At 36.6% G+C, this 72,089-nt stretch overlaps 2 protein-coding genes across 2 annotated transcripts; both read right to left on the bottom strand.

Moving 5' to 3' along the window:
• Positions 1-19,137: 19,137 nt before the first annotated feature.
• On the bottom strand, positions 19,138-36,373 carry tfap2b (transcription factor AP-2 beta). The gene is made up of 7 exons (XM_063001939.1): positions 36,227-36,373; positions 31,945-32,403; positions 30,525-30,585; positions 26,459-26,675; positions 24,560-24,678; positions 23,558-23,699; positions 19,138-19,438 (listed from the first exon to the last, which is right to left on the bottom strand). The coding sequence occupies exons 1-7, from the start codon at positions 36,371-36,373 to the stop codon at positions 19,138-19,140; spliced, it is 1,446 nt and encodes a 481-aa protein (XP_062858009.1).
• A 6,741-nt stretch (positions 36,374-43,114) lies between these two features.
• tfap2d (transcription factor AP-2 delta (activating enhancer binding protein 2 delta)) lies at positions 43,115-57,061 on the bottom strand. The gene is made up of 8 exons (XM_063001815.1): positions 57,023-57,061; positions 55,881-56,366; positions 50,403-50,463; positions 46,278-46,443; positions 45,226-45,344; positions 44,597-44,738; positions 43,892-44,005; positions 43,115-43,565 (listed from the first exon to the last, which is right to left on the bottom strand). The coding sequence occupies exons 1-8, from the start codon at positions 57,059-57,061 to the stop codon at positions 43,346-43,348; spliced, it is 1,347 nt and encodes a 448-aa protein (XP_062857885.1). The 3' UTR covers positions 43,115-43,345.
• Between the last annotated feature and the right edge of the window lie 15,028 nt (positions 57,062-72,089).

Raw genomic sequence — 72,089 nt, 5'->3', positions numbered from 1 at the left:
CCACAAACCGTTGGCACAAAATTGGAAGCATATAAAGAGCAATGTTATACATCTGTTAGAAAATGAGTTTTGAACATATAAACTGTATATTAAGAGATGTGTCACTTAGTGTATCTGCATTCATATCCACCCATGTGCAATTTGGAATAGCCAATGTACCTACTGGAATGTATACTGTAGGACAGTAAGCTGAAGCCACCCAAACAGATGCTTCGTATTCTCCTAGTTCACTTTAAAACAATGACAGCAGTTGTTTTTGTGTGTTGACGTTTGATATTTAAAATAATTTCATGGATTTAATGGATGATTAATATGATTGCTAAGGCCATAGGGCAGAGTGTTGTCTCTCTCTCTCTCTCTGAGCCAATGGGATCTGAGCATTTTACTGATAATAATCTCATCTGTACTGGTTTACTTTTATGTTCAGGTATGATGATTACAGTAAACACAGTGTGTTACCATAGTAACGTCATTATTCACAACATTACAACGTTACATCCCTGATCCATAACAGGAAAAAGTATAAAATACACTGCCACCGTAGACTGTAACTGTAGACAAAACTACATAGTAACTACACTATATGACCTATACATCAAAATTATGTAGACACCCTACATGGCAAAACACCAATGATAGAAAGTTAATTATATGATTCCAACTCTTCACCAGCAGTTTGGGGATGGTCCTCAATTGCCCTTTGTGTTCCAGCATGACTGTGCCCCTATGCTTGATAATATGCCATAATGACGTGGTTTGATGTGTATGGTGTGAAAAAATTCCACTGGCCTGGTTACACCCCTGATCTCAACCCCACTAAACACTTTTAAGATGAATTGGAATGCTGGTTGTGAGCCAGGACTTCCCATCCAATATCAGTACCTCATATCACAAGTGTTTTTTAACTGAATGGGCACAGATTAACCCAGACACACTCAAAACAGTTATGGCTGTTACAGCTACCAGGAGAGGTGGGAGGCAAATCCATATTAATGCCCATAATAGTGAAATGGGATGAATAGCAAGCTGATGACCAGGTGTCCACATTCTTAACCCATAAACAAAACCCTGTTAGTTATTGGCACCCCTGCATTTAGTATGTCTTGTAAGCTTTACCAACATACCAACACTACGTCTTCTCCTGTAATGTGTAATAAGATTCCATAGCAAGGAATCCAAGAGCAGGCTTCCAGACAGAATCTCTTTAGATCCTCCAGACATCTAGGTCTTCACTTGTGGATGTTTCCCTTCAGCTCATCTTGCTTTTAAAGGAATGGGAAAGCCATGTTAAATGCTTGATTCTAGAGTCTAGTAAACTTTAGGTGCCTCATTTCTTGTAAAAACTTACAAACACTGAGCAAAGACTGAACTCCACAAACCTCCAACAATTAATTACAATGAATTAAAAAGTTATTACATTTAGGAAAAGTTACTTTTGTTAACTTTTGAATGTTTGTGTGATTCAGTTTTGTTTGGCTACTCGTAATTTTTGGTAATACACACACACACACACACCTACAGATACAGTAGATTCCATAAATTATGAATATTTGATACCAGGGTGACTGCATGTTTTATAATGTGATCTCTTTAGAATGTGTGTGTGTGTGTGTGTGTGTGTGTGTGTGTGTGTGTGTGTGTAGGACATACAGAGATTTGACAGCAGACCCTGAAGCCTGCGGTACACCAGCAGAATCCTATATTTTTTTCCTACTTCCTGATACTGACAGGAAATGGCCCAGAGGGCGGGATTAACACCGCTCTGCCAGTTCTTCATTTACATAGCTAGATAGGAAACATGTCCATCACACACACACACACACACACACACACACACACACACAATTTTCCTTTTTCAACTATAAAATACAAACGCCATTTACAATAATTTTTTTGTTTTGCACATCCATAAAGGAAAATAAAAATCTAAATTCATGAGCTACATGAACATCGTACATGGTAAAGTTAACATTTATTTATTTTACTACATTTTAATTAATGCATTGCTGTACGTTTAAGTTACTCACAACTGCAAATAAGGTGGAAATATCCTCGATGAAATACAATTCTCAAAACAATATGAAAAAAGCAAGCATATCATTTTACTGAGAAAACAGCATCTGAAAAGACCTCGGCTGGCATGTTTACATTTCTGCTGCCAATCAAGTTATAGACGTGCACCCACAAGCCCTTAACTCCATTATAACCTTCACTGCTCACAAGTGAAAACATGGCACAATAACTGGCAGTGGTTGCAGGGTGACAAAACAGTTTGATGCTGCAGTTTACCCTTTAAACACTGGTTCTAAAACTTTACCTTGCATCTTTAAATATTTAAATCCTGGGCACAACAACCCTTATATATTCATACATAGTACCAATCCAACCATGATTCACAAACCTTTTTCATTTATTTATTGATCTATCTTCAACCCTGTGTCTGTGGAAGGACACGACACCCTGCACAGCATTGTTATAAACATACAAAATCAAAAGTTCTTTGTTTGATGTTGATCCTGAATTTTGCTCATGTCAGCTAAGAACAAGAATCAAGCTACTGAAGCGCAGGTTTAATGAAACTAGACCACTTAAAGATTGGACATTTTGGCTGGAACATGAAGACAGGATGGTCAGAACAAATCCATGGGAACAATTTGCCTTGCGTCAACAGTTCAGGCTGCTGGTGAGACAGCGTAGTTAAAACAGTTATCTTTAGACCCACTCAAGCATTGTTTAAATTTCACAGCCTGTCTGAGTGTTGTGTGCTGACCATGAGCATCTTTTAATGGCCACGGTTTACCCTCTTATAATGACTACAATCAGCAACGTCCAGGTCACCAAGCACAAATCATATCAAACAGTTTGTTTGACAGAGATAATTTTAGTATAGAACATGTGATTTGCAGTACGCAGGTGCCATGTATATATAAAACTTATATATAAATAATATATAAGTGTCTTGCGTACCTTGTGTGTGTAACATCTGTGAGAAAGTGTGTGATGCTGAGGTTTCCCTAACGCAGCTATGTTGCACCGATAAAGGGATTAAGGTTGAGGCGTATAATAAGACTGAATGGGCCCCAGGGCAAAGCTGTAATCCTTTGCTTTGATGTTTCTCAGCTCCATCAGGTGAAAGTGGGTTCGGCCTGCGTGGGCCTCGGGGCGCAGCTCCACTGTGGAGCTCAAAGCTCCTCATTAGTTTTGGCTGTTTACTAAACTCAGCCCTGTGTGATGAAAAAGAGCCGGATACTGTGGCATCCTGTCGATGCTGCACATTTCTGTGCTGTGCTAATGTGTATCTGTGTGTGAGAGTGGGAGTGTACGGGTTTATGTCTGTATGGTTTCTTAGATATTTTTGTTAAGTTCATGTGTGGCCTTTTGCACATACAGGTGAGAGGAAATGTTTGTATTTGTGTTTAGGAAATTGTGTGTTAGAATGTGTGTATAATGAACATATTTACACAACAGATAGTTCTGACCATGCAATCTGATTTGCAAAACAATCTGTTAGTAAGGAATGGTAACAGTCCTTCGGAAAACTGATCGCTTAGCTTGTTTATTTATTAGGATTTTAACGTCATGTTTTACACTTTGGTTACATTCATGACAGGAACGGTAGTTACTCATTACACAAGATTCATCAGTTCACAAGGTTATATCAAACACAAGTCATGGACAATTTTGTATCTCCAATTCACCTCACTTGCACGTCTTTGGACTGTGGGAGGAAACTGGAGCACCCGGAGGAAACCCACGCGGACACATGCAAAATCCACACAGAAAGATCCAGGACTCTTCCACCTGGGGATCGAACCCAGGACCTTCTTGCTGTGAGGCGACAGTGCTACCAACTTAGCCACCGTGCCACCCTGCATAGCATGTACTTTGGTCAAAAGAACTACTTTGCAGAAGAATGGCACATTGCTGGGGTTAATTTTATTAGTAGCAAACCTGGCATGCAGCCTATAAAGTGAATTCTGTGTGATCCCAATACTCATCCTGCAGCACCTAAAACATTTGTTATTATTATTATACAATGTATATGTGTTAAGATATGTACAGTATATATTTAAAAAGTACTTTAAGAAAGGAAGGAAATATCAAAACAAAACAAAGGATGAACAAACACCAACTCCGGTACACGCTGATCCACCACATTAGTTTATTTCATTGCATAACAACAATCAGCTTCTACAGCTACATTTCTGCCGGAAGAAGTTGTTCATAATAAAAAAAGGAAAAAACTATATTGTAGCTTTTTCCCTTACAATTTAAAACCATTATGTAAAATCAATAGAATGATCATGGTTGTGTGTTATCATGAATAACATCATGGCTGTATTTTTCTACTCCACCCACCTTAGGCTCGTGCCAGCGACCGAATCACAGCCATGAAGTTATTTGTGATAACAAACTACCTTTCATTGGTGACTGCTGCTACAAGGCTCATCCAAAACCCACCGATAAGGAGGAAGGCAAAGGATGAAGCAAAACTAATGTATAGGACACTGATGATTTTAAGAAACAGTATTGTTTAAACAAACAACCACTTAAAATATCAATATTATTACTTTTTAGTACCTTAATTTTTAAGATGTTAATCTTTTTTTGTACTTATGGACAGCAGTTTATAGTTTAATAGAATGAGTGTGTATTCGTGTACAGTTTTGTAACCTTGTGTAAGTACATGAACAACTTAGTTATTTAATAAGTGTGTATATTTGTGTGTGTATGTGTGTGTGTGTGTGTGTGTGTGTGTTTGCTGCATCTCGTTCAGCTGCTGATTCTAATTAAAAATGTGGCAATAATTAAAGTCAGACATGTACAGACTGCACTACGCCTTCAGACATTCCCACCTAATTAGTTAATTAATCCAAACGCAAATTATGAGCAATAATTAGTCAGTCAAGCTCAACACAGTCTCGTGACTTACAGCTGAACAACCTCCTCCTCTGTCTTTTTATACATTCATGTCTTTCTCACTCTCTGTCTGTCTCTCGGTGGTTTGGAACGGGTCCTACATTGTGCTGGTAATTAATTTTTAAGCTTTAATGGGTTTCAGTAAAGAATCTGCCGCTCTACTTGTGAAGCTTGGATTCTGAAATCATTTAATGTCACGTCACACACTGGAGAAAGACATGAACAGTGACATGAACTCACTTATTCACCAGTGTTGGGCAAATCACTTCAAAAATATAATTAGTTCAGCTTTAAGTTATTTTACAAACCATGACAACAGCTCTAATGGTATCAGACCAATAATTCATTTATTTATTTATTCATTGTCTGCTTTACCACTGCTTTATCCTGGTCAGGGTCGCAGTGGGTCTGATTCATTGGGCAAATAATGATCAGCAGGAAATTGGTGGAGGCTGACTTGCTAACTTAGTTAGTCCTGTTTGTTAGTGTTATCTGGCTGATATGCCCAGCTGAAGGTCAGACTTAACGCCTCTGCTGTTTTTTTTGCTGGCTTTTTTGTTCTGGTTTCTGAAGGTCCAGTCAATAAACAGTGGCAGTGTTCCTGGTCTTTTGTGTTGTCCATGGGTGGTGTGCTAGCTTTCTTATGTTTTTTTTTTTTTTTTTTGCTGCTGCCAGGTTCCTCTGTCTGGTTCTCTGGTGGGCATTTGGGTTGCTGGAGGAGCTGCATTCAACATTTGGTTTGTTTCTACTTGTCTGTTGCTTTGTATTTTGTTTTCTGGCTATCCCAGTGATGCTTATAATTATTAGTTTCCTGTGTTTTGTTTTGTGGCTTTTCAGCCGCTGTATTTTTCTGCCCTGGTTAGGCCTCCTTTGACTGGGATCAACTGGGTTACAACTGGTAATAGGTTCATGATTCACCCACCAAAATAAAGGCACAAAACCACCAGCATGCCAGAGCTTTAGGACCAACATCAGAGGCAGACTCTCCTAAAAAAGAATAAAACTGAATCTACACAGTCATGTTCCAACATCTAATGGAAAGCTTCCCAGACTTCCATAGCCCATGGTATTTTATAATTGTATGCTGCAGTAGACTGATGCTCTGTCAAGAGTGTAATCCTGCTCTTAGCCCAGTGCCAGACTGACTACGACCCTGAGCAGGATGAAGCCAAAAGATCTACAAGCGTGATTTCTGTGCTAGCTCTACTGGAAGCTTGCATTACTAAAGCACTTAGCTGTTTGTATGTGTTTTCTGTTTAGTATACAACGACTTGGATATTCATCTTTGGCTTATTGCCCTTCTCACACATTCTTAGGATCTGTTTCTGGGCTAGAAATAAAAAGACATAAGCAGAGAGAGATTTGGGGGGTTGAATAGCCTCCAGGGAGCATCACTGCAGCTGTCAATCAGTGAGCACATAGACGCTGACAGAGAATGACTGACCTGTATGTGCACAGTACACACAAGCGCACTCACAAACACAATGTTTTTTCCAACAACGAACGTCTTCGTGTAGGATGTGAATTGGAGTTGCACGACTCACTATTCTCTTTCTTATCTGATTTCAGTGGCAAGACAAAGTTAGGTTGTCTGATGTGGCTGGGATGCAGAAAATGGATTTTGCAGCACTAAGCAATTTTGCAAGGCAAACTAAACCTAACCAAAGCTTAATCTGGAGATTTGAACCTGCAACCAATATCTGCTGTGTTGACTTTGGAAGGGCGATGCTTCACACAGATAAATGCTTTATCCAAAATAGCAGAAAATTTTCCAGTTGTCGTGTACTGGCTGACATAAAAACTTTAAGTGACATTTTTATACAAATGGCAAAAAAAAAAAACATTTTGTTAGGTAAATCTTTAAATTAGCCAGTTTAAAACTCTGATTACTGACCATAACAAATGATCAAACATTGATTATAACACGACTTTAATTTAATAAGGTGTAATATCTAGGCTGGAGATGGAACCTGGAAGATTATTTCCCCCACTGGGTCTCATCTTCAGTGCAATGTACAAAGTCTATAAAATAAATAAATACATAATAGTAATAATAATAATAATAATAATAATAATAATAATAATAATAATAATAATAATAATACATTTAAAATGTCTAGTAGCTGTTAGAATTCTTAAGGCATTAACTGCCTGGATTGTACCATTTAGCTCAGGTAATTAAACTATTAAATTAATTAGACTAAAGCATTTTACAAAATAAATAATAATAATATAACTTTACTCTGGTCAGTTGTTCACTGTTAAAATAAGAACACCATTAAATATACAGGCATATTCAATGACTTCTATTCTATTTAAAGTTCAATGCACAAGACAAACTGTTGGTGGAACCTTGAGACTACATTACCCATGAAACACCAGTGTTTGGGTCCTTTGACTCAAACCAGGAATTTGGTGCTGTCTAAAAGAAACAGGTAAGGCGCACTAACTCACAATCTAGTGATGATCACTGACAAATCAAAATTGTATTTACAGCTCAGTGAACTGATAAATTCAAGTTACCAATTATTTACAAACATAGTGTTTGTGTAGAAAATTCTAGAATGTCATTTATAGAATATAAATACAATGACCAAGTAATTTTTTGTTAGTAATGAATATTGACTACAGCTGGTGACTTCTCTGTGCCCACATAAGTGTTGCTAGATTTTAAAGAACAAATGTTTAAATATTGAACAGTTTTTTACTTCTAATTTGAGAAGGAAAACCCAAAGCTGGAAGTGGAAGATTGTCCGGGTCCTAAGAACCACTAAACAACTGGTGTGCTGTGAAGCAGAAGCTTCTGAAACATTGCTAACACTGTCATTAGTCAAGAAAGCTTTACATCACATGCTTTTATGTGACAAATAAACCCAAATCAACATTGCCAATTAGAACTTAATGACTCAAAGAACTTTAACACCAGGTAAATAAGTTGGTGGATATTTTAAAACAAACAGTTAAAAACAACAGTTTTGATAAATGATGTTTAAAATAACTCAGTCACTAACAAACAATAGTAGCAAAAATCATTACTGAAATTTAAAAAGAAAATATGTTTAGTGAACACACACACATGTTTGTGTTCATGAGTGTGAGCAGTTTTGTTGTTTATGTTGGCTGGCACTTTGCTCTCTGTGGGTCCTTGTCAGACAAGTTTAGGAAACTGTTGTGTTTACTGTCTTGGCAGCATGACTGGTGGGCTTGTACCAGGGCAGATGGGCCTTTCACTGGGTTTCTTCAGCACACACACATACACACGCACACACACAGTTATGTTTACACACCAATTCATATAATCCTGTACACACACATCTGTGTGCACTCACACAAACACACCCAGACTCTCCACGCTGTCCTTACCCATCAACATCATCTCCGCTGCACTGATGTCTCAACCAATCAATGTTCAGCAGTGCCGTCGTCATGGATATACATCTGCTGGACATCAACATTGCTGACAAACACACACACACACACACACACACACACACACACACACACACAAACACATTCTTCTATTAATTAATTCATTCTTACAAGCTACATTATCCTGGTCAGGGTTGCACTGGGTACAGGGACAGGAATATCCCTAGACATGTGTGTCCATCACAGACCATTTGCATGAATGATTCATTTATTCAACATTTTGTTGAATAAAAAAATGTGAATTTGTGTACCAATATGGTTTGTTTAATAAAGCCAGAAGACTTTTATGAAAGCCCTATTTGAAAAAATTTAATTAATCAAATTTCTGCCCTGTGAGATCTGCTTGGTTAACTGCTGTTTGTGTGTGTGTGTGTGTGTGTGTGTGTGTGTGTGTGTGCTCGCTCATTGCTGGAGGTGATGGGTGTAGCCTTGTAACCTTGACCTGCATTTTTCTTCCTCTGCACTTGCAGCTATGTCTGAACCACTCAGCATCAGGTTACACACACAGAGTGAGAGAGAGAAAGGTACACTCTCATCGCACGTTAACATTTATGCTCATACACTTATGTAAACACACCCGCAAATGCCATTGCTTATACAAAGACAAGCACATTACGTTACAGTGTTGTCTGTTTACTTAGACCCTGATCAGGAATGTTAATGAAGTGGCTGTATCAGTCATGTCTAAGTTTATTGCAATATTAATAATTGTAATTATTTGTGTAAGAAAAGAAAATACAAAATAGCATCAGGGCTGCAGAAGGCAGTGTGTGTGCTGCACAACTCCATGGTGTCCTTGCTATACATGTGTTTCCTCTGACAAGATGAAGTTGTTAGTGAAAATGTATTAAATAAATGAATCAATACTTTTAATGTACTTTTTAATTGGTTCGTCAAACTAACCCTATTTGTATGGGCACTGAGAAGTCACCAGCTGTGGTCAGTCATAATTACCAACAAGGAATTAGGAGGCTATGCCACAAAGTTAAAGGACATTATAGAACCTTCTACACCATCAAACTTTCTATCTTACCTGTTGCACCTATAGCACCATTTCTGAGGTATATATTCCACTGTGCAATTATGTGACAGTCCCCAGTGTCCAAATACACTATATGGCCAAACTTATTTTGACCATTAGCTGGCTGAAAATCCCATTTCAAAAACAAATGGTATTCATATAGAGTTACCTCTGTGAGATCTAACAACAGCCAGTCTTCTGAGAAGACTTATTAAAATGCTTGAAGTATGTCTGTGGTAATTTGTGCCCATTCAGTCAAAAGAACATTTGTATGGCTGGGCACTGATGTTGGTCAAGAAACCTTCAGTTGGTTTTCCCGGTTAATTCCAAATCTGTTCAGTGATGCTGAGGTCAAAGCTCTGTGCAGGTCACTGGAGTTTCTTTAAACTGAGCCTTCTTCATGTCTTTATAGATCTTGCTTTGTGCACAGGGGCACAGTCATGCTGGAACAGAAAATGACTTTTGTCCATATATTGTATTTGGCAATTATTAAAAAGTGTTTTTGACCACCTTTCCTAAAAATAAACAATAACATAGGCAAGGAAAATAATAAGTTTAGCATAATCAGTCATGTTTGTGAATTTAAAAGTCAGTTCAAGGTTAAAAACAAGGTTTTAGTATAATGACCTTAAAACAAATGTCCTTGGTCAGTGAGGTTTTAAACTTGGTTTTGTACTTTTATTCAGTCGAGCATTTCCTGATCATTTCATAAAGTTCTGCATGAGGAGCAGCTTCACTAGGTTTGCTTTGGTTGTAAATTAAATCGGGGTATTAATGCAAAGAGTCCGTGCAGGTCACAGCAAACATCAAAGTCCAGCAAGAGTATTCATTAACATCAGTGTTTATGAGGCAGAAACCACACACACACACACACACACACACACACACACACACACACACACACACACATGTTGGTTTTACGTTGTAGGGCAAGCCATTCACTCACTCATGAGGTGCCACCTAAGTGCATTTTAGGGCAGCCAAGTCACTGCATTCACAGGATGTAAAGTTGGAACCAAGATCCCCACACTTTCTGTTGCGCCTCCGTCCCACCAGGGTAACTTTGTATGTATGTAATTATTTCAGAATTACTGCAATTAGGTGATTACGCAGTAATAATGTCAGACCCAGTTTGTGTACTCCAGAAGAGTTTACAAGAGTTTTGTCACATCAGTGCCTACAAAAAAAGAGAAAATTAGAACAATAGTTTAGACTTTGATGATTGGCGTGTTTGTGAAAACCTGCTCTATTTATTAACCTAAGCTCCGAAGCAGGTTGGTGCAGCTGATAGTGTGGGTACAGCACAGTTACATGGGACTTTGGTTTTATTTATGCCTCCAAATAATCTGGATTTCTCCCACCTTTCAAAAACATGCAGGAGGTGGATTGGCAAATTTAATTTGCCTTAGGCATATGACTAAGTGAGTAGGAGTATTTGTAAGTAAGTGATGCCCTGCAATGAAATGACACCCTGTCCAGTCCAGGGTGAATTCAGGGTGTGTGAGTGTGAGTCGAAATCATGGCTTCAGGCGAACAAAATGCAACCGAATGAGAAATGGAGCTGAAGTTATGCATCCAGGAAGCAAAGTGCTGAGAGCCAAGCTTGGTTAATGACACATGGACTAAATTAAGCATGCACCGGCTCAAAAACCACACATAGAGGTAAACTTAGATGTGATTCCAGAAAATGCCCACCACAATGATCATAATTGGTCAGAAACACGTGACACAAACATTCTAGATAAAGTTCCTTCTTTATGACTGAAAGAAATCTGAGTTTAGAAGACAGAGGTCTCCCCTTTTCATGAAAGCTCGCTGCTAAAATGAGTCATATTTGAACTCGTCCATCAACTATGTTTGAGTCTTTTCATTTGTCCATTCATTTATTTCTTTATTTTTTAACTGTATTTCTCAGGTCAAGGTTGCTGTAGTTAGAACTCACACTTAATTGTTTGCTCGCTTAATTCGTAAACACAAGGGAAATTTAGAGCATCCAATCTACCTTTTGCATGTTTTGGGAGATTGAAGGAAACACAAGCAAACATATTTAATACTTTTATATGGTCAATACAGATTTTATTATTTATATTAACATTAGTGCCAGATAGGGTTGTAACATTGGTGGAATAATGTATACATTTTAATTAATTGAATATTTGTATTAATATTTAATTTCATTCCTTCAGGGATGGCTGAAGCCCTGAATGTGTTCCTGCCCTGTGCACAGTGTTTCATGTGCACAGGGTCAAATCATTCAGGATCAAATCATGGCCTCTGTGACCATGATCAGGTTAAAGCATGAAAATGAAATTAAAATATTAATACAAACAAATATTTAATGAATTAAAATCTTTAGATTTTTCCTCTTCTCTAATCTTTTTTATGAAATTTTTAAGATACTTTAAAAAACTTGACCTGCAGACAGTAGAAATATATTTTTGGGACACCTGACACCTGAATATGTGTAGTACTTAATGGCTTAATGAAACATTACACATCATATTCGTACACTGTGTATATTTTGTTGTTAAATACATTGTCTGATTATTTGACCCAAGTAACCAGACTTTAGCTTAAACTGCAGGCCAAGTTATATTTTCCTTAGTATATTTTAGACGCCATTATTAAAATAACTCAAATAGACTTTAAAAAGATTTGCGTTTATTGACTGATTGATTTGTTTGTTAACTTTATTTTATTTGCATTTTAGCATCTTGTTCTCATGGAAAATCACTTGAAATTTACAGGAGCGTACACACATGAATCTTAAATGTTAACATACTTCTGTATGTTCGGCACATTGGCTCAGTGGGTAGCTCTGTCACCTCACAGCAAAAAGGACCTGGGTTTGATCCCCAGGTGGGGCGGTCCGGGTCCTTTCTGTGTGGAGTTTGCATGTTCTCCCCGTGTCTGCGTGGGTTTCCTCCAGGAGCTCCGGTTTCCTCCCACAGTCCAAAGACATGCAAGTGTGGTGAATTGGAGATACTAAATTGTCCATGACTGTGTTCGATATAACCTTGTGAACTGATGAATCTTGTGTAATGAACCAAAGTGTAAAACATGACGTTAAAATCCTAATAAACAAACAAACAAAAATCCTAATAATTAAATATACGTCTGTATGGTAGTTTTCTTTAAAGGCTTTATATTAGTTGAACTGTTATATAGTAAAGTCTATCACTTCACGTTTCTGTATTATTGACGTCCTTCTAATCGCATGTTGTTTTTCTCTCTTTATTTTTCGGGTGTGGAGCTAGTAAACAGTGGGATAGTGGGATAGTTGATCTGGCCCATATTAGAAATCCTCGCGCGTTTCCCCGGGCGGTGTCGCGCGCTCTCGGGCTCAGACACTCACGCGCTATGGCTCCTTATTATTCATGACGATGTTGAGCTGTTTCGGGATGTTGAATGTAATAATAATAAAATATAGAAAAAGGGGAAAAACTCGCACCGCTTAGGATCAAATATAGCAATTTTCCACGCCTGACACCAACCGCAGCTGAGCGTCCGAACCATGCGCGGGGCTCGCGCGATAAAGAGGCGGGATTGTGTTAAAACACTAAATTAATGAATAATGAAATATCCCGGATGATCGGGTTTAGAGGAGCGGGGCTCGCGCACATACGCCCCGGGGCCACGCACGCGCCTCGGGCTAGAATTACGCAGCTCAGCCGTTGCGCGCGCCGGATAAGCGTTCAGCCGGTATGTGACAGCGCGCTCGAGGAGCAGAACGGTTTACCGAGCGAGCCACATAAACGAGACTTATTTCAGTGACCTAGAGAGCCGCTTCATCTGCTGGAATATCATTCATTCTTTGTTTCGTCTAGGCGAGGTGGGCCTGCATGGGTCCTCCCGAAAACAATGAGCGCAAGGCAGAACTATTCCCCGGACAGGGCACCAATCCATCACGGTGCATCACACACTCATTCATTCACTCTCTCATTCACTCTCTCGTTTAATGTCTCATACTTAGCAGCAATCACTGAAAACCAAGCGACCTCTCAGATAATGACAAAATACGAGGTTCGAACCGGTGTTCGCAATCTACCTGCGCATTCCTTATCACTGTCGTTCGAAACAAATAAAAAACACAGTTTTCTACCCAGTGTGCTGATGTGTTACTTATTGATCTAAATTCCACTATTACTATTTTAGAAACTGAAAGAAAACAATAAATAAGTCCAGTAAAATTGAAGACACCCAAAAAAAAAACAGGTTCAGAAGTGGGCCTATCAGAGTTGTTTGTATTTCTAAGTGTTTTGCACAAACTTGGCATGAGTTATTGTATTAATTTTATAATCCATTGAAAGACGCTTCATTTGTGTTTATTTATTAAAAAAAGGGGGGGTCCTAAGCATAATGTCTATCAGAAGGACATGAACCATCAAGCCAAACTTCTTGTTGGAAAAGTAAAGTCTGTCTAGTAAATACAGAAATCTAATTGTAAAATGTGAAATTAAATAAAATACAAACTAGATTATTGCTGATGAAATCAGTTAAAGATTCTGGTTCGTCTCCTCAGTATAAAGTACAGTGCGTCTGCTTTAGCATAAAGAAATAAAACCCCCTTTATGTTTAAATAAAAAATTCTCATAAATAAAGTACATCAAGCCGTAAGCATCCTGTTAGTGAAGCCTGCATTTGAAATCGATTCATTAAAACTTTATTATATAAAAAACATTGGGAAGTAGCTCCACTGTTACGCACAGCTGAAATCTGGCAACCCTCGTCAAAAGTGCCTTCAGTGACATCAGGCGGCTGTAAGTTTTCTGTCAATTTGCAAAACGTGTAGCCTATGAGGAAGATAGTTTTTAGGGTTTAACGCGAATACTGACTAGAGGGCCCATTTCAACCCAATGACCCAATATAATACGAGTAGTTGTATCTTAGGGGACCTGCTTAAGGGCCGAATAGTGTCAGCATAAAGAGGGTGAGTCCTAAACCTGGGACCTTCCAATTATTAGTCTAGTAACATAACACTGTCCATATTAATCATGTTCAGTTTTGTTGTCCAGTGTTTTGTAGAGTTGATCCTGTTTCTTGTCCTCAGGTGTACATGAACACCTAAATATAGGTGTGTCAGATCGGGAGATGCGAGTCGATTTATTTATTTATTCGGTAACAATCTTGATAAATGCCAGTTAACGTGTGTGTGTGTGTGTGTGTGTGTGTGTGCTGGGGGTGAGGGGGGTTGAGCTGAGGCTTCTCGGCCTTTTATTTTCTAGCTCGAGGAGAATCTGTGTCTCAGTGTCTCGTGAGAGCTCCTGGTCGCTCGCGGGCACCTGAACCGCAATACTTTCCGCTTGAAGAGTCGCGCGAGGAAAGCCGCGGGCCACGTGCAGCCCGCATTCAATACACAATACACCGGCGCGAGCTTTCATTCAGCGCTGATGGGAGTCCCATATTAAATGGCTCGCGCAGATCTCAGCAGCGGTCAGGGTCGCGTGCTTAACGTCAATTAGTCAGTACAGTAAACAATAGAAATAGACACAATATTTAGCTCGTTTGCAGTTTTTTGACATGCAATTTAAACCATTTAAAATTCTCTCGTTTCTTGGAGTTCTACCAATGGCTGTACAAGGTTATTCATCTATTTCTTCCAGCAACGTTTAGTAAATTTAGGTAAAATAAATCTATAATATGTATTTGGATTTACAATCTAATCTCAATTAGCAGTTATTACACACACGTTATTATTTAGATAAATTCTGGTACATTGGTCCGTTTTACATTGAGAACTTTTCTTTTACAAATTACCATTTTGTGCCTGAATAAATACAAATAATACATAATAAATACGAAATATAAATCTGTTTTGGTTGCTTTATAAGCAAATAAAATTCCAAGTAAATGTATTTAGACTGAAAACATACAACTATATATGTGTGTATGTGTGTGTACATACATGTACCCTCAAGAAGACGCTCAGAATGTTTATGGTATGCATTGTTCAGTCACATCATTTATGCACTCTTTAGATTTTTTGTAAACACACACAAACACTTAACTAAATGCCATTGACTGCTGGAGCAGCATGTTTGTTGACATGCCTACACACAGCTTAAATATTTGGGTTTATTTTAGAAAATGGGCAAAACAGATTTTTTATTTATTGTGTTTAATATGTTTAACTCTTAATATTTAAATTAAGCAAAATTACAAAATAATTTCAAATAGCAAAAATGAGCACACAATTAAGTATATCAGTGTCAATTGTCATTATTAGGTTTTGTGAATTTATAGTATAAATGATTCTCATTGGCAACTTATTAGTTATAGGATATTAATAATTTCTGATGGCTTACAAGATATTTATACAGCAAACCTACAAACTGCTTAAATGTCTCTGAGCTCTTTTCACTTTGATCAACTGCTTTTGATTTCCATCAACAAACTTCTGCATCACAACCCTGCTGGATCTTTTATCACATTAGTTTTACCTAATTTGTTGGTTTTCTGGCACAGACTTGACCTTTTACTATAGTCCAAAGATTATTAATCATGTTGAGGTCAGGAATTGTGACTTTCCAAATGCCTATTTTTAGCCAAGTTTAGCCATTCCAAAACTAGGTTCGATGTGTTTTGCCTTGTCTCACTGAAAAACCCACTTGTGATGCATGAAGACAGATGCAAAAAGAAGTACAGTATGTGTTTCAATATTTCAAAAAAGAAGTACAGTATGTGTTTCAATATTTCAGTCACAGAAAGAAATCTCAAGTCTGCTTAATAACACTTCTCTTTGATAAAAATACACTATACAACCAAAAGTATTTGCGCTCCTGTCCAAAACCATGTAAATTAGTAAACAGTTGACACGTTTTGCAGTTATAACAGCCTCTACTCTACTAGAAAAGTTTTTAAAGTAGCTCAGTTGAAATTTGTTGCCTATTCAGTTTAGAGAGTCTATGGGGTGAGTAACTGATGTTTAGACAAAAAAGCCTAGTTTGCAAATGATGTTCCAGTTTGTCCTAAGGGTCTGTGCGGGACACTGGAGTTGAACTTTCGCCACAAGTTAAAAGCCTTTAAGCATATAATTTCTGTAATGAATACACCTATTAACAATGAGTGAGGCTAAAACACCTAAACTCAGTAATAAGGAGAGGTATCCTCAGAGTTTTGTGTGTGTGTGTGTGAGAGAGAGCGAGATACTTTAATTTTAAAAGTTAAAACAAGCCATACGTATTCAAAATTCCTGAAAAGGTCTGTGGTGTGTATATGAACATGCAATACAATCAACACTCACCGCTTACAATAAAACACGATTTATTCTTATTTCAGTATATAAATGAAATTCACTAGACAAGAACCAACTTTTACCCTTCACCATAAGACAAGAAGTCTATGGATCGAAAATAAACAAAAGAGCAGTAAAATATAAAATACAAGATGCTATCTAAACCAAGCGTTCACCCACACACAGGGACACAGTCACAGATAGACGAGCAACTGCTCCTATGTACAAAACCTCCATTAAATTAAACATAAATTAAATATTTATATATATACTAACATAAATTAGAAGAGCCTGTCTGTCTGATATGAACTTTGAGAAAGAGAGAGAGACAGGACATCCAAAACATGGCATGAATAATTTTATACAACTTTTAAGCACTCACCCTTCCTTGATCAGTAAACCAGTCCGATCATCCATCAAACTGGTGTAGTTTCATGATGTTTCATGTGTAAATCAATACAGAAAAATACAAACTTTAAAAATATGATGGTTTAAACAATGTGCACATGGTGGAACTAGATTGAGAAGTTCACAACCCCCCCCCCCCCCCCCCTTCCCCGCCACACTGAGCTCATTTACGATTTCTTTTACATTTCAGCAAATTATGTCAAACTTAAAGTAAAGCTATAATCTATAATGGTTCACTCAACCTGAAACCGTAATTATTCATAACTGTTAGGTTGTGTGTTGGTTGTTTGTGTCCAAACTCATTTCAATAAATTACATTTCGTTCTTTAGTATAAAAAACAACAAAAGACACTCAGCTGATATGCTAGCTCACCACTGCCAACACTTGACTCTTGAGTGCCACCAGCCTGACTGGGCACTTAGACACAATTGTCCATGTTTGAGTGATGTAAGGATATACTGAGCTTCACCTTTAATGCATAATGTAAAATGAGCAAATGCTGCACAACAAACACTATACACTCATGAAAGAAAAGGTTCCAGTGAGCACCCTAAAGATTTTTTGGCTTCTTTCTATCACGGAACCATGCAACAAACGGTCCAAGAAAGAACCACTAAAGAAAAGGTTCCAAATCAATCTTTACATTTATAACTTATTTAAACCAGAAAAACCCTGTATATTTTTCTTATTCATTCAACCTAGAACCATAACCTGTCCAAATAGCCCTTAAGGAACCTTTTTCAAAGGAGTGTAACTGTTTATTAAATATTGTTGATGTTAATGTGACTGGTAGATTTTGTTGGCACATCCTCTAGAGTAGGTGCTGCATAGCAACTTTAATCTTAAAGACTTGGGTTCCAGCTTCCATCAGTCATTGTGGAAACTTATGGCATGTTCTCATTTTGGCATGCACTATGGTTTCTTTCCGCCTTTCACCTTATATAGGTGTGAGTAACAGGGCACTGACTCAGTATGACACTGATCGGGATGAAGTGGTGCTTAAACATGACTTTAAATTTCTAATAAACAAACCGGATGAAGTGGTTACTGAACAAAATGAACACAAATAGACAAATGAAAATATTGAATTCCAGTTCCTACATGCTGGATATAAAATGCATTGACAAATGGCTTTAAAATAATCTTAAAAATAATTTCACTGATTTATTTTTGCATTATATTAACCAAGTTCTTTATCCTGGTTAGGTTTGAAGAGGGTTCAGCACTAACCAAAAACACTGGGCACAATGCAACAATATAACCTGAACAAAGTGCCAAGTTATCACTGAGCACACACACATTTTCACACTCCCATCCAGGAACAATTTAGAGCAGCCAATTGACATTGTAAATGTTTTAGGAGGAAATTCACAATTGAAACAAATAGATCAAGTATCTAAATAAAACAAACCCACACTGACGCAGGGAAGAAATGCAAAACTTCTCACAGTGACGAAGGGTGAGAATTAAACTTAGGCCCCCATGTCTCTTTTTACTGTGCAACACCCACACTTTTGCTGCACCACTGTGCTATGTTTGCCCTGTGCAGTTTTTTTAACACTGGAGCAAAGAACCCATGCTTTAAACATTTTCAAACAGATGTGTCTTACAGGTCTGAATATATGCTTAAATAATACCTTTAATTATATGTACACAGCAAAATTACTACCCATCGTATGTCCCATTTTTCTCCAGGTTGTTCCACAAGTTTCCAGTGTTCACACTGGTGAATTTACTGGTCATGTTTTTAACATATTGTGAATTAGAAAATATTTCCCCTTTTGTGAGCATCTCTGGTTAAAGATTGTGCAGGTGAAGCACTGGATCACTGCCTTTATGGTTTGATTCAAATGTGGATCAGGTCTGCAAAATGACAAGCTGCATGAGGTCTGCATTACACACCAGATTTGGCCAGCATAGCATGAATGCCACAGCAGTATCACGTCCTGAAATCTTCTGTTAGCATCCTTCTATTAGTATTTTTTTTCTTTTCCTCCTTGTCAGTGCATCATCCCTCCCATTGTCCCAAAAGAATGTAAAACATAACATCATAAAGAATCGCTGGACACATCTGATAAGCAGCTCTTAGAGCATCTTCTTCTCCACATTGTCACCACTTGTGCTTCATTTTCTGTGTTTCTCATCTTTATCTCCTCCTTTAGAGCCAGGCCCATCAGCTGGAGTATGCCGGCTGGATGTCTGGTTGGTAATGAACATCTTGTCAAGGCCTTTGAGTGCTTCGGTCAGGTAGTTTTGGAGTGTGGTGAGGGCAGCGCAGATGGCAGGTGAGCCAAAGCCATGTGTGATGAAGCTGAAGTGAGACAAACAACTCTGAATGCCTGGCTCCAGGATCGGCGTCGGTCGAGAGTTTCCGAGTGGGGTGCGATCTTGCGCCAACAGGTCAGTGAACTCTTTACACAACTGCCTAAGTGCAGAGAGGAGAAAGATAGTATGTAGTATCAATTAAACATAGCAGTGGTAAAAGTAACATACATAGTCGCACAATTGCAAATGTGTAACACTTGCTGGGACTAATGGGTACAAAGAACACTCGTTTTTTACTGGGACTAACAGCTACAGAAGCCATGTCTCTTTATACTTCATAATTTATTTGTGTAAAAGCCTCAGTCAATAGTTCTAATACCTCCCTACCATTAGAGGGTACATATGACTCTGATATTTGTGTTGTCTTGGTTGTAAAATATTAACCTATACATGCAAATGCCTTGATTAGATTTAGAATGTGGCTAAATTATGACGTTTACATTAATTCTTTTGGCAGATGCTTTTTTAATGTAAATCTTTTACTAACAAATTGAAGAATGGAGCTGAGCAGTAGAGGGTTACAAGTGTTGTTAAATAGCTCAGCTCTGAATTTCTGGCTGTCGTGATTTGAAGTTGCAACATGATGATCATAATTAGTTAATTAACATACATTTGATACAATCGCTTAAAAATCCTGTAGTAAAAGTCTGTATTTAGTAAACACCCTGGAGCAACAGTGACCTCCACCCTTCCCACTGTTGTGTGTATAATCTAATTTATAGAAATCAATACACTTTCACTGAGAAATTTGATCAATGTGACCTCTGACCACAAATCACAAGCCAATAAGGTAATTTTCATCAAGATTATTTCCTCAATTACTGCCTGTGTATTCAACATGAATGCCTTTAATCCCCTATACTCCTTACATGACTTTAACATTTTCAAACAAATTTAAAAGGTGTCGAATTTGAGACAAAATTTTGAAGATCCCCTAAAATTGCATAAAAGCATGTACATGATGTTTTTTTTGTTATTACGATTTGCAAGCGCTTTAAGAATTCTATTTTAATTTAAATATCAGTGAGTGTAAACTCACTAAATGTTAATTCTGTTGATAATACATGACTCTCACTACTATATATTATGCAGCAAGATTCAGGCTGTAAAAGGTGTGCACTGTATAGTGACATCAAATGTCTTGGTTCTGTGCAGGCCACTATAGTTCCTACACAACATCATTAAACCATATGTTTTTTGTGAAAAGTGGCGTAGTCGAGTTGGAATTTTCCAAACTTATAGCACAAGGTTAAAGGCAAGTAATTGGTTTTATAAAATTAGTCTCTTTGGTGTTCAAATCTTGCATTTTGCTGTTACGTCCTTATATTCTGAATTCTGTTCTATAGTGGTGCAGTAGTAACTAAATATTTTTGACTGATCACACTAATAACCTACTACTTGCTTTACACTGGAGCATAATTGTTCTCAGGGGCAGTATTTTACGCTAACAGGGCTATTAGCAACAATGAGTCTCGGAGGTGTAGTTGGTACTTCACTGACAAAATCATTTAGCTTCGGAAGAGCATTATTGCATTTCACTACACCTAAACAACGCACTGTTACACTGTTATACAAGTTAGCTCACCCAAGCCCCATTTCACCAAAAATAAAACAGTCTCAGCTTTTTTAACCCCTCAATTAAATTGCATTTTTATTAGCATGACTTAAAAATAATTATCAACTGATCTAAGAATGCTTAAGACAGTATTATCCAAATCTTAAAATCATTAGATCATTTTGTTTGTTTTTTTGTTGTTTATTTGTCAGTGACAATTCCACCCATTAGTCTCCTCTATTGGACAACAGCTACCGATCTAGGAGGACTGGGACTGTTATGAGCTTCATTCAAAACTCAACATGTTCCAGTGTCACCCTCACCCCTTAACTAAAGAGTTTACCAATTATGTTCTCTTTTTCTCCTAAGCTATAGGATGTCTGGGTTTAAACTTGCAATCACCTGATAATGCAAACACGTTTCTGTTGTTTCTGTGTTAGAAGCAAAGTGCACTTTTGTACGTTTCTCATAACTCCAATAGAACAACAAATAACAAATTTAATTTCACTGTTTCAGCATAAAATGCAACTGGAGTATTGTTTTGAATAAGGAGATTTAGTGCCATGCCTGCTGAATGTTAATTTATGCATTCAAGCAATTTACCATTAATAAACCAATTCCTAAATAAAAGCTTCACTTGGAACAGCAGTGTGCATTCCAGTTCACCCATAAAGCCTTAAAGCAAGATAGACTAAAACCAAATTTGCATTATTCTATCTATAGGGATAAACGCTAAAAGAAAGCCTTTCAGGTCTTAATAACCATGTCAGTATTTTAGCCTACTGTGTTTTTGACAAGTAGAAATGTAGCCGAATGTATTTGTCCAAAACTGTTCCATTTTTTTAACAACATCTGGCACCTTAGGTTTAATTAGTGTTTATGAATCAACCCTCCAGTCTAAAGATCAATTTCACATATTTGCATCAGTTTTAACCACAGTCTCTCTGGTACTTTGCTACTTCATGACCTGAAGGCTGGAGGAAATTTGAAGGAAAGTTCTTAAGCTGTGTCATTATGCTCCGCACCTAGTGTGGTAATACCTACAACCTTATGACATATGACACTGTCATTTTTGCTAACAATTCTAGATTGCTTTCACCATTGATTAAAAGGTCTGTCAATCAGGATCATATCAGTAAGACATCTAAAAATAATTAACCTGCAGGGTTAAAGTGATTAAATGTTGATTATTTATTACATTATTGGTCATTGTTATTCATCAAAGAAAGTAAACAAAATAGGAAAATTTCAGCATGTCTTATTAAAGTCTGATTAAAAAATATCTGGTTTTCAGAAAGATTACTATTTAGGAGGCAAGTCAAAAATAAAGAGATAATATTTCTGTCGTTTTGTGCTATTGTTTACTTTTTTCAGACTTTAATTACTTGATACATAAATAACAGCAGCTGTAGATACATTAAATAACGTAAATGTGTATTAATGAACCATGACACATTACGTTTGCTATTCCTTATTAAACATATGGGTGTATTTTTGCTCTCTCAAAATAGGTCCTTGTGTATGATTAAGCTTTATTTTATAATAAAACTATCGGGATTTGGGATAGTTCTAGCCTATAGTGGATAGAGCTTTGGGTCATCAATCTGAAGATTGTGTGTTTGAATCCTGGCTCTGCCATGCAACCACTGTTGGGCCCATGAGCAAGGCCCTTAACCCCTGTCTGCTCCAGGGGCGCTGTACAATGGCTGACCCTGCACTGCAGTTGCAAGCTATTTATTTTATTTTGTGTGTAGTGTTCCACATCAAGGCTCTGGTACTGACTTTTTTCTCCAGTGTCTGGAATCGGAGAATCGACTCGTTTTGGGATTCACATGCAACTTTTTTACCATAATACAATAATTTAATTATTTGCTATATAAATCAGCTTTCAAAACGTCTAAGAATAATCAGGAATTGGCATATTTCGTTTTGGCTTGCCATCTATGGCTTGGCAGAAGTTGTGGGTAATCTCTTGCTCTCTAAAAAGAGTAAGTGGTGAGAAATCAGTTCAAAAAGATTCGAAATGTCATGGTACAGCATCTTGCAGTTGTCCAGGCTTGTTATATATTTTTGACCCAGATTTGCTGTCCACAACTGCCATGTTGTCCGGTTTCCATCATCACCATCATCATCACCATCATCATCTCTCTTTTTTTCTCTTTCTCTCTTGATTGCAGAACGACAGAACGGTCGGGCCCCGAGGCGCGTGTATAACCCCCCTCCCTGTTCGTGAGGGGGGCATGACTGACTTTTGACAGACAGACAGACCGTGAAAGGGGGATGGAGAGCAAAGCAGAAAGGGGGTAAAAATGACCCTAGGGCGAAACTTCAAGGGGAAAAGCTGGCACTTTCAGACTTGAAACATTTCACTTTAAATATAATGAGTTCTCTTCGTTCGCCGGGCTAAAACGGATAAAGGGAACCGGTTTGTGTCTCATTAGAAACCAGCTTAACGTGTCAAAGAATGAAAAGTCAAGAACTGAATAACCTGCACCACACACACACACACGATTCATGATGGAAAGACTTACAGCCATCTCTCAAAAATGAATCCAAACATTCGCTCGACATGGTTAGTTTTGCTCTTATCCAATGTGCAAATTACACACAAGTTTTTTTTTACTTTACTAAGCACAGCATTAAAAAATCTGATTAAACACGTACTTAGTTACGAGCAGCATGTTTTTCCGCGCGTGTATCTCGTTGGGGTCCGTGTGCTGTCGGTTCAGGTACTCTGATACAGCTTTAGTCGGAAACTCTGTCTCACAGATGTAGCCGAAATCCCGGGCTAAATGTACAGCTTCACCTAGAAGGAAAATAATAAAATTATTATTAATAATAACAACAATAACAACAACAATAATATTTATTTATTTATTTAACCCTAGATTTTAACGTCATGTTTTACACACTTTGGTTACGTTCATGACAGAAACGGTAGTTACTCATTACACAAGATTCATCAGTTCACAAGTTTAATGTCAAACACAGTCATGGAAAATTTTGTATCTCCAAGTCACCTCACTTGCACGTCTTTGTACTGTGGGAGGAAACCGGAGCACCCGGAGGAAACCCACGCAGACACGGGGAGAACATGCAAACTTTACACAGATCGAACCCAGGACCTTCTTGCAGTGAGGCGACAGTGCTACCCACTGAGCCATCGTGCCGCCCATAATAGTAATAATAATAATAATAATAATAATAATAATAATAATAATAATAATAATAATAATAATAATAATAATAATAATAATAATAATAATAATAATGAGGAAAATCTTAAATTTCAATTACATTAAACTTATATCACAAAAAAACTAGAACAGAGGACCGACTTGTAAAAGTAGCCTAATCATTTACTGTAGGATATAACATAAAATCTAGTCAGTCAAATAATTAGCTGGCTTAAATATCTTTTACTTCTTATAGAAAATTGAAAATATAAGTAATCATTATTTAAGAATGTATAAGACAAATGGTGCGTCTGTGCATGAGGTTTCTTTGAGGTATCATTATTAAATTAAAACCAAGAAGTGTATCATTATTTAATACATGGGGTTGGGAGTTCACTAATCCTAAAGACACAAGTAAAGCCAAAATCACTCGACCACATTTTATTTGAATAATAAAATAAAGAACAAAGAAAACATTCAGAAGTTTTACCTTCCACCAGTGAGGTCAGTAAAGTAACGTTGGCAGCCTTGCGTCTCCCTGCAGGTAAATTCAAGCCGATTTTCTCTAACTTCTCTCTCAGAGACCGGCCTCCGTTTTTCGATTTCGCTCTGAAAAATAAAACCTGATTTAAATAAATGTTTCACTTTGGATGGGGGAGGTTTGTTCAGCTCAGTTTAGACGTTTAGAATTGAAAAAAATATCCTGAAGGCATATAGAAGATTTTTGGCTGTTTTTGTAAGGTCATAAAGTTTTGAAATAAAACGTTTTAAAAAGAAAGTTCATGTTCAAATCATCATTGTAAAAGAATAACACCATTTGGGGAGGCACACTTTGACTAACATACAAGCTCCTCTACAAAATCATTATTATTATTATTATTATTTTTCTGCTTTCGATAGAACTGCATAATGTAAGAACTGAACGAAAAAAAAACACTACTCTGTAACTCAAGTCCTAAATACCTGCAAACCAATATATTATATCTGGATCCTACTCATTCCATTGTGGGGCCTATGTGCTCCTGTTTTCTCTTTACTGATATTAGACACTGATATTATTATAACCAGAAACGTTAGATCATACCCCATGTGGAACCAGAATTCCAGCTCTCTATAAATCTTTGCCCTGATGGGCAGATGAGTCTTGCAGGCTATGTCAAGGCTTCAAGGATTTCTTTCTTTTTCGCTTCCTTCTCTGTCACAGTCACTACTGGTGAAAAGCTTTATGTTCTGTCAACCTAATTGCAATCTATCTTATAGCAAATAAAGAATAACCAGGCATACATTTTAACACACTTTCCTGTATTGCAAAAAGTTTGTTCACACAAAACTTGACCATGGGTTACCATGAATTTCTTAAACACCGTATTGCTTAAATTTTAGGACATTTCTTAAATTTGTAGAGATTTTTTGTGTTCATAATCCAAAAACTTTTGTTAGCAAGGATGCCAGTATGTTTTGTATGCCAGTATGTTGTGTTATGTAATATTGTGGACGCTGTATAGACTGTAAAAAGTTTTAATTTTAAGGAATTTTGTGCTTTAGGGTCATTGTATTTAATTTCTTCCAATTTCCACTTTTTCCATTTCATGGTTAGAATGCAACTTTAAATTTAAATTACAGACTCAATTTAATGATGCGCAGATTTCAGTGATTGCCTTTGTTACAGCACTATCATAGGCCTTGGAAATTGCAAATGGTTAAAAAAAATACATTTGTATTTAAACAACTGTTTGAAAGTAAAAAAAAAAAAACTAAACTAAATAACAATATAATTAACGAAACAAAAAAAAAAGACCCAAAATCATGGAAGTAAGTAATAAATACATTTTATAACCAAAAATTTTTTAATATTTATTAATTAACTTGCCATTCATTAAAATGCCATTATTATACATCTTAAAAAGTGGTGGTTTGTCAAAGTAGAACATATTCCAATAACTTAAAATAAGTAATGAAATAAAACTATGGGCTCATTTAACCTTATTTCTTAAATGTTGTAACTCAAGAAATCTAAATTAAATTCTAACTCGCCTGCACTGGAACAATCTGTGATGGATTTGTTCAAAAGTAGGTTCACCAAATTCTCTCTTTTTTTCTTTTTTTTTCCAAACAAACAAACAAACAAACATTTATACCAGTAACAGGCTTGCTTATAGCTGTGACAATCATGCCAACTTATCTGCTGATCTTCCTGTCAGTACACAACTGTTTTAATGTAGTATTTCTAAAAGTAAATATTTCTGTAAAAGCACTATAAATGGAACTATAAAACGGATCCAAATAAGAAATTGGAATATTTAGTACAGTAGCTGTAATATGGAACGCAGCCACTATTCTGTTACTGCAGTCTGACCCTTAACTGCGTAGAAGTGATCATGTGATTTACCTGCGAAGTACCCCGCCCAGCAGGGACGCGTTCAGGCACTCGGGGGGTGACAGACGCCGCTGCACTTCACCCACCGTCACTTTGTATTTGGAGGTGGAGCTGAGGAGTGACAGGCGGCCCGGTACCGAACAGAACACCTCATTCACGTTCACGCTAACTCCACCAATCAACCCGTCCTTCATCATCAGAGAAGTCACACACTTGTGGGGAACCGGCACTGTGCAGAAGGAAAGTAAAACGTTTTAATAATGTTTATTATCTTAGATTTGCTGCTTTTGTCACAGGGACGTCCAAAATACGCACAATTATATTCAGTATCTTGCAGAGCTAGTGCGCCACTGGATGTGTAGTACAAGGATAAAACTGCCTCTACAAGTGTGCTGCCACAATAAACGGACAAAACCTTCAAAAAAGAGATTTAAACTCAAACTTGCTGTCCTTACAATCACACAAAATCACGTTTATATTTACATTAAGTTTACATGTGTATCTCACCTGTTTATAAACACTGAGTTTAGTTTCAGCCATTTTTGCTTTCGGATTTTTAACATTTTGCATATTTTAATCATTTTACAAGTGAACCACGTTTGATAAAATGTCCCTTTTTGTAATAATAAAAAATTTTTTTTTCCCAATTAAACAAAAAACGCTTAATCGTTAATTAACAATTGGAACTATTCAAAAAGCAACTATTTATAATCAATAGAATATTTTAACTAATGACATTTTAATTGACATAAATGGGCTGTGATGTGTTCAGTGATATGCTGGATACATTTAAAGATACAGTTAAGTGCAAAGCTTGTGCTTTCAGGGTTTACATTTTTTTTTTCATTCCAAAATTTCATTCCAATTTTGAACGTTTCTAATAAATTGTGGTGATGTTCAAAATGACAACACACAAACGGTGAAAATATTATAACTGAGAGAGTAAAAAAAAAAAAATATATAAGTTGGAAGTAGTTATAAATGTGAAGAATGACCAAAAGAAAATCCAAATCAAATTAAAGGGAAATATTACGTTTCTTTAATTATTTTATTTCAATTGGTTTACTAGTTAAACATAAACTGCTGCCCCATAACAGCTACCAGTGATTAAATGAATGTCATTTAACAGTATCTTCTTCACCTTTTGTGCGATATTTTACTTTTACATACATTCATAGTGGATTTAGTATTCTGAATAGTTTGTTTGTTTGAGGTTTGGTGTGAAATCCTTAAACAAAAATTATTTAATAGGCATCTAAACAAAAACTAAAAACTGTTTATTAATAACTTGTTAAGGAACCTTGTTTTAAATGTGTATAATATCATTTACCTGAATATATTACATTAAACGATAGTTTGTTTCATTAAGGTTTTCATTTAAGGAAGCAAATAAAAATTTCTGTAAATAATGTAAAAAGAAGCCAAATTCACATTTTCTATATCCTAACGTGCCGGAGTTGCACATATTTATTTATTTATTTATTTTTTAACTATTATTATTATTATTATTATTATTATTATTATTATTATACCACCAATGGATACAACCCTTAACCTTTTTTAGGAGTGTATAGGATACCAGGTATTAAATAAGGTTACCTTTAAAGCAGCTTCTAGTTTACTTCAGCCTGCTTATTGGTAAAATCTGAGCAAAAAGAAATACTTTATATCTGTCGCTGATTTCACTGGGATTTCACAGTGAACCAGGCCTTTTGTTTTTATTTGTTATTAACCAAATTGTGAAATGTACAGACAATTCATAAATATTCATTCAATTTGTATCTCAGCAATAAGCGATATGAAATATATTCATGGAAAATGTTTGTCCTAAAGTCAAGTTGTATTCAATACATAAAAATAAGTGAATAAAATTATTTAAAATAAATTTAAGAAGATATGTATATTTTACGTGCAAACTGAGAGGACTGTAAATAAGGCGTTTATAGTGATATGAGTCCACTTCACGTGGCATTCAGTGCAAGCCTTCATTGCACATCAATCCAACAGTTGGCGCGGTGTTTGGCAAGAACTTTGGCATGACGTTTTATAACACTAACAAGATTTCTATTCTACACAGATGAAAAAATATCCACAACATTGTAGCTAGTATTAAATAACCTGCCAGTGGATTGTCTTTATTAAAACAGATACTGACAACGTCGCTCATTCATTTTCATAAATTCGTGCATAGAAATGTGAGCACGTCACTATAAATTTACATCTTTTAGTCATTACTGCTTATATGTGCAAAATTACTACCTAAAATTTGCGATCATTGTTAGAACAAATATTAGTATATTATTAGTATATGGCACTGTGCTTTCTTAAAATTAAAGTTGATTTTTTTAAGTAAACAAATAAATACATAAAAATAACTGCTTGGTCGGATTTGGTGCAAATTTTCGAACTTTGGCATCTCAGATTGATATTAATGTATTTTTACTTGTCACTCCCAGCTATCAGTTTATTTCGCTGGCAAAGTCTATTAAGTCTCTAGTAAATTCTCGACCGATTTTGTATATGCAATCATCAGCGCCAAAACACACATTGTGTTATTATTATTTATTGAATTACTTCTTAATTAATATTTTATTGCAAACTTCAACTAATACCTGATCATTTGTTTGTAACTTGGTGTTTTGTAACTTTCTGTTGATTCACCACCACAAGAGAACCACAGACTATCATCTAAACACTACATACAAACTACAGCGAAAAACACAGAAGCGTTTCTTATAAATCATTCTAATCTACATATTTGCTAACCACCGCACGTGAGCGCTTACTGACCTTAGTGCGTGCCAGCAGCGCGCGACAAACCCTAGGCCCGCTATCGATTGCTGATTGACTCGCGCCAGCGCACCGGTTTCCGATCCGGCCTCTGGGTCATTAAGGCGCGCGCTCGACGTCAAATGAACGTCTGTTAGCATGCTAATGCGGTAACGAGCGCGCGACACTGCGGAGAGAGATGCTCAGCGGGGGGTATAATAGAGAAAATGAGCTCTGAACGAGCTGCCGAGATCGTCAAATCTCCATCCATCACCACGGCCGCTTAGGACCCGTCCTCTGGGACCTCTGGGAAAACCGTGTTCCCGTTAACTAAATTACCGCCAAATGTCTCGAGAACCGGACAAATATTAACACGAGCCCAGGGAGCGCGTGGGCCCCGACAGACGCCGCGCGGAAAGTGTGTTTAAATACAGAAATACCGCACAATCAGGTGTCAACAACCGCAATAATCAGTACTGCTCATAACACACTGTTTATAAAATACATTCACTAATAATAATAAGGTATCTGGGGCAGGGGTAGCTCAGCAGTCGAGGTACTGCAGTTGTAGTCTAGTGGTTAAGGTATTGGTTCAGTAATCAGAAGGTTGCTGGTTCAAGCCCACCTCTGCCAGGTTGCCACTGTTGGGCCCTTGAGCAAGGCCCTTAACCCTCAATTGCTTAGACTGTATACTGTCACAGTACTGTAAGTTGCTTTGGATAAAAGCGTCTGCTAAATGCTGTAAATGTAATTGTACTGCACTAGTAGATCTATATGGAAGGTCGTTGGTTCAAGCTCCTCATCTTCCAGATTGCTATTGTTGGGCCCTTAAGCAAGGCCCTTAACTCTCACTTGCTTAGATTGTTTTCAGTCACTTGGATAAAAAGTGTCCGCTAAATAATAATAATAATAATAATAATAGAGAAAAACCAAGTAAATTTTCTCTACATATGTATATATTGTATATATTTATATTTGGGTATTATTATTATTATTATTATTTTAAAAATTGTGTACATTAATTTGAAATGCAGTAGCACAAGCCAAAGTTTGCGCATCAGGCAAAAATGTACAATAAATCAGTTTAAAACGATCATTTTTCTGATGTACATATTTTAGATTGTATTAAAAATGTAAAATTTGCAATTGCAACAAATAAACTAATTAGTAAAAACAAATGCAGGCATAATACAACCACTACTGCTACTAAATAATAATAATAATAATAATAATTCAGTGTACAAAGGCAATCACGGACAATCAAAATGCAAATTAATTTAGCATAAATACACTATTGTTGTGGGTTTACCTTTTTTAATAACTGATTGATCCAGGAGATTCATGCCACTGTGGTTGACATCTTCTATACCCTGTAAACACATATGATTTAATCATCTCATTCCACAGTGAATTCTAAGTCAGGTTAGATTCTCAGACTCCAGACGGACAAATTCAACAAGTTTTAGTTGTAGTTCAGACCCAAAAAATGATTTAGAAACCACAGGCAATGAACAATGAACAAATATTTAGAATTCATGAATACAGCGCACACGCACTCAAACATTATATCCAGGTTTATTTAAAGATGTGCAGCTAAACGCTTAGACAGTTTAAAGGTTGCCAGATTTTATTCTAACCCACTTAAGTCATATCCTTTTTAGATCTTTTCAAGCTCTAGATTTCGTTATTTTTGGTTCAGACTATGTGAAGCGTATTCTGCACAACGTTGAACTAATATAATGTTACAAATGTATTAAATCCTGAACAAAGCATTGGTGTTTATGGGTAATTAACTGTTTACGAGGGCATATTTCGAGATTAGTTAAAGCTGCAGTGTGTCACTTGTAGTTCTGCAGTCACAATAGTGCAATTTATTTGATAAAAGAAGTTTCAAACTTAAAAAGGCTGCAACATTTACCCTATTTACTTTAAATTCACATTCTCGTTACACTGCTGAATAGTCTTTACGTATTGATCTGCCCCAAATCTATAGTATTACTGTTCCTTCAGTTGCAGGTATATTCTACTAGAGCTTTTGAAATATTATATGTTTTAAAAATTACATGACATAACATTAACATGGCATAATATTACATTAGCGACTATTAGGTTTTGGTTAGTATGTAATGTGAAAGATAAAAGCCTTTAGGACACAGACTAGTCTTTATACAAATAAATCACCAAAATCTATTTCGGAGAATAGTGCAAACAACATGCAATTATCCAAATCAGATTTGTTTAGTCGTTTATTGCACGATTGCTTTCTGTAAAGGCACCTGTGGGTTTTGACTTGATTAGCTTACTGATTAATGTGAACACTTTGATCTCTAGGTCTGGTAATTATCGAAAAATGATACACCTCATCATATAAACAAATGCAAAATCTTGAGATTTGTATCTTAAGTGCAATGCGCCTGGGGTAATGTAGCATGCTGCAAAAATGCTGCAATACCTGCAAATGTTGCGTATTCACATTAATCACAACGATGCTAGGTATTAGTTTTGGGTTATATTATAACGTGTCATTTCAAGATGAACCCCTGTAATCAGTTTAGAGAAAATAATAAAGATTAATGGGACCGATCATAAATCATCTAATTAATACATTATGCAGTGCGTAATAATCAGTGTTGCATCATTAGAGAATGATTATTATGTCTGTGTAATACTGCATAGACAAAAAAGCAATAACATGTAAAAAGCATTTTAATACATTTGAAAACACTTACGTGCGTGTCGTCCATGCCGTGCGTGAGGCCGTGCAGCGACAGACTTTCCCCCATACCGGCCTCGAGCCCGTGCGGGGCAGAGTGCAATAACACATCCGGTCGGCGCATTGAGGAGTAATCCCGCCGCGGGTCGAGCCCGGCCAGCTGCGGCAGAGACGCTCTCGGCTGCGGGAGTAAAGACGCGCTTTCCCCGCCGACCTCCTGCCGCTGGCGCGAGCCCCATGGGTGCTGTTGGTGCTGCTGGTGCAGGGCGTTCAGCGCGTACGGGTCGTTAACGTGTGAGTACGGATCCTGGCTCTGCGGGTAGGGCAGAGGCTGGTACGGTGGAGGGAAGTAGGGCGGCTGGAAGTCCGAGGAGGGCGCGTGCGAGAGCGGCGGCGCGCTGGAGTACGGAGCCTGAGACACCGAGCCGAGCTGGGAGAGCCTCGAGCTGTGGCCCGGTACGCCGTCATGGCGGTCCTTTAAGAAATGAGTACGGATTAAAAATGCATGTAAAACAGCTTGAAATACGGTTGCATATGTTTTAATTTAGGTAAATGAGTCCAGTTGTTTCTATATTAAAAAGTGGACAAATGTGCATCAAGTTGTTTGTATTTTTTGCATAAACTTTAATTCATTTTTGTTAAAATAATAGTTATAATAGTAATAAGAGTTATTACGGGTCTTTGGTGTATTTGTTTATTTGTAATAAAATCTAATAAAACACATTTGATGCATTATGTATTTAAAACTTGTGCTTTTTGATAAAGAAATATAAATAATGCAATTATTTATGTTATCACCAAACTTTTAATTACGCCAAATCAGCCTTAATGTTATTGAATGACTTAGTCGTTAATGCTTTCTTGCACAAAACAGACCAAGAACATGAAAAGCAGTAAGGCATCCAAAATATCCCCAGGCAAAAAGAGAGGAGGGGTAGGCTAAACAAACCTAAACCTGATTTAATGTGGAGGTTAGCTGGCTTAATCAAAACACCGAAATGCGCAAAAAAAAAAAAAAGGGAAATAAATTGAGGAAATTGCAGAAGCCCGAGTCGTACTCACCGTTGCTGAATAACTGTGCACTAACATCTGGACTCAAGATCTGATCGCCAAAAGTATACACGCACTCTCTCTCTCTTACTGAAAGATCTGATAAACTGATGCAAACGTGTGCAGACGCTGGTTGAGATGCGGATCCGTCGCTCTCAGGCAGCTAACTCCTCATGACAAGAAGTCGTAGCCGTCTCACCCCCGGACCTCTATACCTCTGTCTGACTTACAAAGCCTGTTCGGTGCGCCCTGAGCTCGCGCTGCGCTTATCCCTCCTCATAGCGAGTGTGCGCATGCCGACCGGCCGCCCCGCGACGCCTCCTCGGAATAATCGTTATTCATGAGTCTTTAATAGAGCTGGAGCAGCGGAGCGTGAAGCGCAGTCCGCCGCCCGCGTGACGTTCATCCGGGAGAATCCGAGGAGGAGGAGGCGGAGAAAATACAGGGAAAGCACGCGCATGCACCCACTGATGCTCGTTCTCAGCACCCCATCCGCCCACTCCCCCCTAACACCACCTACACCCTCCAGCCCCACCCTCTCTTCCAACTCGTGCTACTCTAATATCGACATTTTTGCGTTTTTATATCGGTTACTGACATTTCTACAAAAGCTTAAAGAGGAAAAGTCATGTAGCTTATGTTTTATCAGCACAAACACAGCAGCACAAACTAGTGGGAAAGCTGGACCAATGACCAAGCAGGTGCAGGCCTCCAACACAACTCACATTTAAATTCCACATATAAACGCAATCCATATACCATCTCAAAGTAAAGCTTGGTATTTACTTCCACAAGTTTGTTACTTCCACTTTCCACCGCTTTTCCACTGAGCTAAACCTTGTAATTGCAAAAATGTTTTAATGTCCTCAAATCACCCAAAGGTCATGCACTGAGCTTTACTATTAAGTCGCAAAATGCACATTTATATTAGATAATACAAAATACACATGCACAGATTTTTCAGTTGTATTTGTTATACATGACTTAGGTCTGATGGTTTTTTATTAGGTTGAACTTACTGTATGTAAAGTTTTCGTATTATTGTTGTTATTGTATTTTTAAGTTGTAAGCCAAGCTTTGATTTCATTCTTTTGACACCAAATTCAATCCATCAATACTTTAATAATTGATGAATTAGGAACGTTAAATGTGTTAAGTTACGAAGTTCTGTACAGAGGAACAAAGTTGTTTTAAATGTGTATATATTATATATATTATACATATGGACACAAGTATTGGGACATCCTTCCTATCGACAAAAAAAAACATTAACTTTGTTATTTTTTATTGTTAATTATTTTGTCCTAAGTAACTTATTATAATGGTATTTAATTGCTGCTGTGCGTTTAGAAAGTTTAATACTCGACAGGACACCAATATGTTGCACAGCATCACTTTTCCATTGATTTACTTCCACAGGTTTCTGTTACTTTATTATTGCAGAAAAACACGTTTATATAATATAGACTTAAAAACAATCTATGCCCTCGTCCTTACAAAACAATGTGTATACCTAAGGCACACCACAACATGGTTGCCAGGTGTATGGTTTGTTCACATAAACTCACTTAGCTAGTTTTCTAATGACGACAATAAAAGACCAATTTGTGACCTTGGTAAAATAAATATTTAGGATTTGATACAGTAAAATACAGTAGTTTTTTGTTTGTGTTTAAACTTTGGTTTGCTTTTCCAACCTTATCCTATACCTATAATATCTATCACAAACACTCTGCTGCAAGCACTAGGGAGTGAAAAAGATTTAATTAACAAACGAATAATCATATTATACGTGGACCTGAGTTTGGTTACAGAATGGCGACAATTGTGTTACCAAAGAGCTTCCCTAATTATTCAAGTATTCTGGATTTGTTAGTTGTTTATGTATTGAAACAACACACAGAGCAGTGTATTTGGTATTCTGCAACTGAATTTTGGGTTGTATAAACAAAAATTCATAGTTTTTGGTTTTGTGTCAAAAGGTAGGCTTTTGACAACACTGTTCTAAACGTGTGCGTTTATAAAAGTTGCTGGTCGAAAATGTGAGACATTCAACTGGAAACTTCACATAAAAAAACCCAACTCTCAACGCAATACATCGGTATCAGAACAACAATTTCTGTTAAAGTTCAACTTCATTTTTTATTTTATTTTATTTATTTATTTATTTATTTTGCTGTTGTTGTTTGTGATAAACTTCGCCCACCTCACATTGTTGGCATCTCTCTGTCTCGCGCACACACACACACACACACACACACACACACACACACACACACACACACACATTTTGTTTGTATAATTGTTGCGCGTGCAGAGTGCAGACAGATTTCATTTGTCTCGCGCCTGCAGAGAGCAGCTGCCAGTGCAGGCCTCCAACACAACTCACATAAAATCCACATATAAACGCAGCCCATATACCATCTCCAAGTAAAGCTTGGTATTGAAGACTAAGTATTCTAAAATTCTGCCTTAGACAAAAATATGCTTTTAAAATCAAAGTAGTCGGGTCGGACTATTTACCTAATCTAATCTTAATTGCAAAATGTTTTAATCGCTCAAAGACCATGCATGCACTGAGCTGTACAAAATGAATCACAACATGCACATTTATATTCGATAATACAAAATACACATTCACAGACTTTTAAATGGTAAAATGTATGAAATGTATGCATTATTACATTATTAAGATCTGTTGGTTTTTTTTATTAGGTTGAATTTATTGTATTTAACGTTTTTGTATTATTGTTGGTATTGTATTTTTAGGGATAAATTGTAAGCCAAGCTGAGGTTCAACACCCCAGAGAGATTTGTTTTCTTTCTTTTGACACCAAATTCAATCCATCAAGACTTTAATAATTAGATGAATTGACGTTTTGTCCAGAGGAACAAATGATAGCACGAAAAAAAATGTTTAAAATGTGTTTATAATTTCCACGTGGGTAAAACTAACTACATATACTCTATTGATACATTATAGAAATCATGTAAAGTCACTTCCTTTTTAGCGCATCAAACTCGAACACGATTGATAACCTAATGCACCAACCAACCAACCATAAAGTATGCATACATTAGTATAATAACAAACATTTTATATTCGGTGTTAAAAAGCCTCCCCATAAAAGCACGCTTGGCATTATTACGGGCGATTTCACGCTCCGGGGTTAAAGTGTATAATTACTCCGCCGTGTGATGCTGACTGTGAGAGAAAAGCCATGTGTGCACGAGTATAGATCGTTTACTAAAAGGACAGTGGGGTCATTCTCACGCGCTGCTCGCGGTCCCACGCGGAGAACTTCTGCAGCTCTTTTGTGTTTGATCCGAATCCGAGCAACCCGCGAGACTCGCGTCTCACCCCCTGCGCGTGCTGCCGGTTCGTCACGCGCCATAGTTCTCACTGCATACTTCAGTTTGTTTGGTCATGCTTTTCATTTTAATAACGTTTATTTTATTTCACAGTGCGTGCGGTAATATATGCAATTAAATGGACCAATATTTGGCTAAAATTATATGTATTCATTTGTTTACTAACTTAACAAATTTTAAACTTTTTAAACACAAATTATTTTCTATTTCAGACTTTTTAAAACAAAGAAATAAAACAAAAGAAAAGATTATAAATGTAGCCTACTTGTTCATTTTAAAAGTGTTTAAAAGTTTGTCAATGTGCAAAATGTATCAAAATGTAGACTTTACATCTAGATCTTATGCCAAACATAATCAAAGAAATAAAGCGATGCATGCGCAGCGGTAAAGTTAGATTTTGTTATGCACATTTAGAACCTATACATTTTGTTACATATTATTTATTATTAGCATTAATCCAAAATTCTAAACGACACTAATTCTAAATGGATCTTCAATTACTTAAACAGTTGTTTTATTATCATGCTTTTTAAGAATGATCATTGCTTGCTTTTTATGACAAGTGCTATATTAGGTAATGATGGCAATAATAATATTTATAATAATAATAAAAGTAATGTTATTATTATTCTTATTTATTCTTACTTGCACCATATTTGGTTCGTGATCTTGCATATTAATTGCTGACATTTGCATGAACATGAACGTTGTATCACAAAGTTAAGTAACTTAAAATGCATTTTAAATGCAATGCAAATACTGTAAAAAAAATTGCATGTTTACCTCATAAATATCTTCATACTTGACATTGTCCACGAGCTTCCACAGCATGTTCACGCGCTGCTCCCCGCACGGCGAGTGAGTTCACGTGCAGAAAGTGAGTCTCAACTCAAACCCTCTCTCTCTCTCTCTCTCTCTCTCTCTCTCACTCACTCTCATTCTCTCTCTCTCTTGATCGCATGAATACTTCGCTGTTGAACCCACAACCTGCAGGTGATATTATACTTCCTACACTTCCACATCCTGGGACTCGGTCTCCGCTACAGCTGACTGATCCGTTAACACACCGGGCAGCAGCACCCTCCACACTCCTGCGCTTTTCTAGACAACCATGCTAAAGGGTGTAGCAAAGCAAAATGTTGCCTTAAGGCTACGCAAACTAACCTGGCTGACATGCTTTCTGCTTAATGTGTGCTTTAAGACGCAGCCCGGGTAGCAGAGCACATTCACCTAGTGTAAATAAAGTTCATTCTTTACAGTAGTGTATTACCAGTATTATTATTAATAATATTATTTACATTTTCAACATTTAGCAGACGCCTTTATCCAAAGCGACTTACATTACAGTTACAGTATACAGTCTAAGCAATAGAGGGTTTTGCTCAAGGGCCCAACAGAAGCAACCTGGCTGGGCTTTTACCAACGACCTACTGATTACTAGTCCAGTAGCTTAACCACTAGACTACGGCTTATTATTATCAGCAGCAGCTTTCATAATTATGATAACTGTCTCTTAACATTTTTTTAACCTTAAAGGTTTTATATTTCAAAAACATGAATGACTAATTATTGGTACAATTATTAGACAAATTATGCTTTTATATACGTAATAAAACGTCTTGTGGACTGTTGTTTAGCGCTTTAGGTCGGTTTTGTATGTGAAAGTGAAATGTCAGAGCAGGATCAGATGTGCGCACCTCACCTGCGGCAAACCGCTGCTCCCTTCCTACAGAGAAATCAACACGCTCTGCGCCTCCTGCTGGCAAGCATCGGTACTGCAGCTGCAAACATTTTTTTGCTTGTCTTGTGGGACCTAAGTTCTGCTTTATTTCTAACAAAATGTTTTCTGTTCACTACCAGCAACAACAAAAGAGATCATTTTGACCCAGTATATTTTCTTTTATAAAGTCCACAATAAGTTTATAAAAGAACTCAGATTAAATAAGGTTCTAGATTAAGATGAATAGTGTACATGCCTTTAACAGGGGTATGTAAACTTTTGACTTTTGTCTGCGAAACACATTTTGGCTAAAGCAAAACGTGCAAAATATTTGCAGCAAAACACAAAAACTGCTACTCCGTGCTTGCGTGGATACAACATATATACAAACTGCGCTCTCTGCTGGAGATTAGAGGTACTGCCACAATGCAGTCTACAGTACAAGGCTGTAGCCATGAATTGAACATGTGGGTGGTGGTGAGTCCTGTCATTCAAAAACATTCTTGCCAAATCTCTTATTATTCAAAGAGTACAGTGTGTGGTGCCCTAGGATGTAGTGGTACATTACCCGGGGTGTATTCGAGCCCTGAAGCTAGCAGCTGAAAAATCATCCATTAAATGTTTTTTTTTAATATATTTGTGATCATCTCAACTGTTTGGTAGAGGATCGTTAAAAATACGGTGTGCACTAAATATTATATATAATATTAAATGTCTGTTGCTGGTATGGTCCCAATGAAACTAAGAAATGCAAAAAAAAAATTTTTTGGTTTGGTTTAAAAAGTTAAACAGGTTTTAGTTAAAGAAAACGTATTATATAACAATTTATCAACAGTTTTACAAATTAAAAGAAATAAAATAAAATGTTGCAAATAAAAAAGTTAGGCGTGTTCCCTGTAGCAGATGGGTTAACTTACAAATGTTGCCTACCAATACTGTTATTATAAGAAGTAGCCCCCTACTAAAAGAAGAACAGTTTTGTTCAATTCATTTTTATTATAAGAACATGTTGTGTAACATCAGAGCTTAAAATGCTTTAAAACTATTTAAAAAAAACTATAGCTAAACTGTATTATGGCATCACTGTGTTTGTATTTTCAGTGATTGAAGAAAAGTGTTAACAGACGCGCATACAGGAAAACGAAGGAGCACACAAGAGTACGAAGAATCACGGAGGCGCACGAAGACCAACGAAGATCCACGAAGGGACACGAAGACGCACGCAGGCGCACGAAAGCACCCAAAGACGCTATGAAATATTTGCTTAAAATATCCAAAACTCGATTAATCGGTCATCTGCTTCGTGTGCAGCCCGATACAGCGAACTGTAGTTCATGCAGCTACTATTTTAGGCTTGGATTGAAACACATCCTATCAGACAAAGCAGCGTTCTCTCTGCCGCGTTTGAAACCTGAGAGAGTTTTAAATATTGAAAATACTAAATCCAAACAAAAATAGCGTGCTGCAAGGCTGTCTGATTCGTTGCGGTGCATGTTGGTGTCTTTGTGCGTTGTCATGCGTTTCTGTGTGCCTCCGTACAAGTTTATGCGTCTTCGTGCGCCTTCGTGCGTCCTCGTGCATCTTCGTGATTCTTCGTACTCTTTCGTGCTCCTTCGTCCTTCTATAAGCACTTACACTATGTTAACACTTTTCATTAATCATTGAAAATACAAGCACAGTAGTGCTATGATACAGTTGATCCAGCTATTTCAGATAAACAACATTAAGTAGGCTACATTTTAAGTAAAATACTAGTTAACCCATCTGCTACAGAGAACAAACCTAACTTTTGCACAGGCAACATGTTTGATTTTTATACTTTATCTGGATGTATAACAACTGTATAAATTTAAAGTTTTTTTTATATATATACCAGTGTTCCATTTGTTTATGTACATACATATATAGGTAAAAACAGGCTTTGAGGTTTCTGTGAAATGGCTCCAAGTGACCACTGAATTTTCATTACATTCTTTGTTGCTCAGTCTAATTGGTGCAGTCAAACCAGGCCAATTAATTAAGTGCAGATATAGTTTTCATAATTACTGTAGAATTAGGAAGACTTGCAATAAATTTATCTGACATTATGAAACTTTCTACACCATGTATGCACATATTGTCATAAAAACAAACAAATAATAACCCAAAACAGTTGCAGAAATGACTGAAGTCTTCAGTTTGCCATTATATATAGTACATGTCTCTTACAAGTGTAAAAAATCTGGCCTCAGCTGTAGCCTAAGAGTTTAGAAGTTGGTATTCAGGTGGCACAGAATGCTCTGAAGTTTGACCCAGTTTCATGCCACTCCTACACATGAGAATCTGTTACATTGGCTATTTACCCACTCATTAACTTATGAATGAAAATAATCAGAAATGAATGTTTCAACAGTCCTGATGCTCTATAGATAGAGCCACACACACACACACACACACACACACACACACACACACACACACACACACACACACACACACACACACACACACACACACATTCAGTCCTCATGTCTACAGGGCATGGCAGATGTAATGACAGTTTGGGAGGACGTTGCCAGAAGTCTTTGATCTGAATCCATAATAACATGCAAAGATGCATACACAATTATGTGAATTGTCGTGGATATGTATTAACCCCCTTTCTGATTGTCTTGGTTGTTGAATGTTATTAGATTAATAAACAAAGAATAATAATTTACAAAAGAAAACAAGTGCAGGGTGTTAGGTATTAGAAATTCTCTTTTGGAAGTATGGGAAATATAAGTTAGGTGTCCCAAAACGCGTAATTTACAGGTAAATATTCACATGGCCTTTTTGTAACAGTTGGTTTGGCTTATTAATACGACATTTTTGAGATCTGTGTATTACAGCAGTAAAAAGCTAAATCTAGAAAACAGCTTTTGCGTCAGTAAACAAATTAACCAACAGATGGCGGTAGAGTAACATTATAAGTTACACACAGACTGGAGAGCAGCTACCTGTAATCATTATTTCACTTTCGCCGCATTTCATTTGTACAATGCTGAAACTCAATTATTTTAGTTAATGTTAGTTTAAACTGCCAATAATTTATATTTTCTTTATTAAAACAGAATAAATTTGAAGTCTTTACTTTCCTACCATGCAGCAACTCTCACTTGTATTTTTAAATAATTAATACTTTGGCAGTGAAATTCATCCCTTTTTATGGTGTTGATGGGTCTGGCACAAACCAAAAACTAAAAATCCATTGTCTGTTGACCTTGTGGCAAGTGGAGGCTGTTATAGCTGCCAAGTAAATTACTCTCTATAAAAACTGGGTGTCCAACAGGTTTATGGTCAGGTGGCCATTTACTTTTGCCCATATACTGTACCTCTCATGGGAGTCTGTAGGATTGCTCTTTGTCTGACCTCTTTCCTCAGACTTTGTTAAGCTATGGTAGCCCTTCACCTCGACAAGCCTGAAGGGCGTCTGCTGGGTTTTATTGGATTTTGTTAAGAGAAAAGCAGCCAGACTTGTGAGACTATCGGAGCTGTATAATATACATAAATGATTTTTTTACTGGCTGTCTTATTCAAACTGTTTAAGAAGCTTGTAATTAAGAAGCTCATCCATCCCGAACCACTGATGCTCTGATTAATATTAGTGCCCTTTATTATTTATTAGAGTTTATGAATACACAATAAAAACTGAATTGTGACTTATTATGACTTGTTAATGTTGCATGATGTTTGTTTAATCATTGATGTGTGACCTTTGCATAGGATTTGTCTTTATTAACACAGATAATGTAAAATAATTCCCTCTTTATTATACTACCCACCTTCTGAAATACTAAACAGTCCCTGAGCATAATACTAATACCACCATTATGTTTGGGGGTAGGTACAGTGTTGTTGGGGTTTGAATGCCTCATGTTTTTAGCTCCAAACACACTTCTGATGATTGTGGCCAAATAAGTTTAGTACTGTTTTATCTGTCCACAAAACTTTTTTAAAGTTTTTTAAATGGGATCAGCAACACACTTAAATAAAGCTTCAATGTGTCAATTTTAGAGCAGGGACTTTTTTGCATGCCAGCTTTGTAACCCACTGTGATACAAAGATGGCTGGACTGAACAGTAAGTTCCATGTTTCAGCAGCTTTTTAAGTCACGGCAGACCTGCTTTCTGTTGTTCTTGTATAAGGCTTGACCATAAAGACACTTTTTCTGTCAGCATAAGGTGACGGGTTATTTTGGGGTAAAGTTTTATGTTCTTTGAACTTACAGACAGTTGTACAAGTGGCTTGTAAAAATCTGTGATTTGCTTTCAGAGATCTAAACAGAGTTTCAGAGATTGTAGACTGGGTACAGCCCTATTTATAAGGCCACATCAGCTAAAGTTATAGTGACTAACGAGGAATTATGAGGACATGTAGTATAGGAAAATTTCACCAAGATCCCCTGTAAATTAATATCATAGGATTTTATCATTTTATTTTCAACAATAAAATTTAAATTGTTTTCTGTCCAAATCAGTGACAGAAATTACTGCATGTACTGATTTGATGTCTCTGGGTTCATCACCATCATTGTAAGCATGGACGTTTTTAAGAAATAATTTATCTTTAATAACTGCTCCATCCTAGTCAGGGTCTCAGGAACATTACAATCAAAGCCGAGATAATTTCCACTACATAACAGGGCACCACAGAACTCACTGTAACTAGGAAATTTTAACATGTCACACATAGTTCCACACCGACACTGTGATTTCATATAAGACTTTGAGCCATAAGCTTTATTGAACATGTAAGGATATTTTATATATGTAGTTCAAAACCTGCAAGAAAAGTGGTCATTTATACATTTATATATAACTTCTGTACAAATGTGGTTGAGATGTCAGGATCTGAAGCTTGGTGAGGAGCGTCGGTTTTGAACAGTGTACAAACTTTAACATGCACAATATACAGTAAGAGTCGGCGAGATTCATTTACAGCTCCAATGCAACCTGAAATTATATTGGAATGTTGATAAAAGATTTTACACTTTTAAATAATTAAAATTTAAATTGGGACAAAATTTAAACAAAATAACTTTAATAAATTACAAAAGAAAAAATACACTGTGTGAGTAACAAAACAATGCTGTTCATTTTTCTGTTTAAACACAATGAAATAAATTATTACTGAAGGTCCAAAAAAGCCTGCCTTGTACGAGCCACACCCTGAACAAGGCCTGCCCACCAGGGCTCAGAACCGTAAGTAAATCAGCGGCTATACCCAGTTCTCAAAAAACAAACGAGGGGCAGAGTCATTCTGATTTCTCCATTTTGCCATCTTTTAATGAATTTTCATTTGTTTTGCGTTGTGGTGTCTTTTCCGAGTTGGAGTTGATCTGGCCACCATCAGGAGTCCCAGTGTTTTTGGTGGCCGAGTGTTTTTCCAGGTAATTTAGCATTTCACTGAGAATCGTCTGGAAAGTGCTGAGAGCGGCACAGATCGCTGGTGTGCCGAAACCATGTGTGATCAAGCTATAACAGAGCAAAAACACAGATCATGTTTATTTATAATCATATACTTCTCTCTTTTTCTGTGAGTGTGTGTGTGTGTGTGTATGTGTGCTTGCATTACGATCTCAAATATATTTGTCAGTAGTGAAGGGGGTGTAAGGAAAGGTGGAATTAACTTAATTACAAAGCTCCTAAAAATAACCTGCATTCAGATTTTTTGTACTTATGTTTCTGACCTTTGATCACCAGCTCTGAATACAGCCTACAATAAATCACTGGATAGGTGGATTTGTGTGTGTGAGTGTGTGTGCACATATGTTGTGTATATGTGTGTATTGTATTATTACCTGAAATGTGTTAGATGTCTCTGAATGTCTAAGTCCAGGATTGGTGTCGGTCTCGAGGAACCCAACGGAGAACGATCCTGACTTAACAAATCTTGAAATTCCTTACAGATCTGTCTACAAACATACAAACAAAAATGATCGTTTACTGAATTATTTTACAGGAATATGAAAGCCAGAGCTTTTCACAGTGAGACTCGACTTCACAAATCTAGGTGTTAGTGCCAGTGGCATGGACAGTGTCCACATCTATGAAGGCACGTTTAATGCTTAGGGGTGCATAGGCATTTGGAAGCAACATATGCTGCCATCTAGGCAATGTATTTTTCAGGAGTGTCCCAGTTTGTTTGAGTGAAACAAAGCCAAGCCACAATCTGCATGTTACAACAGTATGGCTCAGTAGTCACAGATTGCCTGATTGGCTAGACCAGATCACCAATTCCGTAAGTCAAGTTTGATGAATTAAACTGATTAGAAAAGCCCAAATTATTGTTAGAATAAAAAAAAACAATTATTTGTGTTGCCCTAAAAAATAAGAGTGATACTGTAATAAGGAGGCCCAGTGTGTACACAGAAGTTCATCAGTTGGTTCAGTAATAGTACCTAATATGGTTAGTCTGTCTTATATCTTACTGAAAAATCCTGACCCTGACCTGAATGAATGAATGACTTTTGATAATGTTACACAGTAGTATTTGGAGAACTTACTTGGTGGCCAGAACCATTTTCTTGCGGGCATTTTGTTCTTTGGGTTCTGTGTGTTGCCGTGCCAGGTGTTCACCCACCGCCTTAGTGGGGAACTCTGTCTCACAGGTATACCCAAAATCTCGAGCCAGATGTAGTGCTTCCCCTACACAGAAACAACAATAGCATTAACTTAAGTGATCACTGATTGATCTGCATGTAATTGAATAATCACTGGTCCCACTATCACTGGGTTCATTTATCACTTTTTTTCACAGTGTAAACACATTTAGAGTAAAAACATGGTATGGTGTACCACAAGAGTCTGTTTTGGGCCTTTGCTCTTTTTCTTGCCCTCTGATATAATTTTCTCAAACACTGTTTTAATGCTTGTCAGTTAAACACTTTGTTGTTTATATTTATAACAGACAATTATAAGACATGTGTAAATGTGTATATTACTACTATAAGTGTATTAAATAATAATAATAAGTTGAATAATTGTTTCATCTCACTATATGTTCGTTTTAACAGTAATAATAATTTTGTTGAATAATAATTGTTGTGTTTTGTTCTCACAAAAACTTTAGTTTCTTCATGCATACAATTTTAGCTTAATTTTTAATAAAGATCATAAAATGAAATCAACATACCTTCCACTAAAGATGTAAGCAGCGTAACGTTAGCAGCTTTCCTTCGGCCTGCTGGGAGATTTAGTCCCAATCTGTCTAGTTTCTCTCGAAGACACCGGCCACCATTCTTCGACTTTGCTCTGACAGACAAATAAAATAAACAGGTATTAATATTATGCTGTGTTCTTTTAAAAGGTTACAATAAGAAAAAAGAAAGCAAGTTCTAGGTTTTTCTTCAGTGTTGCTTTATGGTTTAAATGTATGATTTCCATTTCAAATGGGTTGCATTATTATAGAAGAAAGATTTAACAAATTCATAACAAGTGTGTAAACTATTAGGACTGTAAACAACAAAATCATGCCAACATGAACAGAGCTGTTTGATCAACTTTACCATGATTGTGTCTGCTTTTTACATTTATGTTGTTTTAGAGTCTCATTTAATTAAATACATTAGTCTTATTATAATCCAAAACTGCACACAAGTTTAAACTCAGCTGAAATATTATATAATTATAATTATGATATATTATAATAATAATTAATTATAATAATTATAATTAAATATAATTATAATATATGGTAACATTGGTATGTTACCATATATTGTGTACCTCTGCTTATATTTACATACATAGGTCACTGAATACTGTACATACATACATGCACAGGTCCATACATTTTTCTATATATTGCCTGTATATAGTCTTATAGTTTGTATATTTTTGTGTTTAATGTATACATTGCTTGTATACTGTATTTATACTAGAGAGACACCGTCAGCCGGAACCAAATTCCTTGTGTGTATCCACATACTTGGCCAATAAATCTGATTCTGAAATATATAATAATCATATTATAGCCAGCTACCAGGAAAACATACTGATTGGCCAGCCATTGAAACATGGGGATCAATTCAAATTCTCATGTTTAATGACCTTAGGTTTATTATTTTAATATTAATATTTTGTCTTTATATTATATATATTTATTCTTTCTAATACTCTTTCTAATAATATTTATTCAAAACCAACAATTCCGTTCATAATTCATATTGACTATTCATAATTTACCTCCTTAGGATCCCCCCCAGCAGAGAGGCGTTGAGACACTCTGGAGGCGAGAGTCGTCGTTTAACTTCTGCTATTGTAACTTTGTATTTGGAGGTAGAGCTGAGTAGAGAGAGCCGACCAGGCACGGAGCAGAAGAGGTCTGTAGGGTTCACCACACACGTACCTCCTGTAAATAATCATAATCACAATTTAACAAATGAAGGAAAAGACCACTGAGGATTGATTATGTGTTTGGTACAAACGAGGGGTTTTTGTATCTGTTGGTCCTGGATTTTGTAAAGTTGCTTTGAGACGATGTCTATTGTAAAAAGCGCTATATAAATAAATTTGACTTGACTTGACTACAGGTGATGTGTAATTGAGGGCTAATTTGTCATTTTCAACATGTTTAGAGAAATTGACATTTTAATAATTTTTAGAACTTAATTGAGGTGTTGCTATAGAATTTTTAGGCTAAAAAAAGGTTTATTGACAAATACTTGGTTTTGACTGATATTAAGGACCTTGGCTTGACCACATTTGTAGTGCAAAACTATGATGCAGCAACAAAGCTTCTGCTGATCTGGTTTAAACATTGCCTCCAGTCAGTGTCTGTAAAGAGTCTGACTTGTTCTTTCTAAGAAACGGTGGGAGGAAAAAATCCACAAGGACACAAAGCAAATTATGACAAGCCATTTACGTACTGTAACCAGATGCAATAATCCTGAGATCCTGGACCTGTGCTGCACACCACACTACTTCCCACACATCATCACTTTGTATTACTTATAAATGGCAGAACTCTACAAATAGGGCACTAAAGACCTTACACTTCTCAGTGTTTATAAACTAATCCACATTTATGAACCAAAACTAGCCTTGCTGGCTGTATCAATGCTTTAATGTAGAGTAAATATAGACCTAAAAATAGCTGACTACAACCTTGATGTGTCGCAGGCCACAAACAATCAATAAGCTACAGGCTGAGAACCCCTGATATACTGAATACATTTAGACATACATCCATTTGAGATTAGGTCAGGCTGAAGATTGGGTTGACTGCTTTCTGTATCTGTTGCACTGTGTGTGTGTGTGTGTGTGTGTGTGTGTGTGTGTGTGTGTGTGTGTGTGGGGGGTCCTAAAGGAGTTTTTTTTTTTTTGACTGCAGGGTCTCTCACCTGCTCGCTGCATGTCAGTCAACATGAAGCGGTCTGACAAAGCCAAGATCTCTTCCAGCATTCAACTTAACATCCCATTAATTCCCCCCCAAAATGTTTTGATTCAAAGTAGTTTGTATTTTATGTTGCCAAGGGCGATTGAAAAAGAGCTATTGCCGGTAGTCTGGTCGTGAGCGTCGGGCCCAGAGGCGATAGCGAGTATTTAAGCGCGGGAGAGTAGCCTGAGGCACAGCGCCAGCGATCACAAAGCCATATCAAGTGCTTTTTACAAGTTTGCCACAAAAATTAAAGTAAGGGGAAAATACATAGACCAAATGTCATACTGGTTCTGTTTCAAATGTGCTAGTGGTGCTGGTGTGATTATAGAGCTGCCAGTAGCACCAGTAACAAACTGGGAGAGTACACGTTCACACCAGCATTTACACAAGGAAATATGTACACACATGCACTCCTACACACATGCCCACACAAGAACTCACACATGCACTGTGACATATACATACACACTGGTCTGTGCTTATAAGCACTCACGCCTACACACTGACATATACTGACGAAAAGGGCACTGACCAAGGGGCAGTGGTAGTTCAGCAGTTAAGGTACTGATCTATTGGTCCAACCTCCAACAACAAAAATTGTCACTTTTGGGCCCTAATCCTCAATTGCTTATTCACTGTTGTAAGTCATTGCATAAAAGCTTTAACTGTATACATACTGGACCCCACATCGGTCAATGATGTATGTGCATACACACACCCTGTTGGGGGAGGGGCAAAATGTATTTGTTTGTTTATTTGGATTTTAACGTCATGATTCACACGTTGGTTACATTCATGACGGGAACCTTAGTTACTCATTACTTTGGACTGTGGGAGGAAACCAGAGTTCCCAGAGTAAACCCACGCAGACATGGGGAGAACATGCAAACTCCACACAGAAAGGACCCGGACCGCCCCACCTGGGGACTGTGAGGCGACAGTGCTACCCACTTAGCCACCGTGCCGCCCCAAAATTTTATGTATGGATTACAGTATGTGTAGTGACATATACACTGTGACATATTCATCACTTGATATCTGTATGAATTTAGTATTACAACTAACTTTTAAACATGTGGGGTGGCACAGTGGCTCAGTGGGTAGCACTGTCGCCTCACAGCAAGAAGGTCCTGGGTTCAGTTCCCAGATGGAGCGTTCTGGGTCCTTTCTGTGTGGAGTTTGCATGTTCTCCCTGAGCTCCGGTTTCCTCCCACAGTCCAAACACGTGCAAGTGTGGTGAATTGGAGATACAACATTGTCCATGACTGTGTTTAACATTAAAACTTGTGAACCGATGAATCTTGGGTAACCAGTAACTACCATTTCTGTAATGAATGTAACCAATGTGTAAAACATGATGTAAATCTTAATAAATAAATACATTTAAACATGTGTATACATGTTTTGGCCCCAGGTCCTTGAATATCTATGCAAATACATTTGGATACATTTACATTTTCGGCATTTAGCAGACGCTTTTATCCAAAGCAACTTACAGGTATGACTGAACACAATTTTTTGAGCCATAGAGGGTTAAGGGCCTTGCTCAGGGGCCCAACAGTGGCAACTTGGTGGAGGTGGGGATTGAACCGGCAACCTTTTGATTACTAGTCCAGTACCTTAACCACTGAGATATCACTGTATACATCTTTGCACTGGGGCCTAGATCAGCTGTATATGCACCCAAACTCACACATTCCTACACACACATTCATTTCACCGTTAAATATACTCACACTTTTCCTTATACACACATTCACACCTACACTAGATACAATTTTACTAACATTTACATTCACCTGTACACACTCTTGCACCCAAACTGTACCCAGCGCGCGTGATGAAGTCGCATGAAGGCTAATCTTGATCAAATTCCTGGAAGCGAACTCACATCGCGATGCTAATGATTAAAACGCGCTCGACTTTGTGTGAGCAGCGCTCGCGTTTCCTGACTGATCTCTTTAGAAAAAAAGAAAATGTGAATATTCAGCGCAGTCGGAGCTGCAGTGAGTGAGAACAACATTAAATCTGATCTCTCCTGCATTCGGGATCGAGCTGTATTTACATATCAAAGCGGCAGCCCGAGGCAGCAGAAAAGCCATCGATACTGGAGCGCCGGGCTGGAGCAAACATTATTGCTTGTGATGGCTGTGGAGCGGCTGTGGAACGGCTGAGAGACAAAAACCCACCGCCGGTAAACGGGAGCGCGGAGGCCAGGAGCTGCAGGCGCGCCACACCCACACCCACACCGGGTCTCGCTTTTAAATAAGGAGACGCAAGGACGCAGCGCAAAATCGTTTACAAAAGTCCTTTTACAAAAGCATCAAGGGGATAAAGGAATTCCCATAAATAATAATAGGTAAATATTAATAATTGTATAATAAAAATAACTATTTGACCACATTTATAATATTTAGCATTAAAACAAACTAGCGTTAAAACATGAAAGCAAAAATATAACTTTAGCTTTAAATTTGGACCATATTTTAAAATAAAAGTTCCTTTAACTGCTTTAAAGTGATTTATACGATAATAGCAGTGACAAAAATATATGAACAACTGACTTTTTTGTTGCCCATGTACCAGACACCAACCTCAATAACAATAATAATAATAATAAACATAATGACAATAATAATAATAATAATAATAAACATAATAATAATTATAATAACACTAATAACAATAATAATAAACATAATGATAACAATAATAATAATAATGATTGTGATAATAATAATAGTAATAATAATAATAATAATGATGATGATGATAATGATAATAATAATTATAATAATAAAGATGATGATGATGATAATGATAAAAATAATACTAATAATAAAAAACAATAATAATGTTAACATATGTTTATAATAACATTAGATAGCATCAAGTAGTACAATTACAGTGTAACACTGTATTGGACTCACCTCGCCTGATCACCCCGCCTTGGCCGTTCAACATGAGCCCGCATTGCGCGTCCACGGATCCCTACACACACACACACACACACACACACACACACACCCGGTCAACATATTGATATATACGATAGTATCTGAGAGTACTATCAAATGATGACGATAATAATAATAATAATAATAATAATGCTCCAGATCATAAGTATGTTCTCCTCCTGGTTGATCAGACTTCTAATATATAATGTATGTACGTTTTTCTGAGAACTGCATTTAACAAAGCTACTGAGCATTTAACTAATATAACTAAGTCTTACAATAGAAATATTATAAAGCCGTCTAGTTCATTTATTTTCTAGCAACTTTTTATTTTAACCATCATGACCAACCATAATTGAAACAGTCAGCTGAACTCATGAGCTAAAGAGAAAAACATTTAAGTCTTTTTAACCAGTCATGTTCTGTGTTTATCCATTGTGACCATAAATATAATATAATAAAATAACGAAATAAATACAATGTGTGTATTACATCAATCTCTTTATATGGACACAATGAATTACTTTTTATTTTAGGCATTTTCTATTTCCTAGGCCAAACATTCAATCTGTTCATGATTTAATAATTTACTGTAGGCCTTCATTAAGCATTAAAAAGTGTAAATTGGTCATAAACAATATTAAATGTTGAGATGTTGCCAAATAGAATCCGTTTTAAAATCCCATCATCAGAAACCTGACAGACTTTTATTTTGGGGTGCTAGTAAATGAGGTATGGGCAGGGTATTGCATCAAAACCCACAAGTGTGATGCTCTGAAAAGGTCAGAAACCATATCACGAATATTTAGGTTGACTTTAATTGATTAAATTAAATTAAATTAGATATTTCTATTAGTATTTGATAGCTTAACAATGTATGGTTGTGCTAGATGACTTTTTGGGTAGTTTAATGTATTATCCTGTTTAAAATAACAATTTTCCTAGTTATGCAAGATATATTAATGCTAGCTGATTGTCTCTTAAAATATATATTTGGGTTTTCTTCATCACTTCTTCAAGTGGCCTGAGTCATTTAATAATATTGCATTAATAAAAAGATACTGATAAAATATAAAAATAAAAAACATTGGGTTATTCAAGTGCCAGTGGTTTTACACCATGATATTTAAAATAAAAAACGTGTGTTTTAATTGGTATTGTTGGCAAATCGTATTTTTTGAACAAGAACATGCTAATTAGTTTTATATTTTATTATAGAAATAAGTAAAATACACCTTACACAAAAAGGCAACATAGGCTAATAGTGATGTTACTAAACAAACATAAAAATAGTATGATTAATATAATTTAGGAAAAATGCACATTTTAGCCATAACAACGAAGTGCCAAAAGTTGTGTTTATAATGCAAAAGACCTACAATTTATTTATATTAAAGCAATACAAAAATGTTTAAGTGCTGCAAAATTGTTCAAATAATGTACCACTTATTAGGTTTGCAGCCATAGATATATCTTTATGTTGTACTGCATTCTTCAATTTATTATAATTATTTAGTTAAAAAAAACAAAACAAAGACAGATAATTGTGATCAATAGACACTGACAACAAGAAACATTTTATAAAAAATATTAATCTAAAATATTAATGTTAATCTCAGGAAGTGCTAAGAGGAGCCCCCAAACAATCTTTATAAAGATAACCGCCTAAAGATAAGTTCATTTAACCCACTAAACCCAACTGATAAATTAAATTAATTATTTAAAAAATCTAGTCAAAATCTGTATGACTATGCACACCCTTTATAATTAAGTCTTTTTTTCTTCACTATATCACTGTAGCACTCTCATTAAAGACATTGTACTTTCAAATCAGAATTGTGTAAAATAAAGCAATCTGAAATAATTCTGTTATAAAGTTATTACAAGGATGCCACAGCAGTTGCTTCCATATAGGAAACCTTTGGGCAGGTGGTTGTTTAACCATTTTGTTGGTACTGCACAAGAAAAAAATCAATTACAAAGAATAGTTGACATAATGTGAATATTTATGGTAGTAAAAGATTATTTAGCATTGTGGCACAAATATGGTTAAGAACACAGATGTTAAAATGTTTAAAGAACAACAAAATGGTTCCTGTATTCCATCACACCAGATATCCTAAAATACTAAATTATACTGAATAATACTGCCACAAATAGTGTAGTCTGTAGTAGTAATTTTGTATTTAGTATTTATTATTATTTATTATTTATTATTTATTATTGAATGCCATTTCAAACACATCCAAAAAACGTAACCAACAAAGACCAAAAAGTAACGCATCAGTTATGTCTTTAGGATCTCTGCTTATGCTGTTGCTGATTTTATTGGTAAAACACACACACACACACACACACACACACACACACACACACACACACACACACACACACACACACACACACACACACCCTTCCCACCCAAGCTTGTCAAAAATACCAGTAATTATAAACTAAACATATATATGTATATATATATATATATATACATATATATATATATATATATATATATATATATATATATATATATATGGCTCATTGCTCCTGTTGAACAGATTCTCGTTTTTTGACTTTTCTTTGTTTATTGTTAAAATAATTAAACTACACTAGCATCCAAATCTTGCATGTCTGAGCTAAAGCTACTTTTAGCTAATGCTATCTTAAATATGCTAGCTAGTTTGCTGGTGATTTGGCTTTGGTGATTTAACATTATTTTAAAAGATGATTAACAAAAGGTTTAATTTAATATAAATAAAAAATAAAATGAATCTCAAAAAATGAAGAAAAAAGAATCAGGAGAAAATGTCAGGATTATTTCTATTTAAAGAATTAGTGCAAATATGGAAATATTAAACTGCCATAAAGCACCTGTTTAAATTTTGCAAATGTACATTTTTTGTTAATTCACTGATATAAAATTACAAAACTGTGTTTAATCAATGATTGAAAAGTCTGTAAAACGCTTAAAAACCAGGTAGCAAACCACCAGTGCCTTTTTTCAGTTATTGTACAGTGTTCCCAGTCAAGAGAGCCTTAAAACTTGAATGATTTTTACGCTGGAAAAGATCTAGCTCACCAGTGACGTCATTGGTAAGCAGAACATGGGATTTTGCCAAAAGTTAATCCATCTCACGAGCCGCGACCAGACTAGAGGCAGGGTTCACACACCCACACTCACAAAAACACATGTTGTAACACACACACACACACACACACACACACACTGTGCGTGTGTGTGAGCCAGTCTGACAAGATGGTGTAAGTCTTTTTAACAAATTCCAGCTCTTTTTTGACGCACTTAAAGTGATTATAAAATCAATATACAAAAACCTGCAGATCAGGCATAAATTATGCGCGCTCGCGAGCTTGAAGGTGCAGCTATACGACAGCTCCCATTGTTCTGCGTGCAAAATCTTTTTAGCGGCTGAAAGGTGCACGTGTGCGCGCACGACTGCACGCATCTGTTCGGCTGCCGCACCGACCGAGACTTTGCGCTGCATTCAGCAGGACAGAGAAAAGAAGGTCGGAAACCTTTTCACGCGACTTATAGGTTTCGTGTTTCCTCTGCGGGGATTGGTTTTGTGCTGTCGTCTGTTCTCCGGTCTGCCTTTATTTAAAACAGAGCGCGATCCCCAAACTATTGAAAATAAAGCCACGCGCCCCAGCGGCACCATAATGAGACTGTATAGGACAACATTATATTATATTATATTATATTATATTGTATTGTATTGTATTGTATTGTATTGTACTGTATTGTATTATGTTATATCATATTATATTATATTAAATGATATTGTATTATATTATATTATAGTGTATTTTAAGGGACATTTTAAACATTTTTTGGCGTCTATTTCTATAGCAAAAAAGGGCCGAATCAACCCTCTATAGTACAGCGGTGGCACAATGTTTTCATGAATCTGAATTGACATTAATATCAACTTTTACGTTGGGGAGAAAACTGATAAAAAAATGTTGTTGAATTACTGTATCTAAGCCTTATCTGTAAATGTACGTTTTTAATTTAGTACGATTAGTTTTTAATATATATATATATATATATATACATACATATATATATATATATATATATATATATATATATATATATATATATATATATATATATATATATATATATACATATATATATATATATATATATAATTATACATTTTAATAGTTATATATTCAAATTGTTATATATTTCAATATTTTTATTATTTGCCTATTTTCATTCAGTGTTTAATTAAATGATTTGTGCTATGATGTGGCTAATAATTTTTGCAATACAATTTAAATTGTTATATTAATATTATTATCAGTGTTGTCGTTGTGTTTGGCTTTTTGCATTTACCTAAAACATTATACAAAGTATGTACAATGTGTCTACATTAATTCATGGTTTGCAGCTAAAATAGACTAAACAAACGCTTTCGATCTTAACTCAGTTTAACTTCGCCAGTTAAACTTGAACCACAGTCATCTTTGCATAAATAACCAGTTGATTGACATTAAGTCCTAAATTGGATAAACTACGGTGCTCTACTGCGGAGGATTTAGTCTTTTGTCCGCGCGCCTTTCCAAGCCCTTAATCCGCCCTTTTAACGGAGAGGCGCGCGCATTCACGCCATTCATTCCGACCTCTCAATAGCACAATGTGGAAAACATACACCGAAAATGAGATTTCATTCTGTGCAGCGTTTTAAAGAGCCACTCTCAAAAGAAATACACAGAGAGCGCGTCTGTTGACTTCATTCAAATGATACAGGTTGTGCATTTTTAAATGACCAAATAAATCGAGCCACTCATCTGTGTATATTGATTAATTTAATATAAATTAGTTAATACCTCACAGTTTAATATTTTATTTAATTCCTTTTAAAATATAGTGTTGATTTGTAATGTTTATTATTGAGGAATGAATTTCTATCCTCCAGTATCTTTTCTTGTTTGGCAACTGATATATTTTAATGCGACACCTTGACTATTAATAGAATAATAGAATGCTTTTGTCATATATACATATGTGCAGTACAACGAAATTCTTTCTTCGTATATCCCAGCATGTTTGGAAGCTGGGTTTAAAGCGCAGGGGCCCAACAGTGGCTGCATGGCAGAGCTGGGATTCGAACTCCCAACCTTTCAGTTGATAGCCCAAAGCCATACCCTTTTGGCTACCACTGTCCATGCAAAGTGTAAAGTTGACACTTCTAATATTGTTCTATTACCCATTCTTCTATTTATTATTTTTCTTTGTATTTTTGTCATTGCTATGCCGGAAGGCCTGTTTTTCTGTGTGTGTGTGTGTGTGTGTGTGTGTGTGTGTGTGTGTGTGTGTGTGTGTGTGTGTGTGTGTGTGTGTGTGTGTGTGTGTGTGTGTGTGGTTGCTGCACGCTTCGACGGTTAGGAAGGAAAGCAGTGGGATGCGTGCGCTAGTGGTACCTGCAGGTCATCAGTCCCTGGCGGCGGAAGCCCCAGGCCCGCACCGGGCAGCAGCCTCTGTTCGGGGTGCACGCCGTACTGGGAGCCGTGGCTCACGAGCGACAGGTCGTGGCGTCGGTAGGCGTCCAGGCAGCCCAGCTCGCGCCGCTGCTCGTCCAGGCACGAGGACTTGAGTGCGCGCGCGCCGGCGTGCAGGTTGATGAAGTCGGCTGTCTCGCCGTGGTGCAGCTGCTGGTAGTACTGCTGAGAGTAGTAGGCGTCCGCGTTCACGGCCGCATGGTGGCCGTGCTGGAAGTCGTAGTGGAAGGATTGGTGGTGTAAGGGTGTGTATTGGTGATTGGCGGGGAAGTAGCTCGACGCGAACTCGGTCCCGGTGGCCGGGTAGGTGAGCGGCGACGACGACGAGTATGCGACCGACGAGTTGGCCACGGACTCCAGACAACCGAGCTGCATCAAACGATAACTGTTTGATCCGTCGTGACGTATCTGTGCACGAAAGAGAGAAAAATTAAAGAACGTATTAGACGTGCCAGTTAACTTGCGCTTACAGCTGCATTGTCGCCAAAAAACGTTGGCACGGGTGCGTAAAGCGGCGGAAAAATCAGTCTTGCCACACAACGTATACAACACACACACACACACACACACACACGCACCAGCTATAAAGTAAGTGTCTTTAGAGAAGTACCTGACGGCGTTGTCATTCTCCGTGTGCCTGGGAGGGAGCGCGTTAAAACAGCACTCAGCTGTAAAAGTGGCAGGACTTCCCCTCCTCTTTCTATCACTTGTCTGTCTATCGTTTACCTCTCTGTGTGTCTTTTTAAGAATGTAATTATTTTATCGTTCCAAAGCTATTAAATCACTCTAACTTTTAGCACCAGCCACAGGCGTCGTTTACATTTAACAGAAAGTATGTAAGTTAGGAGCTAATCTGTATATATGTCCTCTTTAAAAATCTGCAAAGCTTGCAACAGAACCAGAAAAAATAAACAATAATGGGGGAGTACTGCACATATTTCTGACACAAATCACAGTGAGCTCGTACACGATAATATATATAATAATTCTTTTACATGTCTTTAAGAGAAAAAATGCATGCCAGTAAACGAATTTTAATTTAAATGAATTAGAAATTAAAATACCTCCGCATCATGAACCAATCCCGGGAAGGTGGCTGACATTCTCGCGATCCAACAAACTCCTTGAATTATCCTCTCTTGCTGTCGAATTAAATACACTAAAGCAACAAAAAAAGAAAAATCCACTTGTGCAAAACGACTGCGTGGCCTCAGCGAGTTGGTAAACAGCGGCAGAATGAGCGAGCCTCTCCCCACTGCACCAGGCGGCTCCCTGGCCCGGATTATGTACTTGCCGGCTTTTTCTCCGGCTGATGTCGTAGGTCCCTTGGTAATATAGAAGTTTTGAAAATTAAGCATCAGCACTGAGGAATGGGAGGACAATAGAGAGAGAAGGAGCCTCATCCCTGGAGACACGGAATAAATATTGTATCTTCGCCTAATAAGGAGCCGAGTGCACTTTCAACATTTTTTGATGATTTTTCCATTTTTTTGAGGGCGGACAATTCTTTATGTTCGTTTGCGTTTACGTTTTAGCACACACCAAGACTCGTTTTACAAATTTTACTTCGATTTTAGGATTTTTATTTGCAGCAGAAATGTAAGTTTTGGTTTAAATTTGCCACTGACATTTAATGCACGAATAAACATTTTAGTGAATATGATGCTGTGATTGGATTTGCTTTAGAGTTTTCTTTCTTTTCTTTTTTCTTTTAGAACTCGCATCTGTTTAGCCAAAGTGCTGCTATTTTTAACAATATTTTGTTACAATTAACAATTTACAGTATTAGCACAAAATGTGTTACTTTATTTTTAACACTTGGTTTAGTCTACTTATTTTTTACAGTTGTGTTTATGTGATATATTTAATACACATGCTCTTTTTCCCAGAGTATTGCTGTTATTTAAAGAATGCCAACGATTTTTTTGCATCAGTAACATGCATTTACAACAATACTTCAGTATGCAATTAAACGACAGAACGTGACATTCTCACTTTTTGTCGTTTATTTAAAAGACATTTGAAAGTCTTGATTTATTTAGGCCGCAGTTTAACACAGTTAAAAGCTCTAATGATGTTTCTTTTGTTGTTTCAGAGCTGTTGTGTTTTTGAATGCATTTGAATGTAGGATTTAAGTTTGGGATATGGCCAAGTTTCCTTTATTTTGTTAAGTAGATTGACTTCTCTCTCTGCTCTGGTTTATCGGACTCTTTATGGCCGCTAAGTGGACCGTGTCAGAACCGCTTTTGTTGGGTCCCACTAACAGACAGGAAAACCGTTCATGTCCTTTTAGAACAGAATAGGGCTGCGACGCTCAAAACAAATACAGTTCGGTCAAATAAGCGCACACAGGAGCGTCTAACGGGGCATAATTTCCAAAAAACCACCGAGTCTACGGAAAAAAGAGAAGACTTTTGACATTGGTAGAAAGGTAATAATAGATAATATGGAAAATATTAATTATTATCATTGCAAAATTGTGTACGGCATTTTATTGTATATAAGCTTACATAATTTACATATATTTATTTTTGAAATGTTTTAAAAATGTTATTAAAAATGTTTTATATATCTGTATTTTGTGTGCGTGCGCGCTCGCGTGTGTGCGGCAATTAAGGAAATATCGTACAATCTGATCGCGGTTATTTTAGCCTGGTGCCAGTGTTTGCGCCGCCCCACACGGTGGTTTCGTTCTGATATGACTGAAAAATCTCACGTCCCTCTTATTTAACCCTGAATTACTGACATTAGCGCAAACACGCGCACTCGTGCACGAGCAGCGTCCGGTTTCTCACGTGAAAGGAGGATCCTCAGAAAGGCCGCACAATATTTTAAAGCGCAAAGTGCGAATTACAACCGCCTACAAAGAGTTCAAATCTATATAATATAATTAAGTATAAAATAATTGCAAAGTGATGCTCTCTGTGTACATACAATTGGATTTTATTTGTGAGCCACTTTTATTGACTTGTGTTTTACTGTTTATAAATAAATAATGACAGACCTTCACCTAGAAGCCAAGCCTCAGTTCTCAAAAGCAAATATGTTTAGCACTTATCCCTGAAAAACAAACCTGCAGGGTCAACATTGCCGTATTCCAAAACTTATTATAATAAAATGATTTTTAATAGTAGTATTATTGTTGTTGTTATTATTATTGTTATTATTTATAATAATAATAATAATAATAATAATATTAATAATAATAATAATACATGAGAACGAGCAGAAAAATTTTAGATGGAATTTTTTTAACAGTTGGTCTTATAAGAAATAAAAAGCTAGTTGTAATAACTAGACCATGTAAGCAATTTACTTGGTGGACAGACAGACAGACAGACAGACAGACAGATAGATAGACAGACAGACAGACAGATAGATAGATAGATAGATAGATAGATAGATAGATAGATAGATAGATAGATAGATAGATAGATAGATAGATAGATAGATATTGTTATTTGGGAGCGTAAAACGCGTGGAGCAGTTGACAACAACACCTCGCTGCCTGCCATATGTACCGTGTACCGGCCGGACTCGCTCCATCTGTCAGTCCGGCTCTCAGAGTCTGCTGCTGCTCCCCGTGACCGTCCCGAGGATTTCTAAATCCGCCACCAAGCTACAGCTAATCTCACAAGGAATAAAAATAACAGATGTAAACATGAAGTTGAGGAAAGGGGATTAATGCAAGAACTGGGTTTGATTGTGTTTAATTGATTGCGCAGTGGATTAAAACGCGTCACAGCGCATGAATGACAGCTGCTCGCAAATCATTTGTACTCGCTGTACATTACAGATCATGCAAAGCTACAACACTGTATCCACACCACGTTCAACTACTAAAACAAGTCAGCACATTACCTATTTGCACATCACCTGTGGCTTTTTTATTATCAACTGTAATTAACTGTCTAGTTTATGATACTTTATGAAGTTTATGAAGTTTTTCCATCTAAAATCCCATTATGTAAATTAAGCAGCCCTCAGTTTAAAAACTTATTTTGACCGTAATTGCTTGACACGGTTCAGGTTCTTTTGGTGAATCTCTTATAATGCCTTGGCTTTAATAGATGACTATTTGTATTTTGTGGACTTTTAATAATAAATAAGAAGTTAGTTTGGACCATGGGGCTGTGAACAGAATTCCTATAAAAGTTTTAATGATGTAGAAAAAACTAATGTGGTCACTGTAAGAGGTGAAGTCTTTAAAATGTACATAAACCTTTTATCTCCCCCAATAGACTGTTATGAAATATAAGCTTCCTAATTTGGAAGGAGACGTACTTTTTAAACAACATTCTTGATAAATAATAAAAAAAAAATGCTTTATTCCCTAAAAAATCCTGAATTCATGCCAAAAGTCTAGATTTCTTCAAGATTTAAGCGCTTGTCTTAAGGATGTTAAAATCTTTATAACGTTGCATATTTTCCCATCAAATCTATAAATAAAAAGAAAGACAGAAAACTAAATCAGTCATGTGCTCAAGTTTGTGTCATTTCCCACCATGCTAATTCACAAATAAAGTACATCATAAGTCAAGTTGCTACATTAATCTTGGGAGTTATAAGTTAACGATTGGTCCAGTCTTCGTTGGTCCTTTTCTTTCAGAAATATGTTTAGGGGGAAATAATGCATTTTAATATTTGCTACTAACATTTACTTTCCTTATATGGAACCATCAGTGAACCAGTTGTTTGTGAAACCAACTCATTTTTTATAATGTACAAGACAGCATTAAACCAGATAATGATATTCATGCAGAGTTACAATGAATTTTCAATAACAGCGATTTACAGCCACGACAAAGCTAAATTCAAGCAATTCAGGGTTAAAGTGCTCCTGATCAAGGATCCACCGTGGTAGTGCTGTGATTAAATCCTCAACTTTCATATCAATAGTCGAGGACCTTAAACACTTTGACACCACGTAACATTTTGATGGATAAATACCCAGTACCATTCCCAAGAGAAAATATTTGGATCACGTAATTATATATGGCAAAAATGTTCTTATATATGGTGTTTAGTCATTTTTTTGAAACCAATGAAAGGATTCAAGGAGATCTCAATCAGAAAATACTTTGCATGTAAGAATTAGCAACTTAGCTATCTAGGGTAAAAGCAATGATCTACTAAATTATACACATTGCAAACGATTTTAAATATAATACTAATAATAGAACTATAATAGAATTTTTTAAACGTATTAAAATTGCTAAGACACCGAAAATATTGAGCTAACACATATTCATTCATTGTCTGTTTTACCATCACTTCATCCTGATCAGGGTCGCGGTGGGTCTATTCATTTGGGCGAAAGACAAAACACCCAGTCAATCATTTACACACAGGGGGGAAAAAACGGAACACCAGGAGGAAACCAGATACAGGGAGAACATGCAAACTTCACACAGAAAGGACCTTGGCAGCCCGCCCGGGAATCAAACCCAGGCGTTTCTTACTGTGAGGCGACAGTGCCGCTGCGGAATGGAAGCTGTGGATATGGCTTAATAACCCTATTAACAGATTCTGCCCAACTAGTCAGTAGTATTAGCATATGTTATTATAATTTCTTTATCCTAAATTAACGTACAAAATGAAAACATCTAGGCCAAGAGTAAAACTTTCTAACATTGACAGACGAAGCAACATTGTAAATACTGCTTTAAAACTTACAGTAAAAATTAAGATTTTTAATGTCATTTAAACATTAAATATTATGTCTACAGTCCAAAGGTCTTAAGTCATACTGCTCGCAGTAACTCGTTTCTACCAGAGAGACCTTTTTCTGTACAAAGGTTACTGCATCTTAATAAACACCACAGGTTCAACACTTCATGTCATGCTTTTGATGATACATCCTGAACAGGGTGTCAGTCCATCATAGAGCATTACTTTCTTTATAGCCACTTAATGTTTATGGATTTTATTATCATAAATACAATTCACAGCATTTTACATTAATGAATATTAATAAAAAATATATTTTATGAGCAGTTTGTTTTCACCACAAATTAATTAGCACTTTGTAGCAAGACCGTTGTTGGCAGTTAAGCTTTAAGGTGTAAAAATAATAAATAATTTGTTATTAATTTGTTTTCTGCATGCATTTTAGTTCAGTTTTGACTTAGATTGTACTTCTTTTGAAATCTATAAATGGTTAATGAATCATTGGAGTAATTTAAGTACTACTTATTCTTTGTGAAGTGCACCTGCATGCACGGAAGATTTGGGAAACTTTCCACTTGATGATTATTTAACCAATTACTGACAGTGATGTTTAAGGTGTTTACTGGGTTTTAGTGCTTTTTAATAATTTCGTTTTTAAAACTTTATAGGAAACCTTTTCGTTTACTAGGTGAACTTCAAATCTATATATTTACTTCAGTAACTTCAGTAAAGTTCATATGTTTTAACATATGGTTTTTATATGCTTGTTAATACACTATGTGACCAGAGGTACGTGGACACCACTCCTAATTATTTTCAGGTGTTTCAGTCACAATCTTTGGTAATAGTCGTAAAAAATTGACTTCAATTTGATGGAAAATGTATTTTTGCGAGGTTAGAAACGACATACTTTAATGAGTTTGGTGTAATTTAACTATGATAAAACTTTTCTCAACAGTATACGTTTTCTAATTATATAGTTCATCATGATATGAAAGACATACACTAAATCAATGCTATACAGGTGGAACAAGAGCTCGACTGGTGCCGGCGGGATCGTTTAGGGCGCAAAATTACGTCTGTCCGTTTTTACCAACCCGAGACAAACAGAAGAAAGTGATATAACTGCTTCAGAATAACAATGACAAAATAGAGATAATCCTCATCATTGTGACCTACATACACACAGACAGGGTGTTTTTATGCTAATACGAATTGGAGGGGGGTCGTTACTTTAGGACAGCGTGGTTTTTAATATACGCTGGCTAAATTAATTCTTTAATTAATTTAACTTAATCACAGATAAGTGGTGCGTCTTCCCCAAATCAGGTCGTGATGGCCCGGTCATCCTGAAACAATGAGCCAAAGCCAGGAATACACCCTGTAAAGAAACCAGTCAAGTCAACGGGACACCACACATCCGTTCACTTACTCACGCCTATAACACTTTACAGCCAGTTCACATTTTCATGTTTTAGGATGAGGAAATGAGACTAGACAGAGAAAACAGACGACCATGAGAGAACATGAAAACATGCAACTTCCCACAGACCTTATGAAACCCAAGTCTCCAGGACCCATTGTGCTACCCGGCATGCACAAACGTGCTGCCCTAATTCACTAATTCATAATAAAATAACACTTATTACCAAGGTGTTGAACAATATTTACTAATAAAGAAATCTACATAGACATTTAATAAATAAATCAACTGTGTCGCATGTATATATTAGATCAGCACAACAATAATAAATGAACACATTCAGATTTGCTTCAAAATGTAGAATGTGGAATACCTTTTATATTACTGCAGTAGCACCTGAAGTGATGGACCCACATCTGGTAATTACTCGTATTTACATGTGAAGTGAATGTACTGTATGTGTAGTATGTATTGATAGGATTTAGTATTTACATTTACATTTTCGACATTTAGCAGACGCTCTTATTCAGAGTGACTTACAGAAGTGCCTCCACAGCTAGCCATTTAGGAGTAAAGGGTATAAAGACCAAGGCCTAGGGCAAAACGCATTAACAGTGTTGCATTCATAAACACATGTAATACTGTGAACACTTAAAAAGCTGCATTTAGTAATGCTTAAAAACAGAGTAACAGAACAATAATCAGGGGTATTACCCAAATCAACTGAACAAGCTTTTACAACAAGGAGTGCAAGGCCTGGAGGGCCAGTGTCCAGTCCAGTTTGCTAATTTCTTTACTTGAAAGACACCTTCAAGACACCTGTTTTATCTCATCACTTAACACTAACTCTTGATTGAATTTGCACTTGCTATTTCTTTGTCTTTGTTAGTCCCACTAAACACAATCTTGCTAGAAAAAAGTACAGGTGTTGTACACACACTGGACTTACATTCAGAATAAATGAACGATCTTTTAAAAATACTATGCAGTGTTTTTTCTCTGCAGCCAAAAAGCACAGATTAGCATCAGATCAGGTTTCTGCTGCCAAATATTGATCTATTGCTGATTTAAACTTGTCAGCGTTCATTTTATGTTCAACAAATTTGGTAAACATCAGAAAAGTAAAAAAGCTCTATGTGAACATATTTATTGGAGTTATAGTGTTAGTCCATATTTTACTGGCAAAACCTTTGTACATTAATCAGCACTGTCAAGCATAAACCAACCGTAGAAAAAAATCAGTAGAAACCAGTTGATGCTGGTCTGTACTTGATTTGGCTGTAAATACTCTATATATAAAGTAATCAATGGGTAATTTAGACTAAGGCAACGAGCAAAATGAACACTGTGAATTATACTGCACATTTTGTCAATCAGATCCTAAAGCCTTTTCTTCCTTCTGCCCTGCTCAGTCACTTAATTCAGAAGTGGTAAAATGAATTAAACAGCTTCATAATTCATTAAGAACAGGAGTGGGCGGTGCAGAAGAGTAAATAGCTGATTAAATGCCTCCTTTACCACAGAGAAGAACGTTTTCTATTAGCTGAGTGTTTTAATTGAACCGCAGTTAGGAAGTTGAACTCTGTTAGACACGAGCCAGCTGCGCAAAAACCAAACAGCTTATATAGGGGCGTTAATTAAAAAGGTCAATCTGCCCATCAGATAATGTAGGGCAACGGCAAAACACAAGCCATGTCTTCATTAATGCAAAGAGCTAGACATTTTTCAAAAATGTATATTTAACTGGCCTAGAAAGAGTAAATGAGGGCTACAAAACAATAAGGATTACTGTGCTTGGAGCGTTGGTTGTTGTGATCAACACAAGCAGGCATGGAATGATGTGAAAACTATTATTATTTTAGTACATTTTATGTATCTGTCAAAACCACAAATGTTACATAAACAGCAAATAAAACAGCATATTACTTTTGAACCGATGGTCCCAAAGTCCTAAAAGCAAGATTTTACCCAATACTGAGATGTTTTACAAAGACAAATACGATAAAAACACAAAATTGCACTCAAATTAAAATTTAACAACTTATCAACCCATCATTCTAAATTAATATTAAACTAAATTTAATATTCTTCAATTTAAAAATTCAAGGTTGCTTTAAATTGATCTAATTCAAATATAAATATCGGTTCTACATGAATAACACACATCACATTCCGCACTATTGTGACTTTTCTTACTTTTAGCAAACACTATGATGCTGTTAATTATTTGTATCATGTAAACTGATATTTAGATATTTGATTCAAGTAATGTAGAGATTGCTATTTCATTTGCTGATTAGCCTACTAATGTCGTCAGTGATCCTTAATTACAGAAACTTGCAACCAGTCTTTTGACTTTGTGATAGTAAATGCTTTCATGGCATTCGAAAAATTGTTGTTTGCTTAGATTCACATGTAAAAACTGCAGGTCATTATTAAAAAAAAATGCACATGTGCACCCTGCTCAACTAAACGTGTTTTTTACAGTGCAATAGTTACAGGTTATGTATCACGTTAGATGCAGTTTGAGATACAACCAGGAAATCATTTGTGTGTTGTTTACCTGTCATACCCAGCATTTTGGAATTTGATTTTCTACAAGCTAATGGTCAGGTGTACAAGTGCTTTTAGCCATACTGTGTAACATACAATGCTAAAGAATATGTGGTTTGGTGCCCAGTGCACATTGTTTCTGCCTCCTACCCAGGGTATTGAGACATTCATCCATTTAAGTTAAATTCAACTTCTCTTGAAAAAAATCCACCGACAATTGTAGAGTGCTGGGTAGTACAATTTTATGTAGTGAGTGGTGAATCAAGATGTGCTAGACTGTTTGATAAGTGCTTTAAGGTAGGTCTGAGCTAGTCTATTTTGGCCTTGTTGACTGGGATCATTGTTTTGAATTGAATGTGGGCAGCTACAGAAAACTTGTAAAGTGAGCGAAGCAGTGGGGTAATGTGGCACTTGTGTTCGAAAGCCAGGTATGTTCATAAATATAATAATAATACATTTTATTTATATAGCGCTTTTCAAGATACTCAAAGACGCTTGAATGAATATTGAATAAATATGTTTTAAACATTTTGTTTCATACTGTACTACTGTTTTACTGTACTACTGGTTAAACTGGACAGCTGGTGCAGGACTGTCAGATTATTAATGATTGTTTCGCCATAAAAACTAATCAATACCAATCCAATTAACTTAGCAGATACAGTACTGACAGATCTGACACAAATTAAATCCTTGTTCATAAAAATGTCATGGCTTTCTTTGGAGTTTACTGACCGGAAACATGATTATGTGATATGGGCATCATGTAGGTGTTTTCTTCACATGCATTAGTAGGAGTATATTTGTAAAATATGGGACCATATACACCTGACCGTGAGTTTGTAGGACATCCCATTTAAAAACCATGAACAATAATTAGTTGTCCCCAATGCCCTTTCCCTACCTTACAGCTCTTACTAGACTAGAAAGACTTATATTTTGAGTGTGTCTGTGTCAAAAAATAAATTATAAAAACACAGTACTGCCAAATGCTATAACTAAATTCAGTCTGGCTTTGCTGAATGTGACTAAATGTACTGTAAGCTACTGAAGAGTCAGTAGATTCAGTCTTAGATGAGCTGTTATTAATAAATTAGTTTATTTGATTATGAAAAGAAAATCAGTTTTTAATGCAGAACTAATGTGTTATTAGATTTACTGCTACCTAACTTCTAAAGTGCATAAATGTTTGTGTGTGTGTGTGTGAAAGTGTGTCTATGTCAGAGCCCCTCAGGCCTGTACCGGAGGGTGGGATTAGCTGTTATGTTCATTCAGCACAAAATGGATTTCGATATCAGACGAAACAGGGCAAGAGGTGTTTTGCCTTCAGTCTGGCTCTCATACTAACACGATCTGATTCTGTTTAACTCACAACCCGAACCAGAACTCTCTCTTCTTTATGCACACATACACTCGCTCTTTGATCGTCTAATTCCTTTGTAATCTGTTAAACGAGCTCACTTTGTTTATAGCTATAAGCTTAATCAGAGGCCAAAGCAGAGAGGAAAAGAAACTCAGCTACTAGTTGCACATCAGTTTCAGCCCAATAGATACAAGAGAAAGACTTACAGATAACTCAGGAGAATGAGACTGTACTGAGACTGTACTGAGGAGTGTTCCTTTTGTAAGGACAGCCAGCTTTACATTAACAACATTTACTACTGAGTTCCAGAGTGGTTCCAAATGCAACATTGATATGAGAACTGTTTATCAGAAGCTTTATGCATTGTGTTTCCATGGATTAAATGGTGTAAAACATAATATCATTGGACTAAAAAGCAAAGGAAACATTCTCCCAACAGTTGACTCACGAGTCACTATCTGACTAATCATTCTGCATTTGATAGGTGTAATTAAAGCACTATCTGCCCACAACTATAGTGCTACCTATAAAGTTTGGTGTATTTATTGTTTATCACCTATCACAGCTGGAACCTCTTCACACTAAACTTGTCAAACCATGACTTTATGGATTTTGCTGGTGGACTGGTGGACTGTCTGGACTTTCCTCCACAAAGTTTTAAGATTATTATTTTTTTAGAACAGTTTTTTATGTAAAACAGTTCCACATTTGGCGGTATATTATTTATTCTGGAATGACATGAAGTCTTGGAGGTGTTAAATACATGCTGCAGATTTAGACAATTTACAAACCTACTTTTTTGGATAATACAGTAAAGGAAAGTCACTGCCAACTCCCAACACACCTCATGCATTCTTACCAAGCTTCTTCTCTCAGCCGAGGCCAGGAGTGTGAACATTAAAAAGTGGAAATAACCTGTCACCTGATCAGCATTTCTCCCCAGGCCATAACTCTCATAAATGAGCAGATACCTCCTGAGAGTGCCCACACACTGGCACACAGTCATACACACAGCAGTGATATTTACAATGTGTACAAACACAGTGCCTACTGTATTAGATTTGTATTTGTTACAGGTCCCCACTATCAGACCTGGAAAAGAACAGTTCACATTCCTCCTTAAAAAGATTATACATTTCTAATTCTAATTTAGGTTTATAAGTAAGTAATGTGTTTATATTCATGCCATTATGACAATGCTTAGTTACAAATATACATAATTTAGTTCCATAGTTGTGAGGAGGTGAAGAGGAGGTATTCCTATTACCAGAGCTGACTCTGTCTAATAAGCTACACACTATACTGTAAGAAGAAATTGCAAAATCATGGACATTATGTTGTGCAAATCCTTCCCAGGAAGGTGGAGGTTATATTTGCAGTGTCTGTTATATCTGCACAATAAATAATCATGTTCTCCCTGTGTCCATGTGCTCTGGTTTTCTCCCACCAAATACGTGCAGTCATGTCAATTGGAGCTACTACAATTTGCCATGAGTGTGTGTGTGTGTGTGTGTGTGTGTGTGTGTGTGTGTGTGTGTGTGTGTGTGTGTGAGAATGAGAGCTGTTGTGAGGTCATATGTCCATAGGTTGAAGTCAAGGTGTAAATGGGTTAGGCAGCAGGGCAATAATAAAAAAGCAGTGAATAAAAGACACAGACATAGCCAACCATGCACCGCTGGGGATTTGAACCCTGGATCCCATTGGTATGGGGCTAGTATAAGTTACCATTTACCACTTACCATACCACATCACAAAGCACAGTGATGTAGAAGATTAATATCAAATTACAGAAAGTGCTGTAATTTTTCTTTTAAGGTAGTGCAACTAGTTAAGGTGGACAACGTCTTTGATATGTGTGTTGGATGGTTGTTTTACAAAATGTGTACAGGTACTTACATAATTTTTGTGATACTCTAATAACAGAGGGACAAATATTTTTACACTACTGTTTGTAAAATAGACATCATTTATCTGGTCAGTCTCAGCACATTTGGGAATGAGTGTTGCTCCTACATCACACACTGTTATGCATGTGTGCATGCAAAAACACACACGCATGCACACACTTGCACACACACACACACACACACACACACACACACACAGACACACACAGCCTCATGCTCATAAAACCATAATGACACTTTTCATCTGTCAATAATAATGATGGGTAATACCACAAACACATACCACGAACACAGTCTCAAAATACACAAAATAAACCCCTACACCACACACACAGCACTAACACACACCATAGAATCTCTCACCACAAACACACAGATAGACACAGGAAACCCTTTCAAAGGAGCAAGGGGAAATAAACAAAGGTGTGAACGCAAGCCTCTCTGTCTCCACTGGGAATTTTACTATTCTGCACTTCTCTGCTCCTCTCATCCCTCACTTCCCACAATCCTTTGTGCTAGGCATAAAGCTGCTGATTATGAAGCCCAGAGCAGCAAGACTCCCCTCACCTGTCAATCAAACTGTAACCTCCACACACAAACACACACACACACTTAAACACTCACACTGGCTGACAAATACTTTTACTGACTGTATATATAGTTACTATAGAAACACAAGAATCTACACAGTAATAGTCTCACACACTCTTGCATCATCTGAGATCAGATTTCGCATTGCTCTTGATCTCTCTTTTTTCACTCAGATCAGACTTTAGATGCCAGATCCAGGTCTGCAGACTTCCTGGGGTCATGGGTTCAGTGAGGGGTTTTTACCATACCTGGCCCTCCTCTCACTATTTTTACTATGTCCTTTAGCAAGGCATTTAACTCAAGCTTCCACCAGGAGTGCCACATCGGGCACACCTCCAGCTAACAGAGAATGTTATGAGGTTCATTGAGAACATTCTTCCTTCATTCATTTATTTCTTTTTAATACCTGCTTTTCCTCGTCATGGTGGTACTAGTGGCATAACTATTATCTTATGGCTTCCAGTGCAAAACAATTATTGGGGCCTTATGGGTGTCCATATGCATATGTACTAATATATGGGGCCCAATGAACATTAAGAGACTCAATTGCCCTGCTTTTGTATGTTAAGGGCCCCAACACGGTTGAACCCTATTTTCTGCCAGTAGTTTGACCCTGGACAAGGTGCCAATCAAGTGCAAGTTCATACACTCTTAGTCATTCTCTCACCCACAACTAGGGGCAACCTGGAGTCTTCCTACCTGCATGATTTCAGAAGGGTAAGAATAAAACACTATTTCTTTGCACAGTGTCACCTGTGTTCCAGCAACTTCTAATTTATGGTACGCTATAAATTAGTCTGGGTTGGTTGAATGGGTTTTGGATGCTGGCCAAGCATATTCTAGATGGTCAGTCTAGGAGACAAGCTTGACAACCAGCTAGACCAGATTTTTCCACACTGGAAGACCAACAAAACCAGCCCAAACCAATTAAAAACCTATATTCTTAAAGCAGAATGTATGACTTGATCTTGCCAAGAAAATTTAATTACACTGTACATGGAATGTGTATGTTAACCCTTTGATGCACAAGCTAAGCAAACCCCTTCTAATGCACAACATGGGTCAAAAATGACCCATATTCATCCATTCAAGAATATTTTCATATGCACATTTGTCAGTTATTCATGTATTTGCTGTCTTAGCTAATAAAAGCTATCTATACTAGAATATGTAAACAGCCAGCAAGCAAATAGTATTGGACATATTCAAGATTCAAGAGCCTAATCTTTGGATGTCTTTCAAAAGATCAGTAAATATGTTTTTGACTACAAACACTTACAAATGTCAGTAGTTTCTGTCAAATTCCATAGTAAATACATAAGGGTCATTTTTGACCCATGTTGTGCATTAGAAGGGTAGTGATACAAAAATGAAATAAAACTGAAATAAGGATTTGTCATGATCAAAAACAAGTTAATTAAAAAATTCATGGAAGCTTGAATGACGAAATTAATTTATTGCAAAGATATAGAAAATAAAAACTCAGTTGGGTCACTTTTGACCCAGGTTGTGCATCAAAGGGTTAATACAATCAAATTACATTGAAATGTATGATGCTATGTTGTAAAACTTGCCACCTGAACAGACCAGGATGGATTTGTGTTCAGTTATTGTGTAATTGCATGCTGTGGTAAGACAAAAGAGCAGAACGACTTGAGCTTTATCTAATAACAATTTAAATGATTAGACTTTTATATCCTTAAAAAAGTAAGACCTGAATGTTGGTGGTTATATAATTTATTCTGAGCTCCTCACTCCACATGTCTCAAAGTGGAAGACGGCCTTTTTACCCAAGGTTTATGGGTAGCCCGTGTAGATGTTTCCATAGAAACGACTCTGTCCTGCAGCCTAGGTAATCCACATGAGCAGTGCGGTCCAGTGTATATGTGTGTGTGTGTGTGTGTGTGTGTGTGTGTGTGTGTGTGTGTGTGTGTGTGTGACATAGTGCAGATGGGTAAATGTCGAGAGGAGTGGGACTCTGACCTGCCAAACAGTGATTAGTATTCATTTAGCGTCTTCATCAGTTGTCAGTACACAGAGACATAATGGAGTAAACAAAAGTTTAACTGAAAATAAGTAAAATTCACCCGTTTTTATAATGCACATTTATTACTCAACCTATACAATAATCAAACTCTTATATAATATATAAACTCTTATAAAAACTCTCATCAAAAATAAAAACAATTTATTTGACATTTTGAGCATTCTACAAGGCCTGTATTTAACAATATGACTACTTTAAAAAGTCTATAACAAAAGCTAATTTCGGTTCTATATGAAATGTACAATAATTAACAATAAATTTCCATAAGATCTATATTAACAGTATGAATTCTCTATGTGGCATGTTCACTTATATTTAAGGCTTGTGTTGTTCAGCAATATAAGCTCTTAATAAAGCCTATATGCAGCAGAAGAATTCTTTATAAGGTCTGTATTCAACGGGCCTATAAGGTCTGTACTAATATGTTTATTGCCCCCTCCCCCAGTCATTATTATAAAAAATATATTAAAAATATATATGGCCAATATTTAACACCAAAGACTCCTTTTTTTATTTATGAGTTTATATAACACCTATATTAAACTTTTTTTTTCAATAATCATCATATTAGCACTAA

The sequence above is a fragment of the Trichomycterus rosablanca genome, chromosome 9, assembly GCF_030014385.1.
Source record: "Trichomycterus rosablanca isolate fTriRos1 chromosome 9, fTriRos1.hap1, whole genome shotgun sequence".
In the NCBI taxonomy this organism is placed as follows: Eukaryota; Metazoa; Chordata; class Actinopteri; order Siluriformes; family Trichomycteridae; genus Trichomycterus; species Trichomycterus rosablanca.
Note: the sequence above shows the minus strand (reverse complement) of the source record. Positions and strands in the feature narration are given on the sequence as shown.

Coding starts and splice junctions, on each gene's coding strand:
- tfap2b (XM_063001939.1), bottom strand. CDS start 36,373: ATGGCGCGTGACGAACCGGCAGCACGCGCAGGGGGTGAGACGCGAGTC. Junction 32,404..36,226: donor ATGACCCCACTGTCCTTTTA/GTAAACGATCTA, acceptor CATTTCTTAAAG/GACCGCCATGACGGCGTACC. Junction 24,679..26,458: donor CTGGGCGGGGTACTTCGCAG/GTAAATCACATG, acceptor TTTATTTTTCAG/AGCGAAATCGAAAAACGGAG.
- tfap2d (XM_063001815.1), bottom strand. CDS start 57,061: ATGTCAGCCACCTTCCCGGGATTGGTTCATGATGCGGAG. Junction 45,345..46,277: donor CTGGGGGGGATCCTAAGGAG/GTAAATTATGAA, acceptor TTTGTCTGTCAG/AGCAAAGTCGAAGAATGGTG. Junction 43,566..43,891: donor AGACATCTAACACATTTCAG/GTAATAATACAA, acceptor GCTCTGTTATAG/CTTGATCACACATGGTTTCG.